The 72,089-nt window shown below is 36.1% G+C and overlaps 1 non-coding gene across 1 annotated transcript; it reads right to left on the reverse strand.

The window, feature by feature from the left end:
* Positions 1 to 24,975: 24,975 nt before the first annotated feature.
* On the reverse strand, positions 24,976 to 25,082 carry LOC141683015 (small nucleolar RNA R71). Its single transcript, XR_012560062.1, has one exon. It is a non-coding gene; the product is annotated as a small nucleolar RNA R71 (small nucleolar RNA).
* Between the last annotated feature and the right edge of the window lie 47,007 nt (positions 25,083 to 72,089).

The raw sequence follows: 72,089 nt of genomic DNA on the forward strand, positions 1-72,089 counted from the left end.
GGGTACCCTCGGCTCCACCATTTTTAATAATTTAACCTTTACGAGTTTTAAAGCGATTCCTTCGCGAGTGTCTTACCAACTGCCTAACACTCTTATCATAATTGTTTCATACATTAATTAACCCTTTTTGGTCTTTAACCTATGTTTCAAAGTAAGGCGAGGGGAAATGATTCGTTCGCGAAACGTCGTTACTTGAAACGGTCGTTTCTCCTAAACCGTACATCGGAATCAAACGAACTACATATCAAAACGAAGCTCGTAACATGAACTATCTAAACATGGCAATGGTCATAATCTAGCAGGGAGTTCTTGGGTCCAAATGTTATGAACAAAAGCAGTCTAAAGTAAATCGGACATTACGACGGCTATATTTACGCGATTACCAATGTTTAAACTACTCCAATTAACCACCAACCAACTCATAACCATCAATACAACAAAACTTCACCGAAACCATACCACATCAGTCCATAATCTCCAAGGTTTTCAACTCAAACAACCACAATCAAGACCTATAAACTATAATCAAGCTTCAATTACCAAAACACTTCCAAAACTAATAATCACAATCCATGCTTCTCATTTCACAAAACCAACCATTAAACTTACTAACAAATAAAGTAAAGGCTAGGGTTTGAAGTTTATACCTTCCTTGGGAGGTGTTAAGTTGCTAGGAAGCCTTAGGGAGCCTCCTACAAGCTTGATCTTTCCAAAGAAATCAAGAACACAAAGTTAGGCTTTGAAGTTTCTAAAAGTCCGATTTAAAGAACTGTAAAAATGAGGGTCTTACCATGATTATTTGGACAAGACTTGTGAACAAGAGTTGTAGGCCATCTCAATACCTTTCCAATGAGCTATCGCATACAATATTTGAGTGAGAAATGAAGGAGATACAGCAGTTTTAGTGTGCTGGTTCTGTTTTGGCCGAGAGCATGAAGAACAATGCCTTGGTTTCTTTTTGATTTTGATGAAAAATGATTTGCTTGGCTTGGTTGGTTTGATTTTTGTGTTTGTTTTAGTAAATTACCTAGTTGCCCTTGATTTTGTGTGGTTAAAAAGCCACCACATCTCCTTCCTTCCCATGTCATGCTTGTGTCATCCTCATGATGTCATCCTCCCCTCCTTGTCCTCTTCTCATTGGTTGGGTGACATCATCCTCTCTAATCCCTTTGATTAACTTCCTAATTGTTTGCCTAATGACCGCTGATCTGTTATACTGTTCGCTTAACTTTCATTTTCGTTTATCGTTTGAGGGATCATACCCGGAATCTTATTACTTAGGTTCCCTTAACCTTTCTCAATACATTATATTCCTTTTTATGATCCTCTATTATAATCCTTTAATTTAAATCCTTTTATCCTGCTACCTTATACTCAATTCTTTCCGTATCTATTGGATTTCCGGGAAAAATCAAAGTGTTCGGATTTGGATTCTGACGATCTTTACATACACTTATATCTCATATAAAGTACTAATAAAATCTCAGAATATCCATATCAGAACCCCTACATAGTGTGGCATGAAAAGTTTTCTCATTCAGCAAAAACACTATTCATAAGGGTTTCAAAATTTCCCAAAAATTGGGGTTATTACAAGTCTTCACGAACAGTATCTTCCAGCGACGAAGGGATGTTTCACGTCGTAATTACATGTCTGAATCATTGTTCAGCAATTCTTTAATCTTTGATTGTCGGCCCTGTACTTGTTTGCAGCGTCTGACGCACACAACTTTGCTTCCTTATTTTGTAACTAATTTATTCGTTATGATTCACTAATGATTTTATTTTTCGTCAAAATCTTCTGATTTGAAGTGCATCGCATTAACGTACTCTATTGTACTGATGAGATCCTCGTAACACGAACAACTCTCAGATTGGATGTCTTTGTCATGACCACGTTGTCAGTGTGTCCATTTTTTCCTTGTTTGCAAATGTCCTTCCTTTAACGACTTGCAATCACATTTTCCTTTGACACGTAATTCTACCTGTTGCACGGAGCTACTTTATTTCTTTTGTAATCATCAACGAACAGACTCGATACAAGAGGAGAGTTTGTGAACATGATTTTGATTGAAAAACGGAATAAGGAATAACAATGCAACAAACGATTGAGAGAACTTGTAAATCAGAAAATTGAAGGAAGAAAAATGTGTGAAGAATGAGACAACCATATTCGTACTCAAGATGGCCAGTCTTTCATACTATATGGCATACAGCATATGATTAGGTGGCGTCCCACCCGACTCTTCGTCATTTCGACAAAGCGTCATATCACAATACTGTTGTCTTAATCAGGAATCAAGGATTTGAGAAGAGAAACAATTCAGAAGGAATACAGGAATTTTTTCTTTCGTTTTCGCCTCATATAATTTATTAACAGAAGAAGCTCATACATATTCAAAAATCAAGAAAAACATATAATGTCGTATTAGAAGAAAGAATGTTAATGTCGATCACCTCCACGCTTCACTTACGTATGCCTTCAGGATCGTGCGGATACAGGTTCACGATTCAAGTCACATCATTGCTTCGAAATGCTTCCTGGAACTGTCTTCACATCAACTACTTCAATAATTTAATCTTAATCGCGTCCTTCCGAAATTTATAACCATTGCTTTAGATTCCATTTATTCCGCATAAAATAACCATCGATCACGCAACACCTCAGTTTTGTCGATAACATATGATTCTTCTGCCTACCATCTAGAAGATTCTGCCATTTCCTTCAATCATTCTCCGTCCATTCGAATCACGAATTTCGTTAAATTTTAATAATTTCATGAATTGGGGTAAATAATATTTTAATATGTTGATTTAATTATTGATTTTATTAAACAACGCTTACTTTCATTTTTCACAGCAAACCTTAAACCTTCTCCCTGCTGGTGGGTCTACTTAGCCCTTTGAATTACCAACACTAAGTCTAATTCGATTCTTCTTTTTAAGTCATTTTCTGTTTATAATAACAAGAACTTAAGTAGTACCTTGACAACCAAATTATAAAACTTATTTCATGCAAAATCTTTTGAAAGTTGATTAAGGAAATCTTTTCCAAAATCTCATTTTTAAAGTTTTGAAAATCAAATATTTGGTCATCATTACTATATAAGTTACTTGCTATTTTCCTGATTTACCAATGAAATGTCTAATTAAAAGATTGCCCATATAAGGGTCTTTCTATTTCGGTACGCCTTCTATTCTTTTCCTTGGACTCTATTCGTATTTCTTAGTCGATGAAACTTCATTTACCATCATAAATCATCTTATTCACAATTCTATCGCGACGCTGACATTTAGTACTGTCTTTAACATTCTTGTCGTCGTCCTTGCCGTTATTCTCACACCCACGTATGTGATTCGGTGTTCTATCAGTAGATAGGGTCGCATTTTCTTGCTAATCTTACCTATATCTAGAAAGGTAGCTATCATTCCTCGCGCAGCTCCCGATGGTTAGTAAGAATCTTCTCGCAACGGTGGTGCCTTCAAAATGTGCAATGTTGGTTCTTCATCCGCTTCCATCAATTGGTTGCTCCCGACGTGGAATTCATCCTGCGACCTAATTCTAAGTTAAATCGTAGCTTTTCTTACACATATTCTCACAAGAATCGATCATATAGTCTTCGAAACCACATGAAAAGTAAGGTAACATACCCAGTCTCCATCGATCTGTCGATCCTTCATTATTGTAGAATCTAAGAATTCAATATACCTATAGCATTGTGACATTCGTCTTACACTTTCTATCGTTCCAACTCCAGATCGGATCTGCTAACCCTAATTCGCACTCAACTCAACTTAATCTGAGTATGTCTAGGGTCTTTCCTATCCTATACGACCTATCATTCCTATCTTACTCTCACATATTCTTATTTCAGTGACCAATAACCTGCAGCTCTGATACCAACTGTAACACCCCAAATCCGGGGTCAAGATTTGGTGTCACTAAACAATCCTTACATAGAATAAAGAAATAAATAAATAACCCCTTGAGTCCGGATCTTTTCCAGGTTATGGTATGAAACAAGAATCTAACCTTCTACAACTCACTTCAACTATAATACAAGTGTAAATACCTTTGAACTAATGCTCTTGTCACATTCTTCTACACATTCAACCTCTCGCAACGGAAACTTCTCTAACTTCTGCTGTCTATCAAAGCTATTCACTTTAATCCTTATCTGTTTCTGGCAGAAATAAGAATTGACAAAGCAAGAGTGAGCCAAAAATGCCCAGCAAGTATATAATTTGAGTTTCAAACATTAATTTCAAAGAAAACTTCCAGACAAAATCTCTGAAATATTTTGAAGGGCGAAACACAAAATCATTTAAAGGATATACCTCGTTATCTTAAAAATCAATTTGATTTGCATTGCTATGAATCACATAGGACATAATGACATTTTTGTAAGAGCTTTAGAGATCGCGTGTTTTCAAAATAGCTTCTGGTATCATTTCATAATTGAGCAATGAATGCAATAACTATTCATAAAACGACGTTCAAGAAATTCCTAACTATTCAGTATCCATCATTATCGACTAAGTTTTCATGGACTTAGCCTGCTAAACCAGCCTGATAAGGACGGGTTGAATAATTAAGAAGATCTCAATTCATTCAAGATCCTAACTATCACTGAGCAACTAAGGCTGCAGCAACAATCTGAACCTCGAATATATTTAGAAACATTGTAATTTCCCGAAACTGAGTGCTAAGAAAGAATAACTTTAAACCATAATCACATTTTATTTCAAGAGGGAATGCCATTAATGGCAAACAACAATAAATTAGACTGGACACTAGAAACCAACATATGCACTATAACCTCCTGATTAGTCAGGAGATAGTGCGGATCTATACCCAACTGCATAGACCCAACCAACATATGGGGCACCCAGGCAACTATGGCCTAAAGGGGTCCGGTCCATCTCCGGCCCATAGGATCCAGCTCATCACTGGTCCTCATAATAACCGTCCAGCCCGTAGAGTATTTTGATATCAAATCATTTTGATTTCAAAACATCCCAAATTAGGGTTCGCAAATAACCCGAACAAATGGGAATTTGCTCAAGAGAGTAATCGAATTATAGAAACAATAATTGAAAGAACTGGCATAATAAGAGTAATTGCAGAGAAATATAAAACAGTTCAACTATTCTGAACTTAGAATAGGAGCGAATAAATATTTACAGTATTTAAGGAGAAAGGTTAGGAATACTTGCAGTATTTAAAAGAAAATTAAGAATACTTACAATATTTTAAAAGAAAAATCCAGAATACTTGCCTCAATAAGCTTTAACCATTATTACTGGTTGACTTTGGTTCGACTTAGATCGTTCGGCTTTATCATGCACCTATTATCCTATTCTCGATACGATCCCAACATTCAGACCCTTTGGTTGGAACTTCGTTGATCTTGACGTCTAATCACTAGATTTTTCCTAGTCCGATGTCATGTCTCGGGTCTTCCGTCTAAAACCTATAGGGTTGAAATACCCTAATTCAGATAATCGCTTAAGCTTACATCAAATCACTATTCTATTTTACCCGTACGATTTCATAACTGAATTCATATTTATATGTATTATCGAAATACACATAGCAATTACGGTTCACATCTTCGAAAATCGGTTCGGTATTTAATTTCGAAAAATACGTATGTTTGTCATTTTGAAAAATAGGGTAATCGATTATTCACAAAATATCTTGTCACATCACACAAGTCAGTTTCATAAAGTTCAATTATATCCTTGTTCGACGTCTCCGACAATTACAGGTTACGTTTCCGTATTTTCGGAATTAATTTTCCGAAAATCGGACATCGTTTCCTCTATTTATCGGCCTGCCCGTCGAATCATTTCGACGTCAACCACAATCAATAATCACATCCAATCCATAACTACAATTCACAATTTTCAAACACCAGTACGAATTTAATTTATTAGTTATTATTCGTTTTCGCTTTGTAATTAATAACACGAACCAATTTATTTAATTAATAAATGTAGGACTCAGATAAAAATCATCATCACCCACCGTCGGCTCGCCGAGGCTCATCGCCGATGGCGGTGAAATTCGCGGGTTTCCGTTTATAACGGACGTCCTACACGAATTTCACCGATTAATTAGTATAACCTCGCTCGAATTCATTTTATCACGAAACGTCAGTCAATATTTTGCTGCAAGATAAAAATTTAATCAGTAAAATAACGTAACCATTTGAACAAAATACAACCCAGCACACGCGCGTCACGCGCTGCCGCAATACATCTGCAAACAGAACCGGAATAAAACACGGCCGGGAAACACCCAACCCAGGCGGCAACAACCAGGAGGAACAATCGAACACACGTATAAACACGAGTGTTACACACGCACACACTCTAACGCACCCACACATACTCGAACACGTACGCACACAAGCACGTATATATATATACATATCTATCTATATATATATATACAATAGTGAACAAAACAGAACCACGAATTTGCTGAAGCAGGATGGCCGGAAAATCTCACCGTAATCGGAGCAATCGGAAAAAGGGAAGAAAAGAAACCAAGAACAGATAAAGAAGAATAGGAGAGAAAGGAGTATTTGAAAGGGATGAGAGATGAGCGAGAGAGAGAGGATCGGGAGAGACAAGAGAGATTTTGAGGAGAGAATTAGAGAGAGAGACCTGGGCCGAAGAGATAAAAGAAAACGGGTTGGACCCGATTTAACCCTGTGCCCCTTTTTCTCTCGTTTTATTTTAATATTTTATTACGATAGTTCCGATTTCAGACACCGAAATTTCAAAATTTAATGAGCGTTTAATAGGTAAAATCACTTAAAGATTCTCATAAATAATTTTTAAAATCTCGGAATATTTAGAGGTTATCAAAATAAAGTTTTTTAGAATTTCTAGATCATTTTTGAAACGCAAATCAGACCCGCATTTATCATTTAGCGAATGCACTTGCAGTTAAATAAAAGCCAGAAAATTTCCGAAATAATTTTAAAATTCTCGAAATATTCAAAATTTAATAAAATAAAATTTTCATGATTTTTGAAATATTTTGGAATTAAATACTGATTTTACGATTTAATAAAATCAGAAAACCATTTAAGATAAATAATTAATGAAATATTGATTTCAAAATTTATAAACTCCTAAAACTAATAAATAAAATTATAAAACGACAAAAATAATTTTAGGAGCAATTTTAGCATTTATGAACATCAATATTTAATTAAAATCATTTTAAACAAATTAAATTCATACAGTTCAATAAGTAATTATAAAATTAATCTTTGCGTCCAACCAATCACAAACAATTTATACCACAATGACACATAGCTGACAGAACCATCACCTATTTTATTGGTTTAATAATTCAATAATTACATTTACAGATAGGATCCGAAAATAGGTTACTTAACCGCTAAGTAACTAAAAAGACGATACGATTTTAATATCAGAATTGGATAATTATCAAAACAAAGCTCCCTATAAAATACTTTATATGAAATTAAGGTGATAACGTCTCACCTTTTGAAAATATGGATTCTTATCGATATAAAAGGATTTGCGTATCGAAAATTTCACACCGGGACTCGTACAGGCCAAACCGTACCCCGGATCGAAAAAGTCAAAACACGAAAAATGTTCAGAATTATCAAATTAGGTTAGGAAAGAGTTTTCGGAAGAGTTTCGGGTTGTAAAAACGCAAAAGCGACTGAAGTGGGACGATTTCTGATTTTAAAAATAAATTTTATAATTATGTAAGAATAATCATTATCAATTCTATAAATTCTTATAAAATCATATAATAATCCAAAAATTACCAGAAAAATACCAAAATTATGTAGATTTAATTCTGGATAATTAAAAATTAAAATATCTAAATTTTATCAGAAATAAACATCCAGATATTAATATCAATTATCAAATAATTCACCAAAATTCACATAATAATTATTTATTGATAAAATAATTACATAATATTTCTCGGGCGTTACAAGTAGTCTCCTTTGTTGACTTTGGGTTGAGCTTTAACTACTGACTTGGATTTGAGTGGTGACAGCTTCACTTTCCTGACTACTATTGACTTTGTCCTTTTTGGCTTGCTAAGGATTGGTAAATTGAAGTCAGGAATTGGTATTTTATCCCACTCTATTGGCTCATCCTTGGGCACAATAGGTTCTCCATGAATATTCTTGTAGGAATCCACCACCCTTATATCTTCAAATGCCACAGAGGGCTTTGATGTTGGAGTTGTAGCTGGTGTGGGTACCTTAGGAAATTGATCTTCCAATTCTTTGTCAGCAATATCCAGTTTCCTTTTTGTTCTTCTAGCCAATTCTTTCTTCCTTGGGAATTTCTTCTGTTCTTCAATTTTCTTCTTTGATTCAGCAGCTTCAGATGGTTGTGAGGGAATTTGTTGAGATGAATTCACAGCCTGTAGCTTGGCCAAGATAGCAATATGCTCTTTCTTTTGTTTAGACTTCTTTGCATCTGGAGCAGCTTGCTTCTTTTCCTGCTTCAATCTGGCTTTTTCTTCTCTCTTTTCTTGAGCAAATTGTGGATGTCCAGCTACCACACAAATTTCCTTTCCATTTCTGAATATCTTAGCAATTCTCCTTTTTGAAGCTGAATCAGCTGGATCTTTATAGAAGACAATTGATCTTGACAGAAGCTTCTTCTTATCAGGCTTGGGTGTCTCATACACAGTGTCCAAGGGGTTCTTCAAAGATGATTTTGGATAATTTGCCCTTCGTTTAAGAATTGTTTCAGACTTTGGAGACTTGATGCAGGAAGACTGTCCTTTTTCCAGATAATTCATGCTCATCTCATTCACACTGATTTGCTTAACCTGAGAGTGATGGATGGATGACTTAACTGGCTCCTTGATAAGTTCAAACTTTTTCTGTATCTCCTCATCAATCTTCTCCCAGTTGATTAAACTCAACTTTTCTTTCTCAGCAACTTTCAAATTTGCTGCTGCTGCTTGAATCAGATCTATACCATCTGCAACTGGTGGCTTGGAGACAGTAATTGAAGGTACAATTACTTTGCTGATTTGTACTTGAAGTTTCTCCCCCTCACTTGGTCCTTTCTCCCCCTTACTTGATTCTCTCTCCCCCTTTTTGTTATCATCAAGTTGAGGAGTTAGGCCTTGTGCTTTAGCCAGTTGCATGAGAAGATTTGTCCGAGTCTGTTGATTTTGAAGAAGGATAGCCACTGAATTCTCAATAACTTGAACTCTGTCTTCCAGCTTGGCCGGCTTCTTTTCAGAATCTGATTCTCTCCTCAATCTTAGTAATAGATCTTGCATGGTACCATATGGCATGACTGAATCCAGCTTCTCAGAATTGTAGGTCTTCAAGTCAGCTATATCCTTTTTGAGTTCATCCACACTCAGATTCTGTCTTAACTGCTGGATCTTCATGAGATGTAGATAGTCTAGGTGAGCTTGAAGAATAGCCTTGGTACCAGCATCTGAAGTTTCCTGAAGGGCCTTTTGAATAGCCATAACTTGCTTAACCAAGGATACACCAAATTGTCCTGGTGTAGATTCCTTTGTCCATGCCCATTCAGGTAAATCTGAAACAGAATTTGGGCCTTCATCTCCCCCTAAGTTCATGCTTCCATCCAAAGAAACAGAGTCACCATCATTAGAATTTACTTCAAATTCTTCAAATGGCTCACCAGCTTGGGAAGGCATCCTATTGAAAACAGCTTTATCTCTTTGAAGAGATTTTGAGGTGTGTACTAAGTTTAAAGTCTGTTCTGCCTCCACATTGTCCTGAGCAGCCAACAATTGATAGGCTGACACAGGATGAGTAAAAGTGTCAGCATCCAAGGAAATGTTATCAATTACAGCTTTGTAATGTTGATGAAATTGTCTTTCCTTTTCAGCATCATCCACAATCATTGACTCACTAGCAATGCCTAGATCCACCCTTATTTCTCTTGTACCTGCCTTTCTCTCATAATCTCTCTTTTGTTGCATCAAGGTCTCACCCTGGCTCCCCACCCTCACACCCTCACCTTCACCTACTAAGGTGGGACTCCTCTCACTCACTTTTTCCAATCCTGAATAAATGGATTGCTGATTTTCACTCTTTTCCTCTCCTTTTGCCTGGGAGCAACCCAGCCTCTCACTCAATACACTCTCCTCTCTCAGTCCTAAGAGTGACTGACAACCACTAAATCTTCTGCACTTGAAATAGTTGAAGTTTGAAGTTGTGCATAGATACTCGATGGATAAGTGATATCCGTCGAGTGAGTGGTAATGTTATCCGACGGATAACTGCTGTTAAGCTTATCCGTCGGGATACAATCACTACTCGACGGATGAGCAATATCCATCGAGCGAGTACAAATGAATGAGGTGGGAAGAGAAACTATTGTTGACTCTGTGTTGATTGAAGATATTTGGGGCACAGATGTCACAATAGAATCTGAAAGAATTGGCAAGTGAGCCAACCAATCATCTAAAAGATGATCCTCACTTGCACTGGATTTTGACTTCCCCAACAGAGTTAAAGAAGGGGAATCAGGAATTGAAGTGTTTATCATATCCACTTCCAGAGAGTTTGTTGATGAGTAGGGTGTTTCAGATGCTTCTATTATTAGAGATTTTGGCTGTGATTCCACATTTATTGGAGCCACATCAAACTGAATTTGAGAGAGTGCAGGGACTGTGTCTTTAGCACCAGTTTGCACTGTGTGTGTGCCCTATGCATCCCCAGAGGTTTTAGATTTCTTCTTTCTTGTGTAAGTTTAGGGTGAGCTTGTGTCCCTAACCCTTTTGGCCTGTGCTCTTGGCTGAGAGCTATGCTTTTGGGAGGATGTAGCTAGAAGTGAGCTTTTGTCCTTTTTTAAGCACTGCAGTTTGTTGGGAAACTGTAGTGTGGCTAGGCTGGGATTCACTCAACTCTCTAACTTTATTCTTGGGGTTTCTTTGATGTTCACCCCTTCCCTCACCTAACTTACCCTCCTTCACACTCCCCTCTTTGGCTTTGGTGGATTTTTCAAGTGGTACCTTTTGAGAGATACCAGAGGGGGTTTTCTTTGATTTGGATTTAGAAATTGCAGTAGTTTTGGCAGCTTTGGTAGGCAACTATTTGGTCATTGTCACAGTTGCCATAGCTATTCCTGAACTCAAATAAATGGAGGAGGTTGGAATAGTTGTAGGGATGAATGAACTTACCTCACTTACCTGAGGTGTCTGCATTACATGAAAATAGAACATTAGCACATCCCTGTGATGGTTGGCTCTGTTCAAATCTGCAATGAGTCTTCTCTCTTGAACCCAACAAGCCAGTTTGTTGTTTGGGTTCTCAAGCACAATTTCTTGACATAGATGGTTAGCCAATAACATGAAAAATCTAGCATAATACACATTCTTTCCTCTTTTAGCTAACTCACCTAGTTTAAAACCTAACTCAATCAAGACAAGGTCACTGAAATTGTAAAATTTATATGTGACTAGCATGTATAGCATGTTAAACATGGAAATGTTTACAGAATCAAAATTACTGACTTTTCCAGAGAAAACCTTAGTAACTACATCACACATGAAACTCCACTCCTTCCTAAGACCCATTCTTCTAATATCACTCAGTTTAGAAGTAGGAAGTGCATAATGCATGGAATTAAGCATATGATAATATCAGTGTCAGTGTGTGGTGAAGTCACATTATTATCAGGAATTTTGAAACATGCTTTTATCACATCATTATTGATACAGAATTCATTACCTTTGATGGTTAGAGTGATGGTCTTGTCAGTAGAGTTGTAGATTGCAGTGGTCCACATCTCTTCAACACCTTCACAGAAGAGTGTGGGTGATTCCAACATGGCATAATTTAGCTTGCAGTTCTTCACAAAGTCCATCATCTTGTGACAGTCCTCTGATTGCTGAATACCCTTATTGACCAATGCAGTGAAGTTGTTCTTCTCATAAGTGAACCCAGTTTGAGATATAATTTTTACTACAGGTGCCATTGTTGGAGAAAGAAAGCTTGAAGAGAAAGAGAATATTTGCTTGAGAGAGAATGAAATAAGAGCAGTTGAATTTGAGAATGATAAAAGAAAACAATTGGAATGAAATAAGCTTTTATACTATCTCAAAAATAACTGACAAAAATAATAATGAAAAGTAAATTAACCAATAGAAATTGCCTAAAATAGCCGTTTAAAAATAAACTGTAAAAATTCCACCCATTATCCGTCGTGTAATGCTTATAAACTGTAAGTATACTCGATGGATAATGTTCAGGGAATTAACGGCTGAGATTTAGATAATTCGACGGATGAGGATAAACTGATATCCGTCAAGTCATAAAGTATTCCAGAAAAGTAATTGACTTTTATTAGCAAGTAGGGTATCGACGGATGACTAAACTCGATGGATAAGGGTCATCCGTCGAGATGCAAATTTTGACTTAGCCAAAATCTCATCCAAGACTTAAAATTCAACTAAATTTCTGGCTACATTACAACTTGCAAAATAACTCAGATAAATTTTAGCGTAATTAAGCATACCTAACTCACTTACCAACCTTGAAAAGGTGGATTCATCCAGTGGCTTGGTAAAGATATCTGCAAGTTGCTTCTCACTTGGAACAAAATGTAATTCCACAGTACCATTCATCACATGTTCCCTTATGAAATGGTACTTGATGTCTATGTGCTTTGTCCTTGAATGTTGCACTGGATTTTCAGTGATGGCAATTGCACTTGTGTTATCACAGAAAATAGGAATCCTCTCAACTTGCAAACCATAGTCTAGCAATTGATTATTCATCCATAAAATCTGTGCACAGCAACTTCCAGCAGCAATATATTCAGCTTCAGCTGTAGAAGTAGAAACTGAATTTTGCTTTTTACTGAACCAGGACACAAGCTTGTTTCCTAGAAATTGACAGGTTCCTGTTGTGCTCTTTCTGTCAATTCTACAACCTGCATAATCTGCATCTGAATAACCAGTTAGATCAAAACCAGAATCTCTAGGGTACCAAATGCCAAGTTTTGGTGTTCCCTTGAGATATCTGAAAATTCTCTTAATAGCTATCAAGTGAGATTCTCTAGGATCAGCCTGAAATCTAGCACACAAACATGTAGCAAACATTATATCTGGCCTACTAGCTGTTAAGTACAGAAGAGAGCCAACCATGCCTCTATAACTTGAAATGTCCACAGACTTTTCAGTAGTGTTTAATTCAAGCTTAGTTGCAGTGGCCATGAGAGTTTTTACAGATGTGCAATCCATTAGATCAAACTTCTTTAAAAGATCAAAAATATATTTAGTTTGACTAATGAATATTCCATCACTAACTTGTTTAACTTGTAAACCAAGAAACTAAGTTAGTTCTCCCATCATACTCATTTCATACTTACTTTGCATCAATTTGGCAAACTTCTTACAAATTTTCTCATTTGTAGAGCCAAAAATAATATCATCTACATAAATTTGAACAAGTATGCTAGAGCCATTAACATTTCTGAAAAATAAAGTTTTATCTACAGTACCTCTTGTGAAGTGATTTTCCAAAAGGAACTTTGATAAAGTGTCATACCAGGCTCTAGGTGTTTGCTTCAGTCCATAAAGTGCTTTCAGAAGATAATAGACATATTCTGGAAAATTTGGATCCTCAAAACCAGGAGGTTGACTGACATATACTTCATCCTCCAAATCTCCATTCAGAAAGGCACTTTTGACATCCATTTGATAGACCTTGAAATTGGCATGGGCTGCATAGGCTAAGAAGATTCTGATGGCTTCAAGTCTTGCAACAGGAGCAAAAGTTTCATCAAAATCTATTACTTCTTGCTTACAATAACCCTTAGCAACCAATCTAGCTTTATTCCTGATTACTATGCCATTTTCATCCATCTTGTTTCTGAATACCCACTTGGTGTCTATTGGATTCTTTCCTTTAGGCTTGGGTACCAGCTTCCATACTTTATTCCTTTCAAATTGGTTTAGCTCCTCCTGTATAGCTAAAATCCAATCAGGATCCAACAAAGCTTCTTCTACCTTTTTTGGTTCTTCCTTTGATAGAAAGTTGCTCTATAGACATTCTTCCTGAGTTGCTCTTCTTGTTTGAACTCTAGAAGACACATCACCAATGATAAGCTCAAAGGGGTGATCTTTTGTTCATTTCCTTTGCTGAGGTAGATTGGCTCTAGATGAAGAGGCCTCATGATTGTCTTGATGTGTGATTGAGTTTTGATTGCTAGAAACTCCCCCTGAGTTTATGGATCTTTGATTTGAGAAGGGAGAATTTTCTGTAGGTGATCTGTCTTGACCTCCTGCTCCTTTTGATAACCCGACAGATGGTGAATTTTGATTATCGACGGATGAGGCAGGTTGTCTTCCGATGGATAACACAGATTGCCTTCCGACGGATGAAGCATTATGCAACTCGACGGATGTTGAGTTTTGTGCTTCATTGGTGGTAGATTTGTATGCATTATCCTTAGACACTGTTTCTTGATCACTCCATCATCACTTTCATCACTAACCATCTCAACATTATCAAATTTGAGGCTCTCATGGTGATCTCTATCTTCCAGTCCTTCAATCTTTTTATCATCAAACACAACATATATAGATTCCACAACAATGTTGGTTCTTAGATTGTAGACTCTATATGCTTTACCAACAGCATATCCAACAAAAATTCCTTCATCTGCTTTAGCATCAAACTTCCTATTTTGATCAGTTTGATTTCTCAGGATATAACATTTGCAGCCAAAGACATGAAGAAAGTTTAGAGTTGGCTTCTTGTTCTTGAATAATTGATAGGGAGTCATGCATCTTGCTTGATTAATCAGAGAAATGTTCTGAGTGTAGCATGCAGTATTTACAGCTTCAGCCCAGAAATATGTTGGAAGTTTAGATTCTTCAAGCATTGTCCTTGCAGCTTCAATAAGTGTTCTGTTCTTCCTTTTCACTACTCCATTCTGTTGTGGAGTCCTTGCTGCTGAAAACTCATGCAAGATCCTATTTTCTTCACAAAATGCTCTCATGACATAGTTCTTGAACTCAGTTCCATTGTCACTCCTGATTCTTCTAACTTTGAAATCAGGATGATTCTTAACTTGCCTTATGTGATTGATGATGATTTCACTAGTCTCATCTTTAGACTTTAGGAAATAAGTCCAAGAGAACTTTGAGAAATCATCTACAATTACTAGGCAAAATCTTTTCCTTGATATTGACAATACATTGACTGGTCCAAACAAATCCATGTGAAGCAGTTGCAAAGGCTCTTCAATTGCTAAATCAAGTTTCTTCTTGAATGATGCTTTAATCTGCTTCCCCTTTTGGCAGGCAACACACAGTCCATCCTTAATAAACTCCACTAGAAGAATGCCTCTTAATAGTTCTTTCTTTACCAACTCATTCATGGTCTTGAAGTTAAAATGGGATAGCTTCTTGTGCCATAGCCAACTTTCATCTTGACTTGCTTTACTGAGAAGACAAGTTACAGATTCAGCTTTAGTTGAGTTGAAATCAGCTAGGTACATATTTCCTCTTCTCATACTAGTGAGAACCACTTTGTTGCTTTGATTATTAGTCACAACACAGGCTTCTTTGTTGAAGGTTACTGAATTGCCTTTGTCACAAAGCTGGCTGATACTCAACAGATTGTGTTTAAGACCATCCACTAAGGTGACCTCCTCTATGATGATATTGTCCTTTAAAATCAAGCCATATCCCACAGTATAACCCTTGCTGTCATCTCCAAAAGTAATACTTGGTCCAGCTCTCTCCTTAAACTCAGTGAGCAGGGTAGAATCACCAGTCATGTGTCTTGAACAACCACTATCCAAGTACCAAAGATTCCTTCTGTTTCCCTGCACACATTAAAATCAAATCAAGTTGATTTTGGTACCCAAGTTTCCTTGGGTCCTGCCTTGTCAGCTTTCTTCTTCTGTTTCGTAGGTCTTAACTCATTTGACTTGGGAATTTCAGATTCTTAGTCATTTGGGTTGGACCTTTGAAACCATTTAATGCAACAGAATTATCATGCATATTATGGCTACTAGGAAATTGCATGCTTGGTGTAAACATGTTATTCCAGCAGGGCATGCTAAATGGCATTTGAGGCATACTGTATGCAGCATAATATGGATTAAGTGCAAATGGCATATTAGCAAATTGTGCATTCATGTTCTGTGTAGGCATAGCATTAACAGGCATGAAATGCATTGCATTCATGTGAGGAAATTGAGACTGAACAGACATGGGAGTAGGCATGGCAGATTTGCAATTAACAGACAAATGATTTACACTACCACACTTGACACAAATTTTTCTAGGAGCATATTTATCAGGTGTGTAGTTATTGTGTTTGTTAATCCCTACTTTACCATTCCTATTGTTTTTCCTTTTAGTCTCTGTTTTTACCTCAATTTTCTCAAGTCTGTCACTCAACTGTTTGACAGTCATGTGACCAACATTAGCCTTTCTCCCTTTCTTAACTTGGCTTGACTCTCCTGAAACAAAGTTCTTGGAAACAGACCCATACTTCTCATTTAGCTTGATTAGTTTGGCTTTGCTAATGGGCTTGCTCACAGCCGACGGATTAGGATGGACATCTGTTAGCAAACCATCTACCAAATTGGGTTCTAGTTTCTCTTTATTCTTTTTCCAGGCTTCATCACAAAAAGACTCAATTCCTTGAACTTTGGTGATTTGAGCATGGACATCCCTGGATGTTTTCCATGCTTTAATCACCTCTTGTTCACGCTCGAGCTGCTTCTTTAAAATCTCTTCCTTTTTCAAGGACTCAGTTAATTCTTCCTTAGCAATCTTACACTCAATTCTTAATTTCTCAAAATCAATAAACTGAGACTCAAGCACATTATTCCTCTCACTTAAAAACAAGTTGTTTTCTTTGATTTTAGCATTTTCTTTAGTAAGAGACTTAAGTGTAACACGCAAATGATATAATTCTGTAGACATGTCATTTATGGCATCATTACACTCAGCTTTAGATAAATGTGCAAGGTTTGTAGTAATTACCTGATTGCTTGAGGAACTAGTCTCTGTTTCATCAGACTTGGCCATTAGGGCTAGATTGACATAGCTGACATCCTCATCTTCATCCAAACCATCTGCTGCCCAGTCATTCTCTTGTGTAATAAAAGCCCTTTCCTTTTTTTGAGTAGATCAAAGTATTTTTGCTTATAATCCACAGACTCAAACCTTTTCTTACTGGAATCTGACTTTCTACACTCATTTGCAAAATGCCCTGCCAAGCCACATTTGAAACATTTGATTTTTGACTTATCCACCATGTTTCTATTTGGCTTGGCTGCTCCAAAGTTCTTTTTGAACTTGAGCTTGGCAAATCTCCTGGAGAAAAATGCTAGGTGCTCATCAATGTCCTCCATGTCATCTTGGCTCAATGAATCTTCACTTTCTACGCAAGCCCCTTGCCCTTGTTCTCACAGACCTTAGAAGTTGACTCAACAGCTTCCATCTTCACTTCCTTCTTCTTTTCCAAATCAGCAACTAGTGCAATGGATCCTCCTTTCTTCTTTCCTCTCTTCATCCTTTCATCCTGCTCTATCTCAAGCTCATAGGTCTTCAGGATGCCATACAGTCTCTCCAAAGTAAACTCTTTATAATCTTGTGAGTTTCTCAATGAGACTGTCATTGGTTTCTATTCCTTTGGAAGAGATCTACGGAATTTCAAATTAGAGTCTTTAGTCTGATAGACTCTTCCATGCAACTTAAGAGCATTTAGTAGTTTTTGGAATCTACTAAAAATGTCAGTGAGTGACTCACTTTCCTCATTGTGAAAATGCTTATATTTCTGAATCAAGAGCTGCATTTTATTTTCTCTAACTTGCTCAGTGCCATCTCAGATTATCTGTATAGTATCCCAGACTTCCTTGGCAGTTTTGCAGTTTATAATGTTGTTAAACATGTCTGCATCAAATCCATTGAACAGAATGTTCATGGCCTTTTTATCCTTCCTGACTTGTTCAATGTCAGGATCAGACCATTCATGCCTTGGTTTGGGAACAGATGGCTCGTTTCCTGTTGCAGCTCTCATTGGAACATGAGGACCTCTTTCTATGCAGTCCACATAGGCCTCATCTTGAGAAAGCATATGAAGATGCATCTTTACCTTCCAATGATGGTAATTATCTTTATCTAGAAAAGGAATCTTGACTCCAATGTCTTTCTTGTTCATCTTGCTGAATTGTTTTGATCTTTAAACTCTTTGTAGATTAAGAGCTTGCTCTGATACCAATTGTTAGTCCCTTAATAATATAGCAAAAATTACAGAAGGGGGGTTGAATGGAATTCTTGAACCTTTTCTCTAAATAAAAATGTTCAACTCTAATATAGATATAAATGTTTTGATTAGCACAATGGGGAATAGAAACTTAATTGAATCAAAATATAAGTAATTAAAAACAAGAGTCTTTAAAAACTTTCTGGTGGATTTAAACAATTCCACCAGAGATATATATTATATATCGAGAGGACTCTGTGTGCAAGAATGCTCACAGCTGCTTACAAATCGAACTGCTGAGAATACAGGGAAATGTTAAAGATTCTGCTTACAAAGATTTCTCTGTTTTTGTGTCTCAACACTTATCTTTCTATTTGCTACGTTCTTGGTTTATATATTACCAAGATTACAAAGTCAAAAGGACTGAATAAATATAAAAACTACCATACTTAAGTTTTGCTGCTTTTCATCCTCTATTACCCAGTTAATGGGCTTCCACAGTAGATTTGTATACATCTCGACGGCTATGCTCAGCTTTCACTGTTCAACTGCTATTTGAATTCTTTACATGATCATCCGTTGGATTCTATGAACATCCGTTGGATATATGATCATCCGTCGACTTTCTGAACATCCATTGATGGCTTAATTGATCATCCGGCGACTGCTATATTAAACATCCATTGATAATCATTTGATCATCCGTCAATGGCTTTGTTAATCATCCGTCAGTAGTTATTTTGGCACATGAATTCATTTCACTTATGCAGAATTATAAGACATCATTTATATACAATTAATCAACCTATTCTGCATATCTAGTTAAAGTCAATATGACTTATAGGCTACTACAGAATCTATACAAATATGTATACAGAACTGTGCTACAGACTTATTATTATATAAGCTACTCACTCGATGGATAATAAGTTAACATCCGTCGGGACTATAATGAGTTATCCGTCGGGACTATAATTCTTATCCGTCGAGTGCTACATTATTTCACTAAGTAAAATCCACTTAGATGTTTTGTTTATGAAATCATCAAGTACACAACATATGCACAACAGTATTTGTGGAGTAGTATCGGATATGTATGGTACGTATCTGAGAATTCAACAATCAATGGTTCACAAAGAATAAGGCTTATGACTCAAGATCAATAAGAATCAGGGTTTGGGGTTAAGTACTTTAAAGTACTTGCAATATAGAATAAGAACTGTTTGGAATAATTGCAATATAAAGAACAGAGTTCAAGAATACTTGCAATTATAATACAAGAAAGTTCAAGGATACTTGCCTTAACAATTTGCATTCACTTTACTAACACTTGTAATTGGTTTTCAGTCGTCAACCACTTGCTTTCCCTTTCTACGTCTCGCTTCCTTCTGTTAAATATTACATGTACTTATCAATACTCATTCTCATTTCGTTCTATTCATTACAAGCGTCTTACTACCCTTTATTTCACCCAAATCCGAAGTACGGACTGAAAGTTATGAATAAAACAGTCAAACAATGCACATACAATCATATTATACAACAATCGGGTCACATATTACACGTAGCACGTAAGATATTCAATTAAAATAATTATTCAAAGAAGATTCGGGGTTAAAATGATTTTCCAGGTATTTAATACGAATTTTTGAACATTTTTTCGGAGTTAAAATGGGTCTCCGATTTATTTTATAATTAAATAACAGGGTTTGAATACCCGAATCTAACTTTAAAATAATTTTATAATAATTAAGTCAATTAAAATTATTTAATAATTAATTAAATTAATTAATCAATTAATATTAAATTAACCAATTAATTAAAATAATTAAAATTAATTAAAATAAATCAAATTTAGTTTTAATAATTAAAAATAATTTTTCAGAATTAATTATGAATTTTTTAAATAAAAATAGAATCTTAAATTGATTTTTAATTAAAATAAATCAGAAACAGAAGTTGGATATGAAATTAGTGATAAACAGACAGGATCAAAAGTGGGTCAAGATGGGTCGATCAAATGGGCCGTGAAGAACCGTTCGACCCGCCGCCCGTATCTCCAGAATCCGGCCGCCAGGGTTTTTCCGGCGAGCTTCAATCCTCAACCCAAACAACATTATCCTGTTCGTGGTTGACTGGGCTTCGTTTAACAACTCAACAACAATCCAATTACGACAAAACAGAAGTAAATCACGCCTGAAATCAGGATGCCGGCGAAATCGCCATTAACGCCGGCGAAGCTTCGAGCTTTTCCGGCGAGTCGATTCCGGCATCCAACAGAGAAACTAATTATATAAACTGACTTATTTTTTAACGACCTATACACTGATGTCATTCAATCAAGCCCAGAATTCATGAAACTAAAAATCCTAAATTCGATTTTGAACATTCAAACCCTAATTTCAGTTTTCCATAATCAAACACACTTTTCTACATGTTATTGAACTCTATTTTTGAAATATAATATACGAAATTGACCAGAAAAATATTATCTACACGATGGAATCATCAAATCATATCAACAATATCAAGAACAAATTTTCATAATTTAATCTTTAATAAATTCAAAATAAAACAATTAAATAAGAAAAATACCTTGATTCTTGCACAACAACAAATGGTGGATTCAGAAAGGGTTTTTCGAGAGCTTCGTTTTGATATATTGCATGCTTGAATCGGAGTTCGATAACGCCTTCGTTCGTGCGTTTGATTTTGAAGAACGTAAGGTTTTTAGGGTTTTTCTCTATAATTCAATAGTTTTAACTGATTGATTGTGATTATACGACTAAGTTGAAATAATAAAAGGGCTATTTATATTTATATAATATTAGATCGTGTTGGATCGTATTGGATCATTAAATTAGTTGCTTAGCTGCTAAGTAACTGCAAAAACGATCTGTTTTGATACCCGTATTGGATAATTATCCAAACCGGACTTTTATAAAACACCTTATATGAGAATAATGTAATAATATCCCGTCTTTTGAGAATACGGGTTTTGTTGATATCTCGAAATGATTATCGTATCGAAAATTATATGCCTGGACGCGTACGGGTCAAACCGTAATCCGGATTGAAAAAGTTAAAACACGGAAAATGTCCGGAATTACCAGATTAGGAAGGAGTTTTCGGAAGAGTTTCGGATTGTAAAAAGGTAAAAATGGTTGAGGTTGGACGATTCCCGATTTTATAAAATAGTTTTGTAATTATACAGAAAAAAATTGTTAAATCTGTAAATCATTATAAAATCAAATAACGATCCAAAAATTACCAGAAAAATATCACATTCATCTATATTTTATTCTGGACATAATATAATTAACATACTCACATTAAATTTCATATATACATCTATTTATCAATATCAATTATCTGATAATTCACATTATAATCACATAATAATCATTTAATAATCATTTATTGATAAAATAATTACACGCGATATCCCGGATATTACAGCAGATGTCTCAACAGTTCCTGAAAGAATTGGCAAGTGAGCCAACAAATCATCTAAAAGATGATGCTCACTTGCACTAGATTTTGGCTTCTCCAACATAGTTAAAGAAGGAGAATCAGGGATTGATGTGTTGATCATATCCACATCCAGAGAATGTGTGGGAGAGTTTGGTGTTTGTGGTGCTTCTATGATTAAAGATTTTGGCTGTGACTCCACATTTATTGGAGCCACATCAAACTGAATTTGAGATGGTACAGTGACTGAGTCTTTAGCTGTAGTTTGAATTACGTGTGTTCCCTGTGCATCCCCAATGGTTTTAGATCTCTTCTTTCTGGCATAAGTTTGGGTGAACTTGTGTCCCTTACCCTCTTGGCATGTGCTCCTGGTTGGGAGATTGTTTCAATAGTAGCATCCTTTTGGGAGGATGAAACTAGAGTTGTGCTGATTTCCTTATTAATCACCATAGTTTGTTGGGAAACTGTGGTGTGGCTAGGCTTAGGTACACTCACCTTTCCATCCTTATTCTTGGGGTTTCTTTGAAGTTCACCCTGTCCCTCACCTACCTTATAACCCTTCACACTCCCTTCTTTAGTTTTGGTAGATTTTGCAAATGGATTCTTTTGAGAGAAACTAGAGGGGGTTTTCTTTGTTTTGGATTTGGAATTTGTTTTGGTGGCTTGAGTAGGCATCTATTGGGTCATTGACACAGATGCCATATCCACACTCAAAGGAAAAGAAATTTTGGAAGTAGGAATAGTAGAGACAGTGGTGCTTACCTCACTTGCCTGAGGGCCCTCCATTATTGGAAAATAGAAAAGGGGCACCTCTTTGTGATGATTTGCTCTATTAAGATCTGCAATCACTCTCTTTTCTTGAACCCAATAATCCAATTTGTTGGTTGGGTTCTCAATAACAATATCCTCAATAAGATGGTTAGCAAGAATGATAAAGAATCTAGCATAATAAATATTTTTAGCTCTCTTTTTAATTTCCCCTAACTTGTAGCCTAACTCAAACATGATCATATCACTGAAATTATATTACTTATTAGTAACTATCATGTAAAGCATATTGAGCATGGCAATGTTGACAGGATCAAAATTACTTACCTAACCAGAAAACACTTTGGTAACTACATCACACAAATAACTCCATTCTTTCCTAAGACCTAGCCTTCTAATCTCACTTAACTTAGTGATAGTGTTGAGTGGCATTTATGACACTTTATTATGCACTAATAAGCTTCGAATTGATGCATTTGTGCTCAAGTTGTTAAGTGTTTAATGTGTTTTCTAGTGTTTTTGCATTTTAGGCATTATCTAGGTATTCAGGTGAATTAGCATTTTTTTGGTGCTAATTTGGTGTCAAGGTGGTGTTGGAATAAAAGCTCGTGGAAAGCCGGTTCGAAGCAGCAAGGAAAAAGATGAAATTTGAGTTTTTCCCAGAAGGACGGCGCGCCCGCGCTGTGATAGCCCGCGGCCGCGCCGGTGCGAAAAATATGAATCCTGATTCTAATTCGATTCTAAGTGGGGAGACTTCCAGATTGCAAAGGAAAGCTATATATATTCAAATAAGGACGTTTTCATAGAGAGATGTACCAGAGCACAAGGAGAGCTGTAAGAATACCGTTTTAGCACGGATTCAATGAAGATGAAGAAGATCTTATTTTTACTTGTGAATCTTTTTATTAAGTTGTAACTTGGATGCTAGTTTTCTTACTTGTGAACCTTTACTCTTGTTTCGTACTTGGTTTTGTTATTTAAGTATAAATACTATATTTATTATACCATACTTTCATCGGAACCCACGTTGATGATGAGTCCGATTATGGGCTAATCGTTATTATGGGGTTCTAGCGGATTTATTTATGGATTTATTTAGTTAAATTATTTATATGACTTAGTGTGTGGTGATTGTATGATAACCTAGTATTGGTTGTGCTTATTCGTCTTATAAGAATCGCGAACTTGTAAGATAGAGTGTTAATTCTTAATGAAGCGACAGTGAATTTAAGGATTTAGAACTTGCCATGCTAGCATAGGTTCATGTGTTATTGTTATGCATGATTCGTAGGTAATTTTACCCATCTTACTTGTCATATGCAATCATGATAGATAACTTGTGCTTTAAACCTTGATGTTGTCAAATTCAATAAACATATAAGGTCTCAATATAATTGGTGTCTATTCAGCTTCTATCTCTTTTGCGGATGTCTAGTAGTATGTTATTCGTGTAACGAAAGTTGGTGATTAGTAGTTTCGTGTTATCTGATTAGTGTCATCACCATTGCATGCTAAGGTTAAGAACAATAAGGCTATTAAATGAAGTAATTAATGAAGTTAAAATCCTATATTTGTCTCATATAATATACAAATCGCTTTACTCTCTTAGTTATAATCATTAGTTTTCGTAGTATAAACAACCCAAATTGTTATCGTCTTAGCATTGGATAATAACCATATCATCGGTGCATAGGTGCATAAATTACATATTTAACCAACGCCAGTCTCTGTGGGAACGAACTAGAAAAGATTATGTATTACTTGCGAACACGTATACTTGTGTGAATTATTAGCGCGTGTTTAGCCCTAACAAGTTTTTGGCGCCGCTGCCGGGGACTGCAGTGTTAACTTTTAGTTTATGTGTTTGTCATCAGTGATCGTTAAAGTTCATTGACTAGGACATTGTTAATTACATACTCTCTTTTTTTCTTGTTGTATTTCAGGTAATCTAGCGATCGTTTATGTAAAGGCGTTAACGAGTTTGTAGGAGAATTCTGGAAAAAGACGAGGAAGAAGTTGTAGTAGATCGTGGGGAAGATTTTAAGAACGAAGAGAAAGTAGCCGAAAAAGAGAAAATTGAAGAACCACCTTTATTAGAGATGGAGGATCAAGCAGATAATTCTAAGGCTTTAATGGACTTTTTAAGCCTAAGATCAATGACATTCAGTCAAGCATCATCAGGCCAGCCATCAAGGCTAACACTTTTGAGATCAAGTCGAGCACGATTCAGATGATACATAACTCAGTTCAGTTTTGGGGTAATCCTACTGAAGATCCAAATATGCACATCAAGGATTTCATCGAGATCTGTGACACCTTCAAGTTCAACGATGTGTTTGAAGATGCCATTAAGCTGCGACTATTATCATTCTCTTTGAGGGACAAAGCGAAGTGTTGATTACATTCTCTACCACTAGGGTCTATCACCAAATGGCAGGATCATGCTCAAAAGTTTCTCACTAAATTCTTTCATATAGCGAAGACTGCTGTAATCAGGAATGCTCTTACTCAGTTTGCTTAGCAAACTGGTGAATCTCTGTGTGAGGCTTGGGATCAATACAAGGAGATGCTAAGGAAGTGCCTACACCACGACATGCCTGATTGGATGATCATAAACTGTTTCTATAATGGTCTAGGTGCACATTCTAGACCTATGCTTGATGCAGCATCTGGTGGAGCCTTATGGGCTAAAAGCTACAATGAAGCTTATGAGTCGATTGAGCTAATGGAAGCCAATGAATACCATAATCCTACGCAAAGAATGTTGCAAGGAAAGGTAGCAGGAATTCTGGAAGTGGATCAAGCTACTGCTATAGCTGCTCAACTACAAGCTTTGACGATGAAAGTGGACTCTTTGGCTAATTATGGAGTTAATCAGATTACTAGTGTTTGTGAACTTTGTGCGGGAGCACATGAAACTGAGCAGTGTGCTATTTCTAGCGAATCAGCTCAATTTGTGAGCAACTTTCAGGGATCACAACAACAAGCTCCAGCCACTTATCATCTGAACAACCGCAATCATCCTAACTTCAACTGGAGCAACAATCAGAATGCGATGCAACAATCTTATCAGCCATATACAACAAGGCAATATAACCCTTCTGGTTTTCAGCAACCGCAATTTGCCCTGAAGCAACAACTTCAAGTTCAGCAGTTACCTCAAGCTAATGAAAAATCTGAATTGGAGGAGTTGAGACTCATGTGCAAGAGCCAAGCTGTCTCTATCAAGACCTTGGAGAATCAAATTGGGTAAATTGCGAATTCATTACTAAACCGCCAACCTGGCACGCTTCCAAGCGATACTGAAGTTCCAGGCAAGAAGGAAGCTCAGGAGCATGTTAAAGCAATCACATTGAGGTCTGGTAAGGTTGTGAATCCTGAAGTAGCTAAAACTCCAATTTCTGAAGTGGAGGCTGATGAAGAAGAAGTGCAGAAGGAAGCCAAAGTGGAACCAAGGAAGACTACTGTTGAGCACATTCCTATTGAGGGTAATATAGGGGGGAAACAGATCTATCCTCCACCTTCTTTTCCTAAGAGGATGTAGAAGAAGAAACTGGATAAGCAGTTTGTGAAGTTTCTAGAGGTGTTCAAGAAACTTCACATCAATATACCTTTCGCTGAAGCTCTTGAGTAGATGCCTAGTTACACGAAATTCATGAAAGGTATTCTCTCTAGGAAGGTGAAGCTTGATAACTTAGAGATTGTTGCTCTCACGGAGGAATACAGTGCTGTGTTGCTACAGAAATTGCCTCTGAAGCTCAAAGATCCTGGAAGCTTCACTATTCCTTATACCATTGGAAATGTGTAATTTGATAAATGTCTATGCGACTTGGGAGCTAGCATCAATCTGATGCCATTGTCAATCTTCAAAAAGTTGGACTTGCCTGATCCAAAGCCTATATACATGACTTTGCAGTTGGCCGATCGTTCTATTACATATCCACGAGGTATTGTGGAGGATGTCTTGGTTAAGGTGGATAAACTCATTTTTCTGCCGATTTTGTAATTCTTGATTTCGAGGAGGATAAGAAGATTCCCATAATCTTGGGAAGACCTTTCTTGGCTACGGGCCGAACCTTCATGTGTTCAATGCCATGAAATTCCCTGCAAAAAATGAGGAGTGTTTTAAGGTGGAAATGGTCGATACTGTGGTTAATTATGAACTCGATCATTTGCTAAGGTCTGATGCTTTAGAGAAGGCCTTATTGGGGAATTCTGATAGTGAAGATGACAAGGGTGATGAGCACTTGCAATATTTGAATGCTTCTCCCTGGAAGCGAAAGATGGATATGCCTTTTGAATCTCTTAGATTAGAGGAGTTCAAAATTTCTCTGAAACGCCTCAATCCATCAATTGAGAAAGCTCCTACTCTTGAGTTTAAGCCTTTACCTGAACACTTAAGGTATGCATTTTTAGGTGAGGCATCTACTTTGCCTGTTATTATTGCATCTGACCTTTCAGGTACTGATGAGGAAAAGCTATTGAGGCTTCTTAGAGAGTTCAAATCGGCAATTGGTTGGACTATAGCAGATATCAAGGGAATCAGCCCTTCTTATTGTATGCATAAAATTCTGCTAGAGGAAGGAAGCAAGCCTACTGTTAAGCAACAGAGAAGGCTAAATCCGATCATGAAAGAGGTTGTGAAGAAGGAAATTCTCAAGTGGCTAGATGCATGAATTATCTATCCTATTTCTGATAGTTCATGGGTGAACATTCAGTGTGTGCCAAAGAAAGGTGGTATCACTGTGGTGGCTAATGAGAAAAATAAGCTTATTCCGATACAAACAGTCACGGGGTGGAGAGTTTGCATGGATTATAGGAAGCTGAACAAGGCTACAAGGAAGGATCACTTCCCTCTTCCTTTCATTGATCAGATGCTTGATAGATTGGCTGGGCATGATTACTATTGTCTTTTGGATGACTATTCGGGATATAATCAGATTTGTATCACTTCATAAGTTCAAGAGAAGACTATGTTCACATGTCCTTTCGGCACTTTTACATTCCGAAGAGTTTCTTTTGGGCTATGTGGAGCGCCAGCCACTTTTTAGAGATGTATGGTGGCTATCTTCTCTGACATGATTGGAAATAACGTAGAAGTGTTCATGGATGATTTCTCGGTCTTTGGAACTTCCTACGATGAATGCTTGCATAATCTGGGGTTAGTATTGAAAAGGTGCATTGAGACCAACTTGGTTCTTAATTGGGAGAAATGTCATTTTATGGTTTGCCAAGGCATCATTCTTGGGCACAAGGTTTCTAGCAAGGGGCTTGAGGTGGACAAAGCCAAGGCGGGGGTGATCGAAAATCTTCCTCCACCCATATATGTTAAGGGAACTCGCAGTTTTCTTGGTCATGCGGGTTTCTATAGATGTTTCATCAAAGACTTCTCGAAGATTTCGAAGCCGTTGTGCAATTTGCTAGAGAAAGACGTTACTTTCAAGTTTGATGACGAGTGCCTTGCTGCTTTTGAGACATTAAAGAAGAGCTTGATTACGGCACCTATTATAACTGCACCTGATTGGTTTGAACCATTTTAAATGATGTGTGATGCAAGCGACTATGCAGTTGGAGCAGTTCTTGGGCAACGCAAGAATAACATATTTTATGTAGTCTACTATGCTAGTAAGACTCTTAGTGGTGCTCAACTGAATTACACCACTACTGAGAAAGAACTTTTGGCTATCGTCTATGGTTTTGAGAAATATTGATCATATCTACTTGGGACGAAGGTGACAGTTTTCACTGATCACGCAGCAATTTGATATCTCGTCTCGAAGAAGGACTCAAAGCCAAGGTTGATTCAATGGGTTCTTTTACTTCAGGAGTTTGAGTTAGAGATCAAGGATAGAAAAGGGACTGAGAATCAAGTCACCGATCATCTCTCACGTTTAGAGGATCCAATTGCTACTTCACAAGATAAGTCTTTGATTAATGAGTCTTTTCCCGATGAGCAGTTATTTGGAGTGCAAGCAGAAGAACCGTGGTTTACAGATATTGTGAACTATCTTGTGAGTAACATCATGCCTCCAGAGTTGACTTTCGCTCAAAGGAAGAAGTTTCTACATGAGGTGAAGTGGTATATGTGGGATGAGCTGTTTCTTTTTCGCCAAGGAGCTGACCAAATCATCGAGATGTATTCCTTAAGCGAAACAGTGGGATCTTGCGAGATTTCCACTCAACGGCTTATGGAGGACATTATGGTGGAGAAAAGACAACATCTTGTATTCTTCAAGCATGATTCTTTTGGCCAACTTTGTTCAAATATACTCATCAGTTCATTTTGAAATGTGATCGATGTCAACGAGTGGGGAATATGTCTAAAAGGGATAAGATGCCTCTTAATGTGCTTCTCGAGTTCGAAGTCTTTGATGTTTGGGGAATTGACTTCATAGAGCAATTTGTCTCAGCTTGTAACAATCAGTATATCTTGTTGGCGGTTGATTATGTGTCGAAATGGGTTGAAGTTAAGGCGTTGCGAATGAACGATGTGAAGGTAGTGCTTAATTTTCTTCACAAGCATATATTTAATAGATTTGGAACTCCGAGAGTCATAATCACTGATGAGGAGTCGCATTTTTGTAACCACAAGTTCACTGTGATGATGTAAAGGTACGATGTGAATCATCGCATTGCTGCGGCTTACCATCCTCATATAAATGGTCAAGACGAGGTATCTAACAGAGAGATCAAGCGCATTTTAGAAAAGGTTGTGTGTCCATCAAGAAAATATTGGTCTTTGAAGCTTGATGAAGCTGTTTGGGCTTATAGAATAGTATACAAGACTCCGCTAGGTATGTCGCCGTATCAGTTGGTTTATGGTAAGGGGTGTCATTTGCCGGTAGAGTTAGAGCATAAGTCATATTGGGCTTTGAAGAAGTTGAATCTGGATTTGGATGCAGCTGGAAAGAAGAGGATGGTTCAATTGAATGAGCTCGATGAGTTTCGACTTCAAGCTTATGAGAACAACAAAATGTACAAGGAGAAAGTCAAGAGGTGGCACGATAGGGGTCTAGTGCTCAAATCATTTGTGCCGGGGCAGCAAGTTCTTTTTTTCAACTCTCGTCTCCGTCTTTTTCCTTGAAAGTTAAAGTCAAGATGGTTAGGGCTGTTTATTGTCAAAACTGTATTTCCACATGGAGCGGTGGAAATTTTAGAGAATGATTCAGGCCAAGCATTCAAGGTTAATGGTCAGAGGTTGAAGCATTACTATGGTGACACGGTGAACCACGAGGTGGTTAGTGCCATTTTATTGTCCGTTTGATCTCAAGTTTTACGTCAAGCTAATGATGTAAAGCAAGCGCTTCTTGGGAGGCAACCCAAGTTTGTTGTACATTAGTAAGTAGAGGAAGCAAGAAGAAAAGAGAAAATCACAAAAAAATAAGAAAAAGGAAAAAATTCAGGACTGACTTCAGAAGCTTGGCGCGCCCGCGTTGTCCTAGCGCGCGACCGCGCTGATTTCACAGAAGCACGACGCGCCCGTGGTGTTACAGCGTGCGACCACGCTGTTTACAGCGCGCGGCTGTGCCGATTTGGCAGAAGTAGCGTGCGCCTGCGCCGTCTCAGCGCGGCCCGCGCCGTGCCCCGACTCTGGAAAAAAATAAAAGGCAGTTAAGGGGGAAACGGGAATTTTGTTCCAAAATCAATTCCCATCCGAATTTTACTCCCCCACATCCCATAATTCCCTCTCGAAATCAAACCCATTACTCCCATTATTCCTATAATCAAATCCCACTTCTATTCCATATATAATTTTCTTTTCACCACCTATATATACATATACCCCATACACAAACTTCTTCACCAATTCACAAAATCTCAAACATAAATTCTCTCTCAAACATAACTCTTATTCTCTCTACTCACTTCCAATGGCACCCAAGAGACAAAGAACACAAGTCAGCAGCAGCACCACCGATTCATCAATTGTGGGTGGTGTAAGGTTGAGGTTCTCTACTCCCGAGGCTAAAGCGGAGTATACTAGGCTTCTTTCGAAGCCAATCATTAAGGAGCGAGGTTTTCTGCCATCAGAGAAGGATGGTCAGCAGTTGGAGATGATTCTTGAGATGGGCTGGGTTCCTATTTGCGAGGCACCTACTGCTGTGCCTATGAGTGTTGTTCGCGAGTTTTATGTGAATGCCAAGGCCGAGAAGAATGGCTTCACGGTGGTTCGAGGGAGGACAGTGGAGTATAGTGCAGAGGCTATCAGGACTGTGATTGAGCAGCCCGTGAGGAAGCCCGGGCAGGACACCTGGAACGATAAGACTTCAGAGGACTTTGATCTGGATCTTATTGTTGCTACTCTATGCCAGCCCAATACTCACTGGAAGATCAAGAAGGGCACGACCGTATATTCTATATTTCCGGTTTCCAGCATGAACAGTTTTGCCCGTGCATGGAACGCTTTTATATGTGCTAACATCATGCCATCTTCGCATGTGCATGAGATTACTGTGGAGCGTGCACGGCTGTTATGGGGCATTCTTCAGGGCGATTATATAGATTTAGGGATGGTTATCTATCAGGGGATTCTGAAGTTCTTGAGGGGGAGTACTACGGGGTCTATTCCGTATACGTCCGTGGTGACGAAGCTGTGCGTGGCAGTTGGTGTTCATTGGCCCACACACGAGCAGTTGCAGCTCCCGAGTGCTCCTATCGATAGCACTATTTTGGCTATAATGCAAGAATGGGATGGAGGCAAGCCCAATCTGAAGGGGCTTGGGTATTCTTATGACCTCCTACCTGGTAGGAGGCCAGCTGCTGGTGCCACTCATGCAAGCAGGACTACATGGAGATCTCAGGTAGGAGATGAGGGAGGACCATCATAACAGGCACATGAGGAGGAGGAATGAGCTGATATGGGAGCTGGCTTGAGCAGTATGCGGTATATGTGTCTGGCGAGAAGGATGGATGTGATGCATGACATCCACAGCAGGTTCACACGAGATCTCACCCAAGCATTGGGGACAGCTTTTAGAGCCACCGGTGTTGATATCCGGTGGCCAGTTTTTGGTGAGGATTCTGTGTATCTACCTCCTGACACACCTAACACTCGACCCGTTGAGAGTGAGGAGCCTGATTCTGATTAGGTATGCCTGAATTCCTTAATATTACCTTCACTGAGGACAGTGAATATTTTAAGTTTGGGGGTAGTAGTTGAAGGAATATGTTTGTGTGAGTCTCATATAGTTGCATATTCATGATAGTTTAGTTCATATAGTTTGCATATTTTTCCATGTAGTTTTTGGCAATTATTTTTGGTAGTTTTTATGTTAGTTTGTTCATATAGTTCATGCATTTGTATTATAACGTGATCCCTTAAATAATTTTTCCAGTTGACTTGTGATATTGATGCTAGTGTAGTGATGTCGTGTTTAGAGATGTTAAGTCATATTAAGTTGATTTGCATGCTAGAGACAATTGTATTTCACTAAGTCTTATAGGTTGCTTAAGTGCTAGATCATGATCATGGTTTGTTTGTTTGTCGAGGTTTAATCGCATGTTTATATTTAAAATTTAGGATATTATCTTAATAATAAAATAAAATGGATTTTTAAAAATTGGAGAAAAATTGGATTTTATTGCTAGTTGTTATGGCTAGGTGTCAAATGGCTAGTAGCTAGCTCATATTTATATGAGTAGTCTAGGGTTGAACGAGATGGAGCGAAACGCACTCATTTAGAAATTGAAAAAAAAAGAAAAAAAAAGAGAAAAGAAAGGAAAAAAGAAAAAAAAAAGAATAAGTGTTATGTATAATTGATCACGAGTGGGCTCTTTAGTACTCGAGTTATTAAGTTCTTAGGGGACTTTGTGCCTAGTGACCTACGGCTTTTATAGTCTGGGATCCGCTAACTAACGCTCGCTACATGGGTACTATTGTATAAGTCTTTTGTGGACCTCACTCATTGCACGGTCAAATAAGCATATATGTGTTGTTTTGTTTTGAATAATAGCATGAATCCGTATAAAACTCCAATATAAGAATTGAAGTGTTATAAGTTATTTTGAGTCTAGCTTTTTATTTTATTTATAACCTTGCGATTGCCTTGATGAATAGTGAGTCATGATTGTTGATCTATTTACGATAGTATATCTGTAAGCATCTGCACAGACGCACGTCTCTAGTTTGTAAGTTTATTTGTATAATTTAATTGATCTTTATGCAAGTAACTACATTAGTTGATATGTTGGTAGTTGAGTGGTTGAGTTATTCTATTGGTATCATTACATTCATATAGTTGTATTCATGCATTTATGTTTCTTGTTCTTTGAGTCTGTTTATGCTTGAGGACAAGCATCGATTCAAGTTTGGGGGTATGTTGAGTGGCATTTATGACACTTTATTATGCTCTAATAAGCTTTGAATTGATGCATTTGTGCTTAAGTTGTTAAGTGTTTTAATGTGTTTTCTAGTGTTTTTGCATTTCAGACATTATTTAGGTAATCAGGTGAATTAGCATTGTTTTGGTGCTAATTTGGTGTCAAGGTGGTGTTGGAATAAAAGCTTGTGGAAAGTCGGTTCGAAGCAACAAGGAAAAAGATGAAATTTGAGTTTTTCCCAGAAGGACGGCGCGCCCGCGCTGTGATAGCGCGCGGCCGCACCAAGATTCCAGAAAGGCAGCGCGCCCTCGCTGTGATAGCGTGCGGCCGCGCCGATGTAAAAAATATGAATCCTGATTCTAATTCGATTCTAAGTGGGAAGACTTCCAGATTGCAAAGGGCTGCTATATATATTCAAATAAGGATGTTTCATAGAGAGACGTACCATAGCGCAAGGAGAGCCGTAAGAAGACCGTTTTAGCACGGGTTCAACAAAGATGAAGAAGATCTTATTTTTACTTGTGAATCTTTGTTCTAAGTTGTAACTTGGATGCTAGTTTTCTTACTTGTTAACCTTTACTCTTGTTTCATACTTGGTTTTGTTATTTAAGTATAAAGACTATGTTTATTATACCATGCTTTCATCGGAACCCACGTTGATGATGAGTCCGATTATGGGATAATCGTTATCATGGGGTTCTAGCGGATTTATTTATGGATTTCTTTAGTTAAATTGTTTATATGCCTTAGTGTATGGTGACTGTATGATAACCTAGTATTGGTTGTGCTTATTCGTCTTATAAGAGTCGCGAACTTGTAAGATAATGTGTTAATTCTTAATGAAGCGACAGTGAATTTAAGGATTTAGAACTTGTCATGCTAGCATAAGTTCATGTGTTATTGTTATGCATGATTCGTAGGTAATTTTACCCATCTTACTTGCCCTGTGTAATCATGATAGATAACTTGTGCTTTAATCCTTTATGTTGTCAAATTCTATAGACATATAGGGTCTCAATATAATTGGTGTCTATTCAGCTTCTATCTCTTTTGTGGATGTCTGGTAGTATGTTATTCGTGCAATGAAAGTTGGCCATTAGCAGTTTCGTGTTATCTAATTAGTGTCATCACCATTGCATGTTAAGGTTAAGAACAATAAGGCTATTGAATGAAGTAATTAATGAAGTTAGAATCCCACATTTGTCTCATATAATATTCAAATCTCTTTACTCTCTTAGTTATAATCATTAGTTTAATTCGTAGTATAAACAACCCAAATTGTTATCGTCTTAGCATTGGATAATAACCATATCATCAGTGCATAGGTGCATAAATTACATAATTAACCAACGCCAGTCTCTATGGGAACAAACTAGAAAAAAATCTATATTACTTGCGAACGCGTATACTTGCGTGAATTATTAGCGTGTGTTTAGCCCTAATAGATAGGAAGAGCGTAGCCAATAGAATGAAGCATGGTAACTAAATTAGCATATGTGTGTGGTTCAGTAGTGGTGTTCTCAGGAATCTTAAAGCATGCTTGAATTTTGTCACTGTTAATGCAGAATTGCTTAATTTTAAGAGTAAAAGTTATGGTTTTTTCAGTAGACTTGTACACAGCAGTAGTCCATATTTCTTCCACAGCTTCACAGTAGATTGTGGGTGATTCCAGCATGGCATAACTGAGTTTGCATTCCTTCATAAAGTCTATCATTTTGTGAAAATCTTTAGATTCCGGAATTTCCTTGTTCACAAGAGCTAAGAAATTGTTCTTCTCATAGATGAATCCTGACTGAGACATGATTTTGACTACTGGTGCCATCGTTAATGGTGAGGAAATTTGCAGTGAGAAAGAGGATTTTGCTTTGAGGAAAAAGATAGCAGTTAGTTGCAATGGAGAATGATAAAAGTTAAAATAAACTTGAAGTAAGGCTTTTATATATTCTCAGATTAAAATGGAATAAAAATTAAAGTTAAAAATTAAAGACCCAATCAAAATTTCCCAAAATAGCCGTTTAAAAATAAAATAAACTGTCAAAATTCTGTCAAGTATCCGTCGTGATGTACTTACAGACTGTAAGTATATCCGATGGATAATGTTCAGTACTTTTATCGGCTAAGATGTAGACAATTCGTCGGATGAGATTAGAGCAATTATCCGTCGGGTTTAAAATAATCCAGAAAAGTAATTGATTTTTACTAGGCTATTCTATTTCGACGGATGATCAAACTCGACGGATAATGAACATCCGTCGAGATATAGAATTTGAATTAGTCAAGTTTTCAATTAAAATCATAAAAATCAATTAAGTTTCTGGCTGTATTTCAACTTGCAAAAATATCAATAATGATTTAAGAATAATTATGCATACCTAACTCACTTACCAACCTAGAGAAGGTGGACTCATCAAATGGCTTGGTAAAGATATCTGCAAGCTGCTTTTCACTTGGAACAAAATGAAGTTCCACAGTACCATCTATTACATGTTCCCTAATGAAGTGGTACTTGATGTCTATGTGCTTTGTTCTTGAATGTTGTAGTGGATTTTCAGTAATGGAAATTGCACTAGTGTTATCACAAAAAATAGGAATTATTTCCACTTGCAGACCATAGTCCAACAATTGGTTTTTCATCCATAAAATCTGTGCACAGCAACTGCCATCAGCATTATATTCAGCTTCTGCTGTAGAAGTAGAAACTGAATTTTTCTTTTTACTAAACCAGGATACCATCTTGTTTCCAAGAAATTGACAAGTTCTTGTTGTACTTTTTCTATCAATTCTACAACCTACATAATATGCATCTGAATAACCAGTTAGATAAAAAACAGTTAGATCAAAACCATAATCTGCATCTGAAAATTCTCTTAATAGCTATTAAGTGAGATTCTCTAGGATCGGCCTGAAATCTAGCACAGAGACAAGTAGCAAACATTATATCCGGCCTACTAGATGTTAAATACAAAAGTGAGCCAACCATGCCTCTATAACTTGAAATATCCACAGAGTATTCAGTAGTGTTTAATTCAAGTTTAGTAACAATGGCCCTGGGAGTTTTAGCAGATGTGCAATCCATTAGTTCAAACTTCTTCAAAAGATCATAAATGTATTTGGTTTGACTAATGAATATTCCATCACTAACTTGCTTAACTTGTAAACCAAGAAAGTAAGTTAGTTCTCCCATCATGCTCATTTCATACTTACTTTGCATTAATTTGGCAAACTTTTTACAAAGTTTTTCATATGTAGAGCCAAATATAATATCATCTACATAAATTTGAACAAGTATGCTAGAACCATTAACATTTCTAAAGAATAAAGTTTTATCAACAATACCTCCAGTGAAGTGATTTTCTAAGAGAAACTTTGACAAAGTATCATACCAGGCTCTAGGTGCTTGCTTCAATCCATAAAGTGCTTTCAGAAGATAGTAGACATATTCTGGAAAATTTGGATCTTCAAAACCAGGAGGCTAACTGACATAGACTTCCATCTCCAAATCTCCATTCAGAAAGGCACTTTTGACATCCATTTGATAGACTTTGAAATTGGCATGGGCTACATAGGCTAGGAAAATTCTGATGGATTCAAGTCTTGCAACATGAGCAAAAGTTTCATCAAAATCTATTCCTTCTTTTTGAAAATAGCCCTTAGCAACCAATCTATCTTTGTTCCTGATGACTATGCCATTTTCATCCATCTTGTTTCTGAATACTCACTTGGTGTCAATTGGATTCTTTCCTTTAGGCTTGGGTACCAGCTTCTATACCTTGTTCCTTTCAAATTGGTTTAGCTCTTCCTGCATAGCTAAAACCCAATCAGGATCCAAAAGAGCTTCTTCTACTTTCTTTGGTTCTTCCTTAGAAATAAAGCTGTTATACAGATATTCTTCTTGAGTTTCTTTTCTTGTTTGAACTCTAAAAGATGCATCATCAATAATGAGCTCAAAAGGGTGATCTCTAATCCATTTTCTCTGTTGTGGTAGATTAGCTCTTGATGAAGAGGCCTCATTATTGTCTTGATGTGTGACTGAGTTTTGATTATAAAAAACTCCCCCTGATTTTATGGATCTTTTACTTAAAGATGGGGTTCTTTCTGTAAGTGATCTGTTTTAACTCTCAGCTTCTCTTATTGTGCCGACGGATGATGCACTTTGTATCTCGACGGATGAAGCTGATTGTCTACCAACGGATGAAGCAGATTGTCTACCGACGGATGAAGTATTATGTAACTCGACAGATGTTGAATTATGTGCTTCATTTGTTGTATATTTTTTGGCATTATCCTTAGCCACTATTTCTTGATCACTTTCATCATCACTGTCATCACTAACCATCTCAACATTATCAAATTTGAGGCTTTCATGGAAATCTTCATCTTGCAGTCCTTCAATCTTTTTATCATCAAAAACAACATGTACAGATTCCATAAAAATGTTGGTTCTTAGATTGTAGACTCTATATGCTTTTCCTACAGCATATCCAACAAAAATTCCTTCATCTGTTTTGGCATCAAACTTTCCATGTTGATCAGTTTGATTCCTTAAGATATAGCATTTGCAGCCAAAGACATGTAAGAAATTTAAAGTTAGCTTCCTATTCTTGAAAAATTGGTAGGGTGTCATGCACTTGATTGATTGATCAAAGAAATATTCTGAGTGTAAACATGCAGTATTCACAGCTTCAGCCTAAAAGTATGTCGGTAACTTTGATTCTTCCAGCATTGTCCTTGCAGCTTCAATGAGAGATCTATTTTTCCTTTCCACTACTCCATTCTGTTGTGGAGTTCTTTCTGCAGAAAACTCATGCATGATCCCATTCTCTTAACAAAATGATTTCATCACAGAATTCTTGAACTCAGTTCCATTGTCACTCCTGATTCTTCTAACTTTAAAGTCAGAATGATTGTTGACTTGCCTTATGTGATTGATGATGATTTCACTAGCTTCATCTTTGGATTTTAGAAAATATGTCCAAAAAACAAATCCATATGCAACAGTTGTAAAGGTTCTTCAATTGTTGAATCAAGCTTCTTTCTGAATGATGCTTTAATCTGCTTTCCTTTCTGGCATGCATCACATAATCCATCCTTTGAAAACTCCACTTGAGGAATACCGCTGACCAAGTCTTTCTTAACTAACTCATTCATGGTCTTGAAGTTTAGATGGGACAACGTCTTGTGCCATAGCCAACTTTCATCTTGACTTGCTTTACTGAGAAAACAAGTTACAGATTCTGCATTTGTTGAGTTGAAGTCAGCTAGATATACATTGCCTTTTCTTACTTCAGTAAAAACCACTTTGTTGCTTTTCTTGTTTGTCACAACACAGGCTTCAGAATTGAAAGTGACTGAGTTGCCCTTATCACAAAGTTGGCCGATACTCAACAGATTATGTTTGAGTCCATCCACTAGGGTAATCTCCTCAATGATGACATTATCCTTTGAAATCAAGTCATATCCCACAGTATAACCCGTGTTGTCATCTCCAAAAGTAATACTTGGGCCAGCTCTTTCCCTAAAACCAGTGAGAAGGGTAGAATCTTCAGTCATGTGCCTTGATCAACCACTATCCAGATATCAAAGATTCTTTATGTTTCCCTACACGCATCAAAATCAAATCAAGTTGATTTTGGTACCCAAGTTTCCTTGGGTCCTGCCTTGTTAGCCTTTTTCTTTGATTTCTTAGGTTTGACCTCATTTGACTTGGGTATTTTAAATTCATCCCTTGTCATTTGAGTTGGACCTTTGAAACCATTCATCATTGCAGAATTATTATGCACAGATTAGTTAACATGAAAGGGCATACTTTGTGCAAATATGGTATTCTAGTAAGGCATGCTAAATGGCATTTATGGCATATTAATTGCAGCATAATATAGATTTTGTGCAAATGGCATGTTAGCATAATGTGCATTCAAATTTTGTGCAGACATAACATTGACAGGCATTGTAGGCATGTTGGGAAATGAAAGTGGTGCAGGCATAGGAGTAGGCACATCAAGTTTGCAATTAACAGACAAATGATTTACACTACCACACTTAACACGGATTTTTCTAGGAGCATATTTATTAGGTGTGTAGTTATTATGTTTGTTAATTCGTACTTTCCCATTTCTATTATTTTTCCTTTTTGACTCTTCCTTCACTTCAATTTTCTCCAGTCTGTCATTCAATTGCTTGATAGAAAAATGACCTACATTGACTCTTTTGTTCTAATTAACTTGACTAGATTCTCCTGGAACAAAATTCTTAGAAACTATCCATGCTTCTCATTAAGCTTGATTAACTGAGATTTGCTAACTGACTTTGTTTGACCCGACAGATGATCCTTTTTCTTATCCGACGGATGTTCCTCATCATCTGCCGACTCAACATATGTCAAGTTACCATCTTTCAGATTAGAATCCAGTTTCTCCTTACTCTTTTTCCAGGCTGAATCACAAAAAAATTCTATACCTTGAACTTTAGTAATTTGAGCATGGAAATCTCTAGATGATTTACATGCCTTAATTACTTCCTGTTCTCGTTCAAGTTACTTTCTTAAAATCTCTTCTTTCTTTAAGGATTCAGTTAGTTCATCTTTAGCAATCTTGCATTCAATTCTCAATTTTTCAAATTCAATAAATTGAAACTCTAGCACATTATTCCTCTCACTTAAAAACATATTGTTTTCTTTGATCTTGGCATTTTCCTTAGTGAGGGATTTAAGAGTAACACATAAATGATATAGTTCAGTAGACATGTCATTGATGACATCATTGCACTCAGATTTAGTTAAGTGTTCTATGTTAGTAGTGATTACCTGATTACTTGATGAACTTGTTTCTGTTTCATCTGATTTGGTCATTAGGGCTAGATTGATATAGTTTATTTATTCATCTTCATCCAATCCATCTGCAGCCCAGTCATTCTCCTGTGTAATGAAAGCCTTTTCCTTTTGCTTGAGCAGCTCAAAATATTTTTGCTTATAATCAACAGGCTCAAACTTCTTCTTGCTAGAATTAGACTTTCTACACTCACTTGCAAAATGACCAGCTAAGCCACATTTGAAACACTTGAATTCAGATTTATCCACCATGTTTCCGTTTGGCTTAACAACTCCAAAATTCTTCTTATATTTGAGCTTGGAAAATCTTCTGGATAAGAATGCTAGATGTTCATCTATAACATCCATATTATCTTGGCTTAACTGTTCTTCATTTTCAGCTACCTGCCCTTTACCTTTGCTCTCACAAACCCTTGAGTTTGATGCAGATTCAACAGTTTCTATATTCATCTTTTTCTCCTTCTCTAACTCAGCAACTAGTGCAATGGATCCTCCCTTCTTCCTTCCCTTCTCCATCTTTTCATCTTGCTCTATTTCAAACTTATAGGTTTTCAGGATGCCATACAGTCTTTCCAATGTGAACTCCTTGTAATCTTGTGAATTTCTCAATGGGACTGTCATTGGCTTCCACTCTTTTGGGATAGATCTAAGGAACTTGAGGTTAGAGTCTTTTGTTTGATAGACCTTTCCATGCAGTTTTAGAGCATTCAGTAGTTTCTGAAACTTACTGAATATATCAGTGAGTGATTCATTTTCTTCACAGTGAAAGTGCTCATATTGCTGAATCAATTGCTGCATTTTGTTATCCCTTACTTGCCCAGTACCATCACAAATAATCTGTATTGTGTCCCAAACCTCTTTGGTTTTTTTACAGTCAATGATGTTGTCAAACATATCACCGTCAACACCATTGAATAATATGTTCATGGCCTTTTTATCTTTCCTGACTTGTTCAATGTCAGGATCAGACCATTCATGCCTAGGTTTTGGAACTGATGGTTCATTTCTTGTAGCAGCTCTCATAGGACATGGGGACCTCTTTCAATGTAATCCACATAAGCTTCATCTTGAGAAAAAAGATGTAGGTGCATCTTCACCTTCCAGTGGTGATAGTTGTCTTTGTCCAGAAATGGAATTTTCACTCCAACATCCTTTTTGTTCATCTTGTTGATTGTTGTGATTTTTACACTCTTTGTACTTCAAGAGCTTGCTCTGATACCAATTGTTATTCCCAACAAGAATTACAGAAAGGGGGTTGAATGTAATTCTGGTTCCTTTTTCAGATTTTAAGAATGTCCTAACTTAATATATATAACACTGTTTGATTTGATCCTTATTTCTCTTGAAAAATAAACTTTCTTTGTTACTTTGTTCTACTTGCTACTCTTGGTTTATATATATCACCAAGTTACATGATAATAAGACAAGATACTAAAAAAAATGAATATAGTCTAATATTATGCTGCTATATTACTCCATCCAGCATCTTTGAATGTCTTCACATTTGCATGGAAATATTAATGCTTCTTTGTTCTCTAACACCTGTAATTAGGATGCCACATTCCATTTGCAAACACCCGACGCATGTGACTGAGTTGTCACTGTCAACTGCTAATTTGAATATTGTCATCCGTCGGGATTATGTTGATCATCCGTCGGGAGCTTTGTTGAATATCTGTCGGGAGTCTTTGTAGATTATCCGCCGGGAGTCTTTCTGTCACTTGACTTCATTTCACTTATACAGAATTATAAGACATCTCATATTTACAATTAGTCAACCTATTTTGTAATCAATCTAGTAGTCAACATGACTTGGAGAATCCTACAGAATCTATTAGACTAAAATATTGTTGTTTGCAGAAATGCGCTGCAATACTTATTGTTACATAAGCTACACTCTCGATGGATATTCAGTTATCATCTGTCGGGACTATAAAGATCATCCGTCGAGACTATAATAAAACATCCGTCGAGACCTACAACTTCACTAAGTTAAATCTACTAAGGTGTTTTGTTTAACTTATCATCAAGTTCACAATATATTCCTAACAAGATGCCAATTTTCCAACTAGTTTTTGGGAAGAAGCTGTAAATACTGCATGATATACACAAAACAGATACCTGATCAACATAAACCTTGGAAAACCACCTTACTCAATTTTATCAAAAAAAATCCTACTGTGAAACATCTGCATGTGTTTGGAAGCAAATGCTTTGTGCTAAAAGACAACTCTGAATATGTTGGAAAATTTGTCTCTAAAATTTTTGAAGCTATTTTATGGAATATTCATTGGAAAGAACTGCCTACAGAGTTTATGTGCTTGAGCAAAAGAAAATTATGGAAAGCACTAATATGACCTTTGATGATGAAAAATGTCCAGACTTGAAATGCCTTGATGAAAATGAAGCTAAAGCCCTAAAATTTAAAAATCTAAACATTAACATTGATTCTAAGGATGATGCTAAGATCAACACAGTCAACATAATGGAGGAAGAAATAAATGAACCAGTGAACCATGAAAAGGCGGACTCTTCTCAAAGCACAAGCTCACCTGAATTTGATGGCAAAAACTCAAGGGGAGAAAGAGATGGCATTTCTGCAAGTCATGACAGCAGTGAAGAAAATCCAGGCAACTCTATTCAACAAGATCATACCAGAAAATAGGATAGGAGTCCCACAAGAGATGCAATAATTATTGATCCAAGTGCTGGAGTGAGGACTAGGAGTGCAACTGTAAATGAATGCTTGCATGCATGCTTTCTTTCATAAATGGAGCCTAAGAAAATTGAGGAAGCTCTACTTGATCCTGATTGGATAACTGTCATGCAGGAAGAGCTAAATCAATTTAAGAGAAATCAAGTTTGGAAATTGGTTCTTGCACCAAAGAATAAAAGCATCATTGGAACAAAGTGGGTGTATAGGAACAAAATGGATGAAAATGGAATTGTGACAAGAAACAAAGCAAGACTGGTTGCCAAAGGCTATTCACAAGAAGAAGGAATTGATTATGATAAAACTTTTGCTCTAGTTGAACGACTTGAAGCAATAAGAATCTTTCTTGCATTTGCTGCACATTCAAATTTCAAGGTGTATCAAATAGATGTGAAGAGTGCATTTCTTAATGGTGAATTGGAAGAATAAGTCTATGTGCAACAACCAACTGGATTGAAGATCCAGAATTTCCATATTTTGTTTTCCAATTGTTAAAGGCCCTTTATGTATAGAAGCAAGCACCTAGAGCATGGTATGACACACTGTTAGAATTCTTATTCAAACATTGATTTACAAGATGTACAATTGATAAGACTCTATTCTACAAGCAACATGGTGGTGATGTTATCCTAGTTCAAATCGATGTGGATGATATCATTTTTGTTTCTGCAAATGAAAAGCTATGTCAAAGATTTTCTTAATTCATGTAGAGTGAGTACGAGATGAGAATGATGGGAGAATTAAGTTACTTTATTGGCCTTCAAGTTAGACAAAGAAATGATGGAATTTTTATTAGTCAAACCAAGTATGTCAAAGATTCATTGAAGAAATTGGGAATGGTTCATTGTTCACCTGCATCGACACCTAAGTCTACAGCTACTAAGTTGGATGAAGATAAGAAATGAAAGAGTGTAGACATTTCAGGTTATAGATAAATAATTGGATCTTTGATGTACTTAACTTCTAGTAGACCAGACATGATATTGGCAACATGTCTGTGTGCAAGATTTCAGGGAAATCCCAAAGAATCACATTTGATGGTTGTCAAAAGGATTTTCAGATACTTGAAGAGGACACCAAATTGGGATTGTGGTATCCTAAGGGAAATGGTTTTGAAGCTGCTGGATACACAGAAACAGATTTTGTTGGATGCATGGCAGACATGAAGAGTACAATTGGAAGCTGTCAATTTATTGGTCAAAGACTTGGATCCTGGTATAGTAAGAAATAACAATTTGTGTCAACTTCCACAACTGAGGGTGAATACATAGCTGCTGAGAGTTGTTGTGCTTAAGTGTTTTGGATTAGAAAATATTAATGGACTATGGGATAGTGTAACACAAAATTCCAATCACGTGTGACAATACTAGTGCCATCTCTACCGTTTCTAATCCAGTTAATCATTCTAGAACTAAGCACATTAATGTAAGGTACCATTTTTTAGAAAATATGCTGCAAATGATACCATTGAGCTTATTTATGTTCCAACAGAAAAACAATTAGCTGAAAGTTTTACTAAACCTTTGGATAAAGCAACTTTCACTAGACTTGTTGGTGAAATTGGTATGTTAAATTCTTCATTCTAAAGGAAAGAATTCAAGTAATATATTGCAGCAAATTAATTTCTAATAAATAAAAATTAATTTGATTTAATTAGAAATTAACTGGAATATGATATATAAATATTTCAGAATTCTCTGTATAATTATTTTTCATATTTTTCTTTAATTCTAACTTGGATTTTTCAAATTCTAAGAAAAACTGTATAATTCTTGATCCACATTTTTAATATGTGAAAGTAATATAAGATAAGACTAAAAAAGATCAAAGGTATGTAGAGAACTGAGTTCTCGATAAGTCTAAATGACTTCTCGACAAGTCATTTTTGAGACTTCTCGATAAGTCTTTTTCATGACTTCTCGAAGGACTTCTCGACAAGCCTCATTATGACTTCTCGATAAGTGTTGTAGAGATCTCGATATATGTTTATACATGGAGTTCTCTACAAGTATAAATTTTAGACTTCTCGCTAACTTAGAACTATAATAATTTAATTCAATAAATTATTTTAGTAAAATATTTTTGATACACAATCATTCTAATTTTAAATTGATTTATTTAACATAAACTGGAATAATTCAGTCCAATTAGGACAAACTGGGTATTTATTCTACATCTCGATAAGTCACTATCTAGTTCTCGATAAGGGTTAGGATAATGACATCTCAACATGAGTTTTCTAATTCACGTGACTTCTTGATAAGCAAATATCAGCCATTTATTCCTATTTCTCGACAAGTCACATCTCTAAGCCTATAAATACTTAGACATCTCGACATAACCCCTCTTTATGCTTTCGAGATCTCAATTAACCCAGCTTTTACAAATCTTCACCATTCTCTCTCGTTTCAAACTCTTTCTTTCTCAAATCTCTTACCCATTCAAACGCAAACACTTACAATGGCTGCTAACAATGTTAGAGATGTTATCCCAAAGGATGGTACCAACTACTTGGAATTTACAGATGTAAATCAAGCTCCTGACAGTTTCAAATATTTTTTCTGAATCTTATCATGTAGGAGCTTTAACTGCTAATCATGTTCACTATCTGCACATGCTCAATGAATTTTGGAACTCAGCGGTGGTGAATAGTGTTATGCATGAGAACCATGAAGTTTCCTTGGTTGTGAATTGCTCAATTCAGGGAAGATAGGTGGAGTTTGATGCCAATAATGTCAACAAGGCTTTGTGTATTGCTACAGATGGCATGGTGAAGGTACCAACAACACAAAAGCTGGCTGAGTTTATGGATTTCATAAATTATAATGAGAAGATCAACTTTTCCAGTCTCAACAAGAAGCATCTAAAGTGGGAATGGTCCTTTATGTTTGATTCCATTATAAGAGCCTTCACATGCAAGAAGACTGGGTATGAAAATATATCCAGTGTTGTATAGAAGCTGGTGTTCTCCATGGCCTACAACAAGTCCATCAATGTTGGCCTATTGATCCTGGAAGAACTCGACACCGGGCTCACAATGCCACCGTTAAGTAGAGGTAAGGAAATTTTCTTTCCTAGATTCATAATTTCTACTTTAAACTATAAAGTTGCAGACATTCATCTGATTAATGGAATTGATAGGAGTACAATAGGCAATTGTAAACAGGTGTCCAAAATATTATTTAGGTCACTCATTACAAAGAATCAGTAGAATGTAGCCTTAAATGTCACTAACTTTATGTTGGAGAGATTTAGGAGCTACCCTTATCCTGAAGTAACCCCAATTTTTTAAAATTTTTGAACCCTGACAAATAGTAACTTTTGCTAATTTTGCTGACTGAGTAAAATTATCAGACCACCCTATATTGGATTTCTGTTATGAAAATTTTGAGTCCATATAAATGTTCCATAATATAAATAAGTATATTTAAAGGTAGACATGGCACGTTCCGTGTCGTGTACAAATGTTCCGTTATTTTCATATTTTCATGTACCAAACCTTAAACCCGAACCCGATCCAGATTTACATTCGTGTACCAATTTGATAACACTAATACGGAACTAATATATTCGTGTTTACCCGCTTTAGTACACTAAAGTACACGGATTATATACAAAAATATTAATTATTAAAAAAATAATAGATAATAAAATGGTAAAGTACCCACTCACGGAATCAAGGAATAGTAAAATATATTTTAGTATTTACAATTATATATATGTTATTTAGAATAGGTAAAATTCACATTTGGTGTATAATATATATATATATTTATATTATATATTTTTGAAAATTTAATTATTTATATATTCCGTGTACTTTCGTTTCGTGTCGTGTACTTATATCAGAAACCCAAACCTGACACTAATTATATTCGTGTTCGTGTACTTTCATTTTTATGTACCAAATTTTCGAATCCAAACACTAATTGTTCGTGTCATTTCGTACCATGTTCACGTGTCGTATACCAGTATTTTCAGGTCTATGTAAAGGTCGTCAGAATTCAAATTCGGACACTTTGATTTTTCCTGAAAATCCACCAGACACCGAAGGAATTAAATATATGATAATAAGATTAAAGGAATTAAATTCAAGGATTATAGAAGATGATCATTAAAGGAATAAAAGATATTAAGAAGGGCTTAGGGGAACCCAAATGATAAGATTCCAGATATGATCCCTCAAACAATCAACGAGAATGAGAGTTAAGCGAACCATAAAATAAATAAATGACCAAGGGGCTAGCACATTCAAGTAGAATGGGAAGGAAGCTTCCAATAGAATCTAAAGCATTTGCATGAAAGTGAAGACACCCTCACACCACATGAAGTGGACATGTGGCAAAAAAGTGATGCAAGCAATGACATAATCACTTTTTAAAAGCTAAATCAAGATATTTTAGCAAGTATTAATCTCCACCAAGTATTCATTTAATAAAAATTAAGATCAAAAGCAACAAGATCATACCCCCCCCCCCATTTTTGAAGAAAGAAAAGCTTGAAGAAAGGAAGAAGAAGATGGAGTGATAGACTACTCATTTCTTTACCGAATCTTGCATACTTACACTTAAAACGAAGCTAGGAGCAAGAGCTATTCATCAATGGTATAAAATCTATTCCCCGCTCAATCTTTATTGTTCATTTATAGAGTTAAATATCTGGATGAATAGTATTTTTTAGAGTTCAATTGGTTGGAACTTGGTTATTACTACATGTAGGTGTTGTATATAACATGGATTAATTTTGTAATTGATTAGATGAATTGTTTGAAGTGATTTGAAGTTAAGCCACGGTTTTCTTGAATATTCAAGGAGAATTTGGCTGAGTAGATGGAGTATAAGGTGGATGGTGAGTTGATGGGTTGGTTTTGATGTAGTTTAAAAACTGGAAATTGTTAAGCTATAGCTGTCGTAATGGTCATTTTTCTAGAGACTATTTTTGTATGTAACTTTTGGACCCGAACACCCACTTCTAAAAACTAACCGCTTCCATGTTTAGATAGGTCATGATTTAAGCTTCATTTTAATATGTGGTTCGCTTTGATCAGATGTACGGTTTAGGAGAAATGACCGTTTTAAGTAACAACATTTCACAAATGAACCGTTACCCCTCGAGTAACTTTGAGACCATGTTTAAGGCCTCTAAAAGACTTATTGAAACACGAAACATTTATGTAAAGTTGATTAGGCAGTTAATAAAGTCCTCGCAAAGGATTCTCCTTAAAATGTTTAATGGTCAATTTTTATGAAAATGGTGGAGCAGAGGGTACTCGAGCGAGTAATGTAAATCCTTAAGCATAGAACGAGCATTAGGATATGCATGAGTAAATTTTAGTTTCTTAAGCAACCGAGGAATATTTCTGGCTTATGTTGTTGTTTATAGGTTATCGGACCAACCCAGGACCCTCGCAGTCGCAATTACAGTCGCATCAATGAGGCAAGACTTCTATTCTTTAACTGTTAACTTCTCGACTTTATGATATTTTTCATAATAAAGTGTTCATATGTGTGTGTGTATATATACATACACTAGATACGAGTTGAGAATTATTTCGAGGTATGAACGACTCCCCTAAGATATGTATGTATAAGGATTTGTGAATCCGTGGAATAGGGAAGACTAATTAAGTGAAGTGGATTCAAATGAACGAGAAAGTTAGTAGCTAATTATCTCTGTTTTCTTTATGTCGACCGGAAGTCGACCTTTCTTCTGACAGTAGTCATCTTAGTTCGAAGATTGTTCCTTCGAATATTACACGATTGTGTATTATTCCTTTCTTGGTTATCATATATTGAAGTATTTAATCTTATTAAATACCAGAAAGAGAATAACAAACAAGTTTATCACAACCTAAACACATAAAGATGATATAGTCATACTTTCATTATCTATCTATTGTTCGAACATTTTAGGAATAATGAAGGATTTAAGATGGACTTTGGTAAATAAAGATTAAACGATAATAATTAATTATTTAAATAAAATTATTTTATGTAGTTTAATTAATTTGAAATATTGGTTAAAGAATCTTAATTGGTATTCAAATGAAGGCTAAATTCTAAAAGTATTATTTTAAATCAGAGAGTAAGAGATTATTAAATATCTTATCAATTGTTTAGGCTTCCTAGTGAAATTGATAAATGTTATTTGATTAATAATATTCCTTAATGGATAATAATTAATGTGATGACTGTTGAGATAAATAATAGTAATAATGAGAATAAAGAGATAAAAATGATGTGATTGATATGGAAAAGATTGAGAGGTAATTGTGGAATGTGAAACATGGAATGTCATGAATGGAATAAAATGAAACTAAAGATTCTTTTATAATGCATAGGACTCAGTTAATGTAGGGATCATTGTCATGATGCCCTAGCAGATGCGACGAGATTGGTCAGCATACTATTAAAACTAGATTACGGTCGACATGAACGTCGGTACCGTGGATTGAGAATACAAGAAAGGCGGTACTTCTGCGTAAGTGGTCGTGTTTAGTCGGTCCAACCATTTTTATTTCTGGCCCATGTGCTTGCAAAGGATGTGATCAAGTTCGAAAAGTGTTCTTGTCCATCATAAGGTCAAGTTCGAAAAGTGTTCTTGCCTTGGTCAAGTTAGAAAAGTGTTCTTGTCCATCTACTAGTAGTAAAAAGGTTCCTCGGAAGGACATGATTGAAATGACTGATCATCATTTAATCATATCCAATTGGTTGAAAGTCCCAATCTCTCGGAAAAGAAATGTTAAAATGTTTTAAATTGAATTATCACAGATAAATAATGACAACAAACAGAATAAATAAATAGTCTTACGTCTAACAATAAATTGGATTGTTAAGATTGTTTGGTAATGGAACATCTTAAAACTGACGTTGATGGTTGAAAGAGGGAATGAGTAATTGTTATTTTTAAATTATAGTACAACTAAGTGCTGGATAATGATACATTAAAGATTGATTGAATGAAAAGTAAATCATGTAGTAACTTGAACTTCTGGAAAAATTATAAAATGGTTTGAGGTTTATAAAAGATGTTGAGGTTTAGGAACAATATAAAGGGTATAAAGGTTTGATTCTTTTCCCTGTTACTCCTTTTGAGGTATATTCTATTTTTATAAGTTGATAGTTATTGGTAGAACTTGTTGGGCATTATTTGTTCATTCTTGTTGTTTCATCTTCCAACCCCACACATAGCAATGTGGCCGTACCATCAACGAAGAGCAAGGAAGTCGGTGATACCTATTAGTTCATATGACTTGCTTGAGGTGAAGGATTAAGTTGGTAGGTGACTAGTTATCCTAACATGTTTTTTTTAAGTTAAATCCTATAAATTATTATAACCTTGGGTTAAGTCTATATTGGACCGGTGATTATACTTCATCTAGAAGTAATAATAAGTAGCATATCTAGAAGAGATATTTGGAAGAATGTAATAATTGTTGAATCACCATATTTTATGGTTCAATATTGTATCGATGCATTCTCTGAGACTATAACCTGTGTGTGTAAAAGGTAGGGGTCGAGATTGAGTAATTGTGTTGATGATAATTATAAAGAAAATGTTTGAAAAAGGATTTGTAAAGTTGATCGTGACAACCTAGATTCCTGACCCCAGATTTGGGGGTGTTACATATCCTATGCCTGAAATGAGAACCAGTGCAATATCTAGTTCAGTTATGGCTTCTGCACCTGTAGAAGTACAAGAACATGATAACCAACATGAACCTTCCACAACTGAAAACCTTTCTTCAAAACCATTAGCATCCAGGGAACAAACTACTTCATCCCCTCAACAGGGTGCAGGTAGTAAAAAGAAGTGAAAGTAAACACCATTGATTACTATTTCTGAGAGTGGTGAGGACCAAACGTTTATAGAGTCAAACCTGGTCAAAAATCCAAAGAAGTCTAAAAAGGTTGAGTTGACTAATCAAATAGCCACCTCTGCATCTTCTCAAAAGATGCAGTTGTAACAAAGGGGTTTTAACAGACTCTAGGGGAACCTTCTCAATAAGGTGTCACTATTCAATAAAGCAGTCTCCCCACTGCATCCTGTAAAGAGTCTGCACCACCTCTTGAGCACTCTCAAGAGGTTGAAAGAAGCAATTTGGATGGAACGCACACCGAAAGCACATCTTTTGAAACTTCCTCATCCCTTCAGGGGGAGTTTCCAAAATTTAACTCTGAAATTTCCAATCTTGTTTCTCAAATTTCTTCTTTTTTTAGTGAAAGGATAAAATCTACTTCTTAAGTCTTGCCAAAATTAAGTGACACAGTTCAAGAAACTGTGATCACTACTCAGACATAACATTTTGCTGGTGAGAGGCTACATTCTGAGGTAGACCTTTATGACACCAACACAAACATATGGGTTTCATCAGTTTTTACTGATGATTTTATGCATGTCACTCTACCACCTTAATGTGCACCACATTCTTCACAGACTGCTAGGTTTGAGGGTAGTCGTTTTGAGGGGGAGATACTCAAATCCTCTTCAATTCAATTGGAGGTTTCTCAAGTAGGAACAACTCCCCTAACAATCCTGGCTGAGATTACTTTATCAATTGAAGCTAGGAGTTCAATTGCCAATGATCCAGTCATTGAGGAGGCAAGCATAGCACATTCAAGTGCCAGTTCCTTGAAAGAGGAACAAGGGTTTGAGGTCATGGTACATGATAACAACCTGGTTAAATCCCCTCCAATTCAAATGGAGGTTCCCATTAGTGATGAAAAACACACTATCACAACCACAACTCAAATTGTGAGTTCAACTGTGACTACTGTCACAGGTATAGTTACTACCCTCATCCTAAACCCCTCAAACACAATAGACCAACCTTCAACCTAAAACACTATCTCTCAACCCTCACACCTTATATCTCAGTGGATGCAAAATGTTCAAGCTCAACCTACAACTGTAAATGATCTTTTGGTTGAGAAACTTGCAGACCTAGACAAAATCACCGAACAACTCCTCAATATAGATATGTCAAACCAAGACTATCAAGTTATTCTACTTTCTTACAAGGAGGATGTTGAAGAATAACAGGAGAAGATTGCAGATAAATTAGATGGTAATGTGGATGCATGGATTTCCAAGGACTTCACAACTACAATGGAGGAGGCCTTAAAAACGTTTAGAGAAGAATATGTGAAAATTTCGGGAGGCAATGCTAAGGTCCACTGTTCCCAAGAAGTCTATGATGTTGTGACAGAGGAGTACAAAGCACAATTGAAGGCCTTTCATCATATTGGAAGAGACATGGAGCCCACCCTGGATAAGCATCAACTTGATGTGAAGAAACTAATTAATGACAGGACTGATGAACTGATGCTCACACTTACAGATATCAAATCCAAGTTTGACAAGTTTTCTGACAAACTTCAAGCTCTCTCTCTCTCTATCACTAGTGGAAGAAAGTGTATCTAATTTGAGAAAGTTTTTCATAGCCTTGCATGAGGTGACCCAGAAGTAAATCACTCATAATAATTACTCAAAGATCAAGCTGGATCAGTTATACAAGGCTAGGTTTGAACCTTCAGTCTTGGTCATTGAGGAGATCAAGAATGATGTGCAGAATTATTTTGGTACTTTTGCTGCATCCAATTTACAACCTATGTCTACATCCACAAACCTTCAAATCCAAAATTTACAAGCTCAAGTCTCTACTTTCCAATCCTCAGATGACTCTCTTTCAGCTCAAGTTTCTCAATTAACCTCATTGGTGCAAAGTCAGCAACAAGACATAAAGTCCCTAGTTGACTCCCACAACCATCTATAGATGCAGAATTCAGTATCTTTGGGGAAAATTATGAGAGCTTTAAACATATCTCTTCCATAATCACCATAAACATTAAGAACTACACTCCCTCTACCTACAATCTCTATGCATGCTACCAAGACTAAGGGGGAGATGAAGTCAAAACTATAACTACAATCATCCAGCCAAGCCACAACTCAAATTCAAAAGAAGGATGATGTTGGAATGGATAGACTCTTGAAAGCAGCAGAAGGACCTTTTCTTGACAAGGAATTTGATGAAATCCTTAAATCTCACATGATCTCTTTTAACAATAATCACTTAACCTCAAAAAGGCTTTGGACAGGAACATAAATTTTCTGAGAGTGGTGATGGTGATAAATGGAAATTACAGAGAAAAGAGAATTATTACAAACATCAATGACTCAGGTGTGAACAGATGTATGCAGGTGTCTCTCTCATATCTCCAATCTAGAAGAGCATCTGAGCTGTAAATCCTAATCAACAAAGTCAACAGAGTGATTTCAGAGGACACTATTGCTCAATAAACTCAAGAAAGGTCAAGTAGTTGCATTTGTAGAAGCTTACTTTCAGCCTAGCAAGGGAGTGGCCTACATATGTCCATCTACCAAAAGGTGCAAACACTTCCTGATTCCTAAGCACCATGACATGGGAAACCTGAGACTGATCATGACTTTGGAAACTGACTTTTGGAAACTAACTTGAAGACCAAGAAGAACAAGAGGATTGAAGATGAAGAAATGATCAAGTTCTTGGGTAGATACTTGAAAAATGCTGAAACCATGTTGCCTAAAACTCAAATCAACACTAAAGATGACTTGGATGATGATGAGCAGAAGAAAGGTGAACAAAAATCTTCTGATTCAAATTCAAGTCAATCTAGCAAAGCAACTGGCAACAAGGGTGATGACAAGAAGAATGAGAGAGAAGAAAAGAAGGAGAGGGATGATATTAAGAGAAGAAGGAAGAGTGGAGAAGGGGTAACAAAATAGCAAGATGTTCAAGGAATCCAAATATCACAAACTCACAAAACTCAAACTCCCAAACCTAGCCAAGCAGACACTCAATCAATCTAACCTCAAAAATCCAAGTACCTATACAAGCCAACTACAAATTCCATACTCAAGATACCTATCACATCCAGCCAAGTCTCCTTCAAGAAAATATAAAATCCACCTTCATTTAAACCTCCAACCAAGACTCACTTCAAAACTGCAGGAAGAAAACCAAAAAAAATTCAAGCTAATGCTGGTGTCATCTGGAACTGTTTCAATCAGGATGACTTTCTACCAGTTTCAAGGAGCATAACAGATAATGACTGTTAGGAATATGTGTATTAGTTTGATGATAAGTTCAACAAAACACTTAAGTAGAAATCTGGTGTTTGTAGCCTCAACGGATAAGACCATTCTAGCTATCCGTTGAAGGAGTAGCTTTACTTAGAAATAAGTTTAGTATTGTAGCACATTTCATTCTCTGTATTTAAGTTGTAATTCTTAGATGTTATGGGAAATTATAAGTCATGTTGACTACTGAGGATATGCAAATAGGAGGGCTAATTGTAAATATTTCATGCCTTGTAATTTTGTATAAGTGAGTAGTATCAACTGATATTAAAGGCCTTCAACGGATGAGAAACAAAGCTTCAATGGATGTCTCTAAGGCTTCAACGGATAACATCCATCAACGGATGAGTGCTTCAACAGATAAAGCTTTAACTGCTAATGCATCAACGAATAAAGCTTCAACGGATAAAGCCATCAACGGATGAAAGCTTCAACGGATGCTAAGTTCAATAACAGTTGATAGTGACAATTCATAAGCTGATAGAGGCACATGGGTTGACAGAGACAAACTGGAATGTGGTAGCCTCTTGGAGGAATCAAGAAAAAGCAGCATTTCCATTCAGGTGCAAACAAGGAAATATTCAAAGATTCACAGCTAAACCTAAATTGCATTGGATAGAGAAATAAAGAAGAAACATGTGAAGAATCTTTTAATTGTATTTTACAGTTTTGTCTTCACTTGTAAACTTGGTGATATATAAACAAGTAGCAGCTAGTAATTAAATGGTGAATTTTCCAGAGCTGTTTAGAAAAATCCAGAGAGAAAATCATCTAGTTTGTACTAGGACGCAGCTGTGATCAATTCCTTGATTCACAGATTTTCTGAAATAACACATCTCTGGTGGAACAACATATCCACCAGAAAAGTTTTTAAGTTCTTTGTGTTCTTTATATTTGTGCTTGAATATATATTTGTCTGTATTAGCTTAAAGTAATTCACACATATTTGTTTATCAAAACACTTAGTCTTAGAAACTGCTCAAAACTTGAAAAAGTTTTGAGATTTACATTCAACCCCCCTTCTGTAAATCTCATTGTTAGTCCACTGTGAATAACAATGACTATCACCATCAACTAGATAAGGAGATAGTCAAAATTTGGATTATTTCTCTAGGAGAAGTCAGAATCTACTACAAGGATGACTCCTTCATTTTGCTGAACAGGGAAGTAAAAGAGACATTTTCAACTGTAGAATTGAGGAGGGTGATAAGTTTGATGAAGGCTAAGAATTCTTGTACAAGAATGAGGAGGGCGGTGTTGGATGAAAGATTAAGAGATAATGACATAAGGCATGCTACGGAAAAGGCTAAGAGAGAAGAAAGAGAAAGAAAATATGCCAATGAGATTGAGATTTTTGAATAAAGATCTAACGAACTCAAGGCGGGGGGGGGGGGGTGAGTAAAGTTTCAAAGGATGCATATTTTCTAAACATCAAAGTTGGAAGATTTTCAAATTTCAGAACACATCTTCTAAACAATTACTCATTGGAAGAATGGATCAAGCTAGTGAAAGCTCTAAGAGGGACATAAATCATTGAAGAACTTGAAGTGCTAGTTAAAATCAAGGACCTCATTAGAAAGAGCCTGGCTATGAGAAATTGACCTAATATTTTTAATTTATGAACTCATGTAAATTTCCAATGTATAAAAAGTGCATCTGCCAACCTGTTAATTTTATTGTATCTATTTTTAGCTTGAGGTTAGTCTTATTATTAGGAATGAATTTGTGATAAGCAATCTTCTCATAAATTAGGGGAGTTTGTTGTGCAAGATATGCCTGTATAATAACCAAACTAAGTAATATTGACAACCCTAAGATTAAGTTGTTTGATAATCAATATTTGTATTCTGTAATTGTATTCCTTGAATCTGTAAAAACATTTAGTAGTTAGACTGGCGGATTTTTCTATGAACAGTTTCAAGCTAAGGAATAAACTCTAAAAGAAGATCAAGTCTTGATCATGTCTCAGAAAAAAGATGTAGAAGCTTGGAGCTGAATAATGTTGTTCTATGAAAAATGTTCTAAGTCAAGATATCGACAAGTCACATGTCAAGGTACATCGAGAAGTCATTCGGAAGTCCAAAATGACTTGTAGAGAATTCCCAAGAGATAACTAAATGTCATTTCTGTATGTAGAGTTCTCATATATTGACAAGTCAAATGAAGATGTAGAGAAATGAAGATATTGACAAGTCAATACCTCGTATAGAGATCTTAGAGATATCGACAAGTCAAAATGTGTATATAGAGATCTCAGAGATATCAACAAGTCATTTCTACATATAGAGATCTCAGAGATATCGACAAGTCAAATTCCTCATGTAAAGAACTCAAGATGTCGACAAATCAAAAAGCCTATACATAGAACTAGAGATGTCGATAAATCATTCTCCATGCAGAGAACTAGAGACCTCGATAAGTCATTTACATATATCGAGAACTTGAGATATCGATAAGTCATTATAATTATTAATATGTCACTTCTCTACATAACAAATGGAGATCTCGACATACTATCTCAAATTCAGAATACCGACAAGTTTGAGATTCAAGATTATCAGTCAAGAAATAATTCATTCACTGAATTGAAATCACTGAATTAAAAAGTCTACAAAAACAGTTTGAAGAATACAAGATCAAGTGCCAAGATTCACTAGAGAAAGGATGGTCACAAACCTGTAAGATTCTGCATAGATTTTCTAACACAAGAAAAGGAAATAGACAAGGTTGCTTTAGAAATTGGTTTAGTACATTTTAGTGCAAGTTTTATAAACCCGTATTGCTAGTCTATAAAGCATGCATGGATCCTTAGTTTAGAAGTAACAAACATATTTAGAAAATCTTGAATTATCTCAAAAAAGAAGCTGAGTTTTTATTATTCAAGAAAACAGATTTGTAATAAGACAAACTTAATTAATACAATTAAGTGAGTTTTTGATAGTGTGTCTTGTGTGTTTTACTGTCAAGCATTTTATCTCTACAATCTTAAACTACTTTGTTCACCAGTAATTCAAACAAGTTTAAAAACCAAATATAATTCAAAAAACATATTCACCTCCCTACGTGTAACATTTCTTTTCATTTAATATCTAACAATAATATTATCAAAACACCTAAATATCTTATAACTTGTAATTTACCTATCACTTTATGTGACACTTATTTACTTTAAATCGTAAATAATTTTATTTAAGATACCCAAAAGGGCTTTGTTATAAATAAAAAATATGTATTTATTTATTGCGTGTATTTAATGTTAGGGTTTGATAAGCTTCGAGCTTTAATGGTTGTGCTTGTATTTTGTGGCTTGAATCTACCCTCACAAGATGCCTACGTACCTCGGCGTATGCCTAGGATCAAGCCAAAACGTAGTTCTTGGTGATGCATGCCCTCGGGGCTATAGCAGCAAGAGCTCACCAAGGACGTAGTGACTTTCATGTCCTCCCAGGACTCAGTCTAAAACGTCGTTCCAGGTAATAGACTCGTGGCTTATAGGATGCCTTCTCGACTTTGTAACATGTGGAGCTCTTGTCCAAAACGTTCTGCTGAAATTGAAGGGTAAGACCCTTTATATAGACGTTGAGAGTCTGAGAATTCGGGTAGAATTGGGAGACTTGATGGGCAATTCTCCACCTCAGATTGGACTTTGGAGTCTTAGAAAGCAGGAATTAGTTTTCTTCTGAATTTGGGTTGCTTGGAGGCTACTTCTTACAGAAGTAGTTACTTATTTGAACACATTTATTGGGCTGCTTAATTAGCCCCTTTATTAATTACGAATTTAATAAATAGTTGGGGTTTTAGGCCTCATTAATTGGGCATTCCCCTTTGACCAAATCAGGTCTAATTATTATGATATTAACTCCGCAATTAGGGTTATCTTTATTCCCTATCATTTGCCCCCAACTTCTGGGAAACACACTCGACGTTTCGTAGAAGTTAGGTTATCTCTTACCCTATCCGGGTTATCGTGTTTAGCGTAAAGTGTGGAGCGACCTACACATTTACAACGATTTGTCTTATCCGAGACTTCATGATATTTTCTGGAATTTTCATAATTTTCCATACTCATTTTCTTACCTTATTCCTGATTTTAGGAATTCTCTGGTATCTTCCCTTAATTTTCGGAAATTATCTTGTACTTACATGTATCTTTCTAAATTTTCAGGAATTTTTCCATACCTTCTGTTTTTTTTATAATTTTTCCTAATATTTTAGGAATTTTTCCGTAGCTCCAGGTATTTTCATAATTTTCCCTAATATTTTAGGAATTTTTCTATACCTCCGGGTATTTTTCATATTTTTTCCTAATATTTTAGGAATTTTTCCGTACCTTCGGGTATTTTTCATATTTTTCCTAATATTTTAGGAATTATTCCGCACCTCTGGGTATTTTTCCTAATATTTTAGGAATTTTTCAGTACCTCCGGGTATTTTTCATATTTTTCCTAATATTTGAGGAATTATTCCGCACCTCTGGGTATTTTTCCTAATATTTTAGGAATTTTTCCGTACCTCCGGGTATTTTTATATTTTTTTCTTAATATTTTAAGAATTTTCCCGTACCTCCAGGTATTTTTTATAATTTTCCCTAATATTTTAGGAATTTTTATATACCTCCGGGTATTTTTCCTAATTAAATGTGTCAACTTTTAATCTCCAGGAACCATCGTGCAAAGTTCGCAAAACTAGGGGTACTAAGTGGCAATTTGCCACCTTTCCCCCAAATCGACCACACCTCTGGTCGAACTCCAGAGGCTTTGTCCCTCCTGGTCGATTGGAATTCGACCAGGGTATATGCATTTTTATATACATTTTTTCTTCTTTTTTTTTTCTTTCCTATTTTTTTTCTTTTCTCTTTTTTTCTTTTTCTTTTTTCTTTTTTTTCCTCTTTTTTTCCTTTTTTCTCTTCTCTCTTTTTTTTCTTTTTTTTTTATCTCTCTTTTTCTCTTTTCTTTCCTCTTTTTTTCTCTTTTATTTCCTCTTTTTTTCTTTTTTTTTGATTTTTGATTTTTTTTCAGATCAGGAATTCGTACCCATTTGACGTGAATTCTTGGTAGAATTTCGACTAGGATGCATCCTGGTAGAATTCGACCAGGACTCTCGTCGGATTATGGGTGATTTTATCGCTCTGGTCGGATTGATTTTCGACCAGGATGCAGCCCCCTTCCAGCAAGGACTCTCGTCGGATTATGGATGATTTTAACACTCTGGTCGAACTGATTTTTGACCAGGATTCCTGACCTCGTATACCAGGAATCCTCGTCTTTTAGACCAGGAACTCTGAATTACGGGTTACCAGCCTTTTAATGGCCATAACTTTTCGCTCTTCGCTCTGATTTGAGCATATAATATACCGAAATGAAGCTTATTACAAGCTCTAACTCATGATGGCATCCTTATATATTTTTTATGTTCGTTGATCCCTTAATTTGGATGGAAAGTGGCCTAGACAAGCCTTCAATCAACGTGGCCTCTACGAGCCTTATTTCTAGTTAGTCCAACCAGGTGAGTTGTCCTACTTAGATTCTCGACTAGATTAAACCTTGAGGTTTAAGGTATGCTGAGCCTGAGTACCTTATTTTCTCAAAATGTTTCCAAGTTTGTGTGATCTTTGTCCCAAATATGTTTATGTTTAGGGATGACCCTTCGAAAATAGACATTGCATTTCCTTTCTACCCAACTTAGGAAGCCTTGATCTTTTCGAGGACTAAGTCTCTCTATCGATGAAATCTTTCTTTTTCTCTTACATTATAGTCATCGAAACTTGTTGCAGATGCTCAACACTCCCGGTATTGGCTTCAGTGAATCTAAAGTATGTGTCGTCATGTCTTCCTCATTCTCCCCGAGCTCGAAGACCTCAACCTTTGGAGTTTTTTGAGTGATTCATAATGGCATCACAACCTCAGCCTTATCATCCAGTAAGAATGGAATAAGTCCCATCATTTCTTTGCAAGTGGCATGTCTGCCTAGTCATTTCTCGAGTATTCGTCCCTCTTTCAGTCCATCAAGGATTACTCGACTTCCTATGGAGCAGGATTTACTATCACTCTTCTCACATCATTGATGTTGTACTGTCCTCTATCACCCATCACTAGGATTCATGGGAGTTCATACCTTTATATCGCACTTTTCTACGGGAATTGTGTCACTTGGATGTTGGTTATACAACTAATGGTTATAGCCTCAATCCTCTTTATATCAGGATCTACCTCCGGGCACTAGCTATGGGAATGTATCAAGAGTATCAATCTTATACGTTGTAATTGAGACATGGGAATTGGTTAAAATCAATATCTCATAAGATTTCCAAACTACATGTGTGTGCTTCCGAAATCAAGTATACTTTCCTCTCATAATCTTTGGCATCGACCATCATCTTTGGCTAATATAATCTAAATAGGATACGTTTTAAGTGACAACCTTTCCCCCCGAGCGTAGCCCATGTTTCTTCTCATGTATTACTTTAATACCAACTCCATTTTTTATGTTCTCAGGCATTTCAGGTAAGGAGTCACGAACTACTTCTTGTATAAAGTCCTTGCAATCGGATCAAGCTTCAAAGTTTTTTCCAGCATTTTTCATGCTTCCATGGCATCGTCGGGTCATCGACTAGTTTGAATCGAGACTTCTAGGCAATGAGTCCTCGCACATATCGGTGCTATCAGCTTTGTATTAGTTTTTGGTTCTTTGAGACTTAGAAGTAAAAACTTCCCGTATAATTTTGTATCTCTTGAGTCATGTCCCTCATGCCTTCCTTCCTCAGGATCTAGAATTCATCAAATTCAGTCATGACTTCACAAGTTTCTCATATCTTGTTGGCGAATCTATTGATTCTAAAACTCCAGCCTTCTGGTTGACTTATTTTTAATTCAGACAGCCTGGTTGAACCGTATTTCGGTCATGATTCAGTCTCCTTTTGAGCTGAATTCTGCTCAACTACATTTTTTTCTGGTGTCAGCCCTGCCCCCCCGGGTGCTGCCATAGATGAACTTCTTTCGAGGTTAGTTCCGCTTCTAGGGTCTCAGGTATTCCGAGTACGGAATCACAAAGAATTTCTTACGTAACACCTCTCAACCAGAGCATACCTAGGCACTTTTCCAATGGCTTTCATGCCTCATATGCATTGGACAATCACTAGTTTCTAGGTAAACCTTCATAAAATGAACCCAACAATTTTCCACACCTACTGTTGGTATCAACTTGAAATCCATGCTTCAGGTTCCGAAATTTATAAATCTCTATCGTTGAATATGCAAACTCAAATAGGACATTATCCTTCATGATTTCCTCCACTAGGATGTAACTTTACGTAACATCCATTGAATTTATTCACGGCTTCACATGCCTCTTTCATACTTTGTTTAGAATTCACCATTTACTTAAGAAATCACCAACACCGAGTCTCCATAGGCTTTGAGGTTTTCAACCCTCAAGGTTCGAGCTAAACCAAGTCTGACCATCGAGGCGTTATTTTCAACTTCGTCATTCGTTATTGAGAAATCCGATGTCGAGGTTAATTATATCATTAATCCGTCATGAATTTGCAACACTCACTTTTGTTTTGAATGTTCCATTAAAATAGAGAACCAAATAGTACTTCAGTATGATATCTTTATCTTGTCCTACATGTTTCCTTGCCCTCATAGGGTATCTCATTCTGCCCTCTGACTTCTTGGTTGTCAATAGGACATTCAACCATGAAGTCGGCCAAATCTTGAACCTTAAATAATGTACAATGTTATACTAAATTCGTCAGGCGCGGTTATCCACTTAAACCACCTTCCACCAGCCTCAGGGATGTGTATTGTGCCCCCCGGGGCTAGTTTTGCACATGTAGAAATACAGTTTAACTTCCTCATGCCGTGGTCATGGCTAACACGAACTTCTCAATACTAGAGTTATTCACATAATTTTTTAATTTCCCAACATATGGGTTGCTGAACCTCCATGTCTTTTCTCACAGGGGCAAGTCTCAATTACACAATTGATTTTTCCATGTATAAATTTAGTACTTCTTCTAGTGTTCCAGTTTTCTACTTCTTCAATTTCTCAAAGATTACATGGCTTTCATCAATCCATAATGGGTCCTTTATTTTCTTCAATACCGTGAAGAAGGGAAAACACTTGTCACTGGGTTCAGAGATGAACCTCTCCTAAATCGCACTCTTTAGTTTCTCTATGTTCTTAATGAAAGATGTGGATTCCATAACCAGGAATCTTATCAACATGGCCTTGATTCCCCACTAAGAGATGTGGCCCAAAAATTTACAGATCCCACCTCGAAGGCACACCTTGTAGAATTTAACATTACCTTGTGGTGCATCAGCACTTCAAATTCCTCTCAGAGGTGTTTCATGTATTCTGCCTTGTATAGGCTTTTAATTTCATTATACCATAGACTCTCATGGTCTTAGAAATGCCGTCCTTATAATCAGCTTACTATTTTGTGGTTTCTCGCCTGCCAAGGTGAAGAAATCCTCTTCGTTTTCCTCAATGTACTTCGGTTACAAGTGGATAAGAATCATATCTGCTGTTGAATTTCCTCATTGCTCGTCGAACTTTCAGAATTCCATGTCTTCTTTTGGGAGGAGCTGCCCCCCACTCAATCGGGCCTTTAATCGTGGCAACATATCATAAAAGGCAAGTTGGGAATTAGAGATTCCCATTTTCCAAGCATCTTTCACAGTTTTATATCATAGTGTGATGATCATCGGGTCTTCATGGGAGAATTTCAACCCTTCCGAATTAGAATCATCAAAGTTATTGGCCATTTCCAATGTCGCTCCTTACGGTGTACTATATTTCGGTCACAATCTTTCATTGAGCTTCTTGAAGTCCCATCAGTCGTTAGCCTTCTAAAGATCATTTTGATAACTGGCACTTAGGGATGCGTGTTTCTCTAGAGTATCTTGTTCTCCCCTCTATTATTTATAATCTTTCACTCTATTGCTTTCTTTACTATCTTGGTGAACCTGTTCCGTATTTCTCTCTAGAATAGAAACTCAATTTTATTCCTTAGCTTACGGAAATCGTCGATGTCCTCTTTGTGAGATCTTGGATATAAAATCTTGTTCCTCTTTTCAGGGTTGGTGCGCAGTGGCATCGGCCATCAACAGTCTTCATCTTTTCATATTTATCAAGACTCGACTTCTTTGTAACGACCGAGAAATTTTGATTGTATTATATTATAGTAAAGATAAATTATGTGTATTATTATGTGATTAACTGTGTTGAGTTGTTAAACCCTAATTTCTATGTGCTACGTGTTGTCTGTTTTGATATGAACGTGTTTTGGGTATTTATTGAGTATTTTATCGCAAGTTATATATGTTTATATCAAAACCCGTACAGCTCAAACAGTGTTTTAAAAGCCCGTATTTCAAACCAAATCATTGGCCCTATTTTGCCAAAAATGACCTATACCATATCGCTATTCTAAACCCCTAGATGTTTTACAAATTTACCTTTTTCGCGAAAAATGACTTTTCCGGACTCCTTCGGGTACCAAAAACCCCACAAAAATCACATTTTTATTTTTATATGATCATGGATTACCATACCTTATTTTTCTTTGCATTTTTGTAATATTCACAATTTTTGGGAATTTTTGGCATTATTTTGTATTTATTGGATATTTAAAAATTCATTATTAATACCCAAAAATTATAAAAATTGGGGCCAAATATTTTTATTAGATGTGTAATTAGACCCTTAATTTTATTTAGGGGTATTATTTTCATAAATATAAATACCTGATTTGTTATTAATTATTCAGTTAATTATAATTAAAAATTAGAAAATTAAGAAATTAATTGTGGGGGTGAAGAACAACCAGGGAATTCAACTACAGATTTGAGAGTGATTCTGTTATCCAAATCGATCATATGAGTAACCAAGACAAAGCTCTTGATCTCTACTTTCTATTCATACCATCAATTTCATGTTTTGATGTTTAGATTTTCAATTCGTATTTTAGGGTTCTTGGACTGAAATTGGGGGTTTTTGATTATGGGGTTCTAGGTTGATTTTGATGCTTGGTATAGTTTCATATACTTGTTTACAACTGATTTGTGCTATTTAATTTATCGGAGTTATGTTCTAGGTAGTAGTTCTTAGTTTCAAGTTTATACAATTTTATTTTAGTTCATTTTTGATTTTGTACGAATCTGTGATTGTTCTGAATATGGGGGTTTGATTGTGGAACTAATAAGCTTTATTTTGATATATTATTTGTAATTTTTGGTGTACGAAATCGTTGGTTTGATTTTTCGCCGGAAGTTTTATGTTTTTGATCGGAGAATTGGTTCTAGGGATTATTAGGCTGTGATGTTAGTATAGTTATGTTTCTGGTGAGATTCTGAGTGAAAACCATGTTAAAATCGATTCGAACGGTGCCTGGATTGAGTTCGCCGGACCTGAGTTTCAAGCTCGCCGGCGGCGATGGCGGTGTTGGCCGGAGACGACGGGGACAAGGTGGTTGAAGGTGATTAGGACGACGGTTGGATTGCTGCAGTACTGAGGAATCGAACGGGACAAAAACCTTGCAGAAACAACGATCTGTATGTTCGAATTGGGCTCGCTGGAAACAGCTCCTCGGTGCCGGTTTTTGGGTAGCACGACGGCTGTTCTTCAGCAATCCGTCGACCCGGTTGTTGACCCGAAAAATAACCCGGGTTTGATCCAATAAAACCCAATCTAATTTCCTATATCATGTTTCTGAAATTTTAATTATTTATTTTATTTATATAAAAACATAAATTAGTTTTATTAATTCTATAAAACAATTAAAAATCAGTTTTAAATTCTGAAAATTATTATTATTAATTTCTGAATTATTTTATTAATTTAGAAATTTGAATTTAATTATTTAATTAATTATTTAATTATTTATCTAATTATTTATTAGTTATTTAATTAGTTAATAATTAGGTAATTAATTAATAATTAGGTAATTAATTAATAAATAAGTATAGAAAATAATCAAATAATACGAATAATAATTCGATAATTAATTAAAAATTACGAGTAACTCGTACTTATTCGAATAATGATTCGTTAAGTTAGAATTATTAATCGAGCGTCATTTATTTGAAGAGTGTTGTAATAATTATTCGTATTAAATAATTAAATACGGATAGTTAATTAATTAATTAATCGTATAAGTAATAATAATAATGATTCGATAGATATGCAGGGATCGCGAGTAGCTCGTATTTATACGAGTAATTAATCTTGAGTTAGATTATGATTCGAGTAATAATTATTGATTTGATAAATAACGTATCAGTTAATTGTATTGATTAATTATTTGTAAATAATCGATCTGATCGAGTAAGTATTAATAATTTGTAAATAAGTGTAGTAAATTGTAATTAATCCAAATAATTAGGGATTAATTATTTTAAAATACAATAATTATTAATTAATTATTTAAAAATATAGTTAGGATTATTTGTTAGATATATTTGATAATGTCATGACTAATATGATTTATGTTTAGTTTTCAGATCTTACTTAAACAGGACAAATCAGTACTTAACTGAAATCAGTACTTATACTGAAGTCAGAACTTAAGTCATCAGTACTTAAGGTTCAGGAGATATCTATCAGAAGATAATATCAGGACTTAAAGGAAACGTTCAGATAAGGAAAGAAGCTAATTTACAGGAAGAGAAGATCGAGACAAACATAAGAAGAGATATGCATGGAGAAGGAATTCTATGAAGAATAGAATACTTGGAAGAGAAGATATCTGATTGATATATTTTAGGAAGCAGAAATATATTCCATATCAATTAGCGATTATCTTATAACTGTTTAGTATATAAACACAGACATAGGGTTTACACTAAAAGTGTTATCGTTATCGAGAAGATTATTCATCGTAACCCTAGGAGCTCTCGTGATATTTGTTCATCACTGAGAGAGGACAGTTCCATACTGTAATAGAGTTTATTATTTTGAATAAATTTTGTTTTCTGTTACTTGAGTTATTAAAGTTCGATTTTATTGTGCTATACACTGTATTCACCCCCCTCTACATTGTGTGTGACCTAACAAGTGGTATCAGAGCCTATCTGTTAACACACAAATAGTTTAAGATCCAAAAACAATCATGTCCGAAGTAGAAACTCCAACTAAGCCCACCAAAACTGAAGAACCTCCAAAGACACAAATTCAAAGCCGATATGAGACTATTAGAGTTCCCATATTGAGACCATCTGAATATCCCATATGGAAGGTGAGGATGACCATGTTTCTGGAAGCTACAGATCCAGAATATCTTGATAGGATCAAGGAAGGGCCTCACAAACCAACCAAGCTCATTTTTGCAGTTGCAGGTGAAGCAGCAAAGTCAGTACCAAAGGAAAATAGTGACTACACTGTTAAAGATATCGCATCAATTGCTAAGGTACGACACTTACTGCTTAATGCCATTGATAATGTAATGTCAAACAGGGTAATAAACTGCAAGACTGTAAAGGAGATATGGGATGCCTTGGAAACAAGATGTCAGGGAACTGATACGATTAAGAAGAACAGGAAGATAATACTCACGCAAGATTATGAACACTTTGACTCAAAGGCTAATGAGTCAATGACTGAATTATATGATACATTTGTCAAACTCTTGAATGATTTGTCACTGGTTGATAAGGAGTATGATCTTGAAGATTCAAACCTTAAATTCCTGTTGGCTCTTCCTGAAAGCTGGGATTTGAAGGCAACAACAATAAGAGACAACTATAATCTTGATGAAACAACTCTTGATGAAATTTATAGGATGCTTAAGACTCATGAACTTGAGATGGAATAAAGAAGCAAGAGGAAAGGAGGAAAGTCAAGGACAGTTGCTCTTAAGGCTGAAGAAGAATCCCCCAAGGCAGCTACCTCAAGGAAAGGCAAGGGTAAAGCTCTCTTCACAAAGTCTGATACTGAGTCATCAAGTTCTGAAAGTGATGATGACTCAGAATCTGAAAGCTTGCCTGAGACGGATGTTGATGAAGAGATGATGAAGCTGTGTGCTCTTATGGTGAAAGGAATCACAAAGATTGCATACAGGAAGTTCAGGAAGGGAAAGAAGTTTTCCAGGAAAGGTGTAAGTTCTGATAAGAAGAATTTCAGAAAATCTGAGGGCAGAGGAGGAAAGTCTGACAGAGGAGATTATACAAATGTCAAATGCTACAACTGTGGTGAGAAAGGCCACATATCTCCTGATTGCAAGAAAGTGAAGAGTGACAAAGGCAAGGCTCTTGTCACAAATTAGAAAAGCTGGACAGACACCTCAGATTCTGAAAGTGAGGAGAATTATGCCTTGATGGCAAATGCTGATATGGCAAGTGTTGAAATCAGTTCTGAAGCTGCTGAGTTGAAGGTACCTCAAACTACTTATGCCTTTCATACTGATGATATTAATGAGTTGAGAAGATATCTTAAAACCATGTTCATTAGTTATAGAGATCAAACTTTAACATGTGAAAGATTAACTTCTGAAAATCTTTCTTGCAAAAAGAGGAATGATTATTTAGAAAAAGAGTTAGTCATGTTCCATCAAACTCAGAAAGATAGAGATGATGCTTTCTATGTTAGGGATGAAGTGCTTAAAATGAATGAATCTCTAAAAGCTGAGTTAGAAAAGGAAAGAGAGATTATCAAGACTTGGACTAACTCTGGCAGAACAACTCGGAATTTGTTTAGTAGTGAAAACTGGAAAGAGGGCTTAGGTTATGGAGATGATAAGAAGGATAAATGAACTGTAGATATTAAGCCTATAGTTGTTAAACAAAAGCCCAAGTTAAAACCTGTTAAATTTGTAGCTGTAAAATATGATACTGAGAAATCAGAAGTTAAAAAGGAATTAACTTCTGACAAACTAAAACAGGAAAAGACAACTGAAGTAAACGTAGGCTTAATGGCAAAGAAGCAGCTTAAGCATAAGCTGAAAGATGTTAAGAATGCAAATAAGGTAAAATCACCTAGGAAAAATAGGAATGGAAAGGAAGGTGTGAATAAAAGCAATGATTATAAGTCTGTTCCTGATGCTCCTAGAAAAACATGTCATAACTGTGGAAGTTCTAACCATCTGGCTTCTTTTTGCATGAAAAAATAAGAATATAAACTCTTTACCCTCAAAGTCAAGAGTTAAGAGTCAGTCTGTTAGATATAAGCCACAAAATCCTTGTTTTCATTGTGGTAGTTTATGGCATTCCATTTATACTTGTAAGGAATATCATAGTCTGTACTATGATTATTATCAAATAAAACCTTCTTTAAAGAAAGTTAGCATTGTTCCTTCTAGTGTAAGTTCTGATTCAAAGTCTGATAGTGTAAATTATGAAAAGAAAAATGTTAACATAAACTCTGATGCTAAATCCGCTGCAAATGTTAACAAACTTAATAAGGCCAAAGGATCCAAGCAAGTCTGGGTCCTTAAAACTAATCATTAGTGGTCTTTGTGATTGCAGGGCAACAGGAAAAACATCCTAGTTCTGGACAGTGGATGTTCAGGACATATGACTGGAAATAAAGCCCTGCTATCAGACTTTGTGGAGAAGGTTGGCCCAAGTATTTCTTACGGAGATGGCAACATTGGAAAAACATTGGGATATGGCAATATCAATCTCGGGAATGTCATAATTAAAGCAGTAGCTCTGGTCTCAGGACTTAAACACAATCTGCTGAGTGTTAGTCAAATCTGTGACAGAGGTTATCATGTGGATTTCTTTGAAAAACACTGTGAAGTTGTAAGTAAATCTACAGGCAAAGTTGTTCTGAAAGGATACAGGCGTGGTAACATCTATGAAGCCAAGCTTTCAACAAGTACTAATGGTTCTGCAATCTGTCTGATGAGTAGAGCATCAATTAAAGAAAGCTGGAATTGGCACAAGAAACTCTCTCATTTAAATTTCAACAATATAAATGAACTAGTCAAGAACGATCTTGTGAGAGGACTGCCAAAGTCAGTATTTGCTCCTGATGGCCTTCGTGATTTTTATCAGAAGGCTAAACAAAGGAAATCCTCATTCAAGAGCAAGACTGAATCATCAATTCTTGAGCCTTATCACCTACTGCATGTTGATCTATTTGGTCCAGTAAATGTCATGTCTATTGCAAATAAGAAATATGCTATGGTCATGGTGGATGAGTTCACCAGATACACATGGGTGTATTTCTTTCACACAAAAAGTGAAACTGCATCAATCTTGATTGATCATGTCAGGCAACTGGATAAGTTGGTCAAAGATTCTATGAAGATAATAAGAAGTGATAATGGTACTGAGTTCAAGAATTTGATAATGGAAGAGTTCTGCAAAAACCATGGAATCAAGCAGGAATTTTCTGCTCCTGGAACTCCACAGCAAAATGGAGTTGTTGAAAGAAAGAATAGAACTCTCATTGAAGTTGCACGTACAATGCTTGATGAAGCAAAGCTTCCAACCTATTTCTGGGCTGAAGCTGTGCAGACTGCTTGTTTTACTCAGAATGCAACACTAATTAACAAGCATGGAAAGACACCATATGAGATGGTAAGGAAAAAGAAGCCAAATCTGAAGTATTTTCACGTATTTGGATGCAACTGTTTGGTTCTTAAGACTCATCCTGAACAGCTATCCAAATTTGATCTAAGAGCTGATGAAAGAATCTTTGTTGGATATCCACTTTCCACAAAAGCCTTCAAAGTCTATAACTTGAGAACAAGAGTGGTTATGGAATCTATCAATGTCTCTTTTGATGATAAGAAGATTACTGGACTTGAAGATTTTATTGATCATGATCAGCTGAGATTTGAAAATGAAGACTTAAATTCTGATACTGAAAATCCTGACAGTCTAAATCCTGATACTGCAAACTCTGATGGATTAAACTCTGATGTTATTGAAACTGTGGTGACTACGCCAAAGGTAGATGCACCTATGCAGGGGGAGCATACTCAAGATACAAACACATCTCAAGAAGCATCTGAACATACATCTGGCTCTTCAAGTTCTGATTCATCAAGTTCTGATAAGCCAAGTTCTGATAATTCTGAAAACTCAAATTCTGAAGAATCCAACTCAGAGAGCATAGTTTCAGGGGGAGCATCAGAAAATGTTGATGAAGATAGCATGGATCATGGGGGAGCATCCAGTTCTAGAGCAAACCTTCCATCTGCAAGGAAGTGGACTAAATCACATACACCAGACTTAATAATTGGAAATCCTGATGCAGGTGTCAGAACTAGAACAGCTACTTCAAGTGAATGTCTTTACAATTCTTTTCTTTCTCAGACTGAACCAAATAAAGTTGAAGAAGCTCTTCAAGATGCTGATTGGGCACAAGCAATGCAGGAAGAGTTAAATGAATTTGAAAGAAACAAAGTATGGACCCTAGTTCCAAGACCAAAGAACAGATCTGTTGTTGGTACAAAGTGGGTATTCAGAAATAAAACTGATTGTGATGGCATAATTACAAGGAATAAGGCAAGGTTGGTTGCAAAAGGATATTCTCAAAATGAGGGAATTGATTATGATGAAACATTTGCACCAGTTGCTAGATTGGAAGCCATAAGGATATTTTTGGCTTATGCTGCTCACAAAAAGTTTACTGTCTTTCAAATGGATGTGAAAAGTGCTTTTCTCAATGGAGAATTGGAGGAGGAAGTATATGTTGAACAACCTCCAGGCTTTGTAGATCCCAAATATCCTAATCATGTCTACAGGCTTGATAAATCACTCTATGGCCTTAAGCAAGCTCCAAGAGCATGGTATGAGACTTTACCTCAATTTCTTCTGGAAAGTGGATTTAACAAAGGAACAATAGACAAAACACTGTTCTACCTCAACCATGGAAAGGACTTACTTTTGGTTCAGATATATGTTGATGATATCATCTTTGGTTCTACAAATGATAGACTTTGCAAGAAGTTTGCCAAACTGATGCAGTCATTATATCAAATGAGTATGATGGGGGAATTTAGCTATTTTCTGGGCCTTCAAGTCAAGCAGAATGCAGAAGGCAATTTTATTTGTCAAACTAAGTACACCAGAAATTTGCTGAAGAAATTTGGAATGCAAGATTGTTCAAGTGCATCCACTCCCATAGCCACTACAACAAAATTGGATAAGGATACTGGTAAATCAGTAGATATTACTGATTACAGAGGTATGATTGGCTCTCTACTCTATCTCACTGCTAGTAGACCTAATATCATATATGCTACCTGTCTTTGTGCAAGATTTCAAGCAGATCCAAGAGAACCTCACTTAACAGCTGTGAAAAGAATTTTCAAGTATCTTAAGGGAACAACTGATATGGGATTGTGGTATTCCAGAGAATCATATTTTAAACTAATAGGTTACTCAGATGCAGATTTTGCAGGTTGCAAAATTGACAGGAAAAGTACAAGTGGAAGCTGCCAATTTCTTGGAGGCAGATTGGTTTCTTGGTTTAGCAAGAAACAAAAGTCGATTTCCACATCAACTGCAGAAGCAGAGTACATTGCTGCAGGAAGCTGTTGTGCACAGATTCTTTGGATGAAGAATCAGTTACTAGATTATGGGTTAACATATTTTAAAATCCCTATATACCGTGATAATCAAAGTGCTATTGCTATGACATGTAATCCAGTTCAACACTCAATGACAAAGCACATTAGCATTAGGTACCACTTCATAAGGGAACATGTGGATGAAGGTACAGTGGAATTGCATTTTGTTCCAACAGATCAACAACTAGCAGATATCTTCACAAAACCACTGTGTGAAGCTACTTTTACAAGATTGGTAAATGAATTTGGAATGGTTTCAGGTTCTTTCTCTAAATCTGCTTAGTTTTTGTTCTGATGCATCAGACTCTATGATCAGTATTTACAGAAATTACTCTCTTTGTGTATTCTGTGCTTAATTGAAAATTGCTTAAGTACTGATTATTGTCTGATGTGTATTTTTAAACTCTGATAGTGATATGACTGTTTATGTGACTATTCAATCCTATGAAGATAACTGTGCTTGATGCTAACCTAGTAGTCTTCAATATAATAGAAATCCCATGTTAGAAGTAATTATTTATATGGAAATCTATTGACACAAGCAAATTCTGATATTGAGCTTAGTTCAGTTTACTTTGTCTATCTTATTACTAAGTCAAAAACTAGAATCATGCTTCTCATTTATTAAAATCTGATGTCAGTAAATCTGATGAATGTACTAAGTGCTATTAAACCTCACTCATCAAAAGAAAAAGTAAAAGAAAAAGAAACAAAAATCAGGTACTCCTTTGAGGTCTAGAGTAAAAATGTGGAAGGGACGACCCAAGTGCATTGCTGGTATTAAGTAATATGCATCAGAAAAGCAAATAATTTTTTTCTTGGTGACTTTTCACACTCTATGATTACTGGAGAATTACTCTGTTAATAGCATAAATTCTGATAAGCAGTCGTGACTCACTTACACTGAGAAGCCACTGTACAATGGAATTTCAAAAGATGCATAAAATAAGCACAAAACAGTTGAGGTGGACTCATGCATGAACTCATTCAATAGTAGGCTTCAGAATAATGACAGATTTTAAGTAAAGTTTTAGTTATGCCTTATTTCTAAGATGTACTGAAGTGACTCAGACCTTACTCTTTGTTTGATATTTA

The sequence above is a fragment of the Apium graveolens genome, chromosome 1 (assembly GCF_009905375.1).
Source record: "Apium graveolens cultivar Ventura chromosome 1, ASM990537v1, whole genome shotgun sequence".
NCBI lineage: Eukaryota > Viridiplantae > Streptophyta > Magnoliopsida > Apiales > Apiaceae > Apium > Apium graveolens.